Source organism: Dreissena polymorpha, chromosome 1 (genome assembly GCF_020536995.1).
Source record: "Dreissena polymorpha isolate Duluth1 chromosome 1, UMN_Dpol_1.0, whole genome shotgun sequence".
Lineage (NCBI taxonomy): Eukaryota > Metazoa > Mollusca > Bivalvia > Myida > Dreissenidae > Dreissena > Dreissena polymorpha.
Window position 1 is genome coordinate 84,254,207 of NC_068355.1, and position 72,089 is coordinate 84,326,295.

The window sequence follows — 72,089 nt, forward strand, 5'->3', positions numbered from 1 at the left end:
CAAAACTGCACCGCAGCCTAGCTTGGCACCCATTATGTGGTGCTCTTGTTTATATATAATTTTAAAAATGTATTAATAACCAGAATAGTTGATGCATGTATAAATTAAAAGACACAGCCATGAACAGTGTGTTTTAATTTTTAATAAATATGCTTTGATTGCGTATTATGCAAAACAATAAAGTCCATAAATTGTTTACTGATTTTTAAAATGTTGAATGTCACACCTCATGTACCACTCCGTTTATGTACCAACACTTTATGTACCACTATCTGACACTTTATGTACCATATTTATAATATATAGAGATAACTCATTTAATATGAATGTGTGTTATTGATGAAATGTATTTTGTGTGATAGTATTTATGAATTTAGACTTATATATTGGCCATAGATTATATTTTTTGTCAGATTGTCTAAGTACATTGTATCACTGAGTGTCTTGTGTAATTTATTAGCCCAAGTACATGTAGTACTTAATAAATGATTTATTAGTCTTACCTGAAATTGAAGTAAAGTATAAAAATTCATTTGTCTCTTATCTTATCCTGACTAAGGATTAATTTATAAAGTCTAAAAAGTTTTTATTATATTGTAAAATTGAAATGTGATGCTTTGAAGAGAAGAGAGAATGACCTTATAATAAATGTTCACACTGTAAAAAATCAAATTATATCCATCTTTAGACTTTGATCATGTTTAGAGAATGACCTTGATTCATTAGGACTGCTATGAATGAATGAACAATAACACCTATATTTTATGTAGTAGTAGTAGTAGTAGTAGTTGTCGTAGTAGTAGTAGTAGTAGTAGTAGTAGTAGCAGTAGTAGTAGTAGTAGTAGTAGTAGTAGTAGTAGAAGTAGAAATAGTTGTAGTAGTAGTAGTAGTTGTAGACTAGTAGCAGTAGAAGTAATATCAGTAGTAGTAATAGTTGTAGTTGTTGTTCTTGTTGTAGTAGTAGATAATTATTTAATTAGTTGTAGAAGTAGTAAGAGTTGTAATGGTTGTGTTTGTATTTGTATTGAATTCTGATTATACAACACAATGATGCTGGTGCTAACGATGATGATGATGAATATGATAATGCTGCTGCTGATTGTGATGATGATTATATGATGGGACTTCGGTATTATAAAATTTGTGAGGTTCAAACACAAAACCTGTTGGATAATAAAACTTCTCATTTTATGACAAAAGATTTAGATTGTAGAGTAAAAAAAAGAGTATAAAAATATTAAAATTCCCTAATAGGAAAGCCACCATTAAAGGACCATGTGGGCTTCATCAAAAGCAATGCATGACACAGTTATATCTCTTTCAAATGCACTCAATATTGCTGTTCCAATTGATATGCTCAGAAATGCTTCTGGTTGGGCATACACCAAAAAGTACTTTCCTTCAATTATTTCTTCTAAAGACACAATAACAACAATGTCGCCCTTAGCAGGAATTCCGGACGCCCCCCCCCCCTAAGATTTTCCCTCCCCAGACATTTCCCCCCTATTTTAGTTTTAGTGCTTACATTCCCCCCCCACCCCACAATAAATTTATAATGGTTTGGTTGAATTATAATCTTGATTTATTATCAAAATGATTATTTTGCTTATGTAATCTTATGTAAATAACTTTTTATATGAAGCAGCTTGTTTGTTGTTTTCTTTGGATTAATCATTCATTATTTTTGTTAAACTGTTTAAGGAGTGCATGTAAATTATTAGTAAATGTATGTTGGTGTACTAGAGAAATACTAGAGGAATACATGGGAAATATTCTTAAAATCTTACACATGTTGTTTTTAATATAATTAAATAGGATCAATTGATGAATTAATTCAGTTTGAGTAAACTTGGGCTGGGTTGTGGAACTATAGTAATTTGTTGTTTTTAATCCAATTAAATAGGGCAATATGTAACTGTCAAAAAAAATATGCATTCATACGCATATAATCCAATTATTGGATGTCACTGATATTTTCAATTTTACTAGTAGCTTATTAAGACTAATTAAAATAGAAATGGACTTTCCTTGCAAAGTATTTCATTATTAATAATATAATTAGCTAATGTGATAAAAATATTGATATTTTAATAATTTAACTCAATGATATTAATAATATTTAAATTTGCCCAAAAAACAAGGGCAGGTAGATAGGAAGGATTTTTTTGTGGAAAATCAACAGTGTTGTCAGTGTTAAATATTTGTAAAGCTTCTTCAACTTCAGTTTTACATTTTATGACCTGCAACATATTCTATCCTAGTTTATTTTACTATGGTAAGTCATTAAAGTGTTATTCATTTTTGAACTATATAATGTGCTAATCTCATATAATGAATTACTACCCCATTTAAAGATGACAACTTATCTAAATTCATTAATACAATAGTAATAATTGTTTTATTGTAACATACTATTCCAATAAAAATGACCATCATAGAACATCAATGCTGTGCTTTTACTAAATTTTTCATTGATCTGAATTATTTAAAGAAAAAAATCAGTCACTTATAAAAAAAAATATAATTAGTGTGTCAAATTTAACAAACTGAACAAGTCAATTTAAACTTCTCTTGCAATGCAAATGGAGCCACTTGAAATTCAAATTGTTCCCATACTAGTCGGCAATATAGCTATGACATTGTGTCTATTCAAAACATGCATCAGTCACACCTTCTGAAACTTTTTAGGCGGATTTTTAAACCCTATTTCACTGCAAACTTTCGTCAATAAAAGATCCATGTTGTTATACAACCGAAAGTGAAAGTACAGTTTTAAAAAAATGAATAAAGAGCAAACTTGTTGAAAACTGACGAAAAATTTAGCTGATACTAACGTAAGACCATAAGACTGAACAAAATAACACTTAAATTTTAAATCATAACAATAATGTTTACTTCTAAAACAAATTCTTCATTCGTCCGCGGACTTCTTTGTGTCGTAGTCATAAATGCCTCCAAATGGAGGTGTGTGATGCGTCTAAGGATAGAGGTGACAATAACGTAGTGACGTCACCATCTATGTATAGAATGAGGAAACAGCCTATCCCAAAAAAGTGGAAAACAGTTTAATCTGCAAATTTCACGGAACACGACAAATACCACTCAAATGGCAGTCGCACGACCACCAGGTCTTGATTTAGATAAAAGCTGGCCTGAAAATTCGGAATGCCTCACCCTGGATTTCGGTCCAGCGGAAACTGTTCATTGTTGGAAGCAGATGCCAGAGTGCGCGGAATTTGTTGGAGCTAGGTTTGTATTAATCCAACTTGTTGACGCTCTCAAATATTAAGTTACTTTTTATATTGGTAATATTTGGAGCGTACAACCGGGGAGTGACTCAAACAATGGTGGAAAGTTTTCCTTCTTTGTCTATATTGTTGCGCAAGGATTTTGTGCGCAACATTCAAGCCCCGATCATAGGCGCTCGACCACTATTTAAATTTTCAATATCTCTCGATTCGCTCGCTGTGTAGATATAATTCAATAGCACAGCCTCGATGTTAAGCATGTGGAAGAATAAACAGCGTAAAATACAGTTTGCGTTTGTCTGTTGTGATGCAGAGCGTTATATAGCAGGGGTTTTTCAGCACTGTCTGCGTCTCCGGGAAACGGAGGCATTCCCAAAGCAAACGGACCCGTTCCCAATCAAATTTTGATTGCATTTTTCCCAATTCCAAAAAATAAAATCTTCCAAAATCGTAAAAAGTAAACATAATTTATATCGAAAGAGTGACTTCCCTTCATTCGCCAAGTAATAAAACCTTTAGTGACACAGATTTTTTGGTGTATTTGCCGGATGCATTTACTTTTAGTGATGACGTTCGAACTGTTCCGCATTTTACAAAAGAGTATATAGAGCCGCACAATACACATTCTATACCATATCTGTAGACGCTTATTTTCAATCATGGCTTCGCACAATAGTAAATATTACATTAAAAAAACAAGAAAAATAGACGCTAAAGGATGTGTAACAGTATCATCGGTGTTTTTGAAACGCTTATGATCTTCCGAAATTACTGCCGCGAGTAACCCTGAACAGACAAGCTCGGACTATACGCAGCAAAATGTAACAGCAACAGAAGTAATGCCAGGGCAGTCAATCACAAAATCGGCCACTGAATGCTCAGAGCCTTGTAAGAAAGTTGTAGTTCTATCGTCATTTAATACATTAAAGTATGAAATGAAATACCCATGGCTCTATTTTAGCTCAGCAAAAAATGTTGCTGTAACTTGTGTTTGGGCAGTGTTTGTTTTGCATGTGTTTATATAAAGAAAATTGTTAAACCATAGACTTATTTAAGCATGATTAATTCATTTTTTTTCCCAAAATGAGCCGTTTCACAAAACAAAAATTCTAAAAATGGGCAATTTCGTAGATAAGAAATTCCCAATATGGTCAGACTCCTTTTCCCAAAGTAAGCAGAAAAACCCCTGTATAGTAAACCGATGTTATTATACTTTTCTGGATTAATTATAAAGCATTGATTTTTTTTTCTTAAGTGACAATTAAAAAGTTCTGAAATAAATAACATATTTTATTTTTATACGGTACATAAATAATAGTGATACAGATCGTACAGTATACCGTCCTATGTAACGAAGAATGTAAGTACATAAAACAAAACAGACAGAGAAGTGCGGAAAGACATGCATAAACAGTTGCTGGACTTAGAAGAGTGAATAGAAACTGCACCATATCTGTTTTGAACATATGCTTATTAAATCGACAAAGATGAGCATACTACATCTACTAAGGTAAAAGTCGGTGTTAAAAGCTCATGTTAAATAAAATTACGCGTACATGTTACACCGTAATGCCTTCTTCTGATTGGTTCATATTTAAATCAGTTTCATGACATGGCGACAGGTCAGTGATTGTTTTGCGATTTAAGCGGAAGTTTAACAAAAGAATGTATGCCTTTCTAACTTCAATTCGAAGATATTTAAGATAATAATGGACTTCTGAACTTAAACATTATGAGTTGGTAATGTTATTTTGCAATTTTACGCAAATTGATGAAAATTAAAACTTTCTGGTGTCCACCACATAATTGACTTTTCCCCCGATAAGACGTTCCAAAGAATTCAGCCAATATAAAAAGTATCTCTAAATTCTTTGCGCGTCTTATAAATAAGACTAGGTTTGTATATTCTAGTGAATTTTAATGTCAAGACTTCTGATTAAATGTTGTGAACCATTTAAAATGTATTGTACATGGCACTGCGTATATTAGCATTTTATGTCAATTAGTCATTCAGTCTTGTCTTTTGAATAAATTAGGTCAAATAATTAATCAATTATCCCTTATTATCATAGTATCAGCCCCCCTCATAGAATCGTGACTTAAATGAAAAACCCTCCAGAAGTGCTGGAAAGTAAATGCTTTTCAATGGTTTTTGCACCTAGCTTGCATTTCAGTAGACTTTGGCCTGTTTGCTACATGCCCCTTTTTGGCAACAGCAGGCATCATTTGATAATTTGTATTGCAGACCACAACAAAATCTAGTTGTAAGTTTAAATATAAACATATGGTAAGTTGGGTAAAGCATTTAACAAAAATGTAATGAGCTAAAATTTTGAAGGTAGGACCTATTATATCATCATGGCTGATATGTTCAAGTGCTTACCATGAATAAGTTCATCATTCCAATCAAATATGTAGACTGCATGCAAATGAATTGTCACTCTGTTTTTGTTTCTGTAATTAGAATTTTTTTTTTTTTTTAAACTGAACCACATTTCAGATTGACACAGAATTTCATTTGTTGAAAAAGTTTGCAGTCTATCAATTTAGAAATCAATGTACATGAGTATGACATCTTATGTTTTCAGAAGGAGCAAGCACACAATGGTCTGTTACAAGGAAGCAGTCTATGTGTTTGGTGGGGACAACGGGTATGCTTATATACTAATGCTAAGTCTGTCTAGGTTGTTAAAAACACACAACAATATTGAAAAGCTTTCGAAATTTAATGGCATATTGCAAATGTTCAATGCCAAACAAAACAACAATGTTTAAAAATCTTTTCATGAGCATAAAATCTTTTAAAACCTTGGCTTAATGATAATTAAAAAAAACTTATGCAAACTGGTATGTCTTCATCTTAGCAGCATTATGAACAGTATACTTTATGATGCTGTGATTTGTTTGAAGTTCCAGCATTTGGTAAAACAGTTTATCTTTGCATAGCTTATACCGGTAGTTATGACAATGCCATCTTTTTGCATGGTAATGAAATGTCCTGCTTTAAATATTTCAAATTAGTAGAGACTAAGAGTGGATATTTTGTATAGCAATATTTGGGTTATTGTTACGTTAAACCCAAAAGCGTAGAATCTCAGTCAAAAAAACAACAACTGAAAATGCCAGTAAATGTTATCTTGTATGCAACTGTTAAATGTTTAATATGAAATAAAATATTTACCTGTACAGTTGTCTGTGTTTAGGAAGAATATGCTGAATGATCTACTGAGATTCGATGTAAAGGACAACTCATGGGGAAGGTATTTGTTGATACTGTTCAGGTTTTTTTTTTACTAAGAAAGTGACGCCGATATTCGGCGTCTTCCCCCACCAGAATTTTCCCCTAAAAATACTATTTCCCCTTCAAAATTATACTTTTTCACCAAAATATAATATTTTACCCTCAAAGAAATGTTTCTTTTCTTTTAGGAAGTCAACGATTATCCAATTTGTACCATGTACAACGATCTCGCTCTCTCTCTCTTTCTCTCCCGACGAACACTCAAATCTGGGAATCCCAGTGATTCTATATATAGCTCTTAAATTACGTCATGGAAACTGGGCAACTAATCGTATTAATCATGTGACTATTTTACTGGATTTCGGTCTTGCGCGAGAAGGGTGTTTCGTCAATTAATTACCGGAAACCAGTCGAATTTTCATCCTGGTTATGTGAAAGCAAAGATATAAACGTTTAAACAGAAAAAAGTCTCACAATTGGCGTTCATACACGAACAAAATAAAACGTTCGGACTCGGAAAATATTCATTGCGTTGATGCATTTTTTAAGAATGAATCATCAAAAACCGTTGAAACCCAGCAGGAATCGGAGGTACATGTAATTAACATCGATTAATACTGTCAGATTATTGTGAAAGTGAAAGTAGACAATCGGAAGCTTCCGCACCTCTCCCTTCCAATACTGTAGCAAATCTAAATCGTCAATTCATTCATCATGAAATTGAAATCATAATGTTGACATCGTTCCCCGGCCCCAGTTGAAAACATTTCCCATTATTAGATCTACACCTTCAACTTTATTTAGGACTTTGACTTTAATATCATACTTGTTCATGTGTTTAAGAACAAAAAGGTCAGACACATGCCTCTTTTTCTAAAAAAAACCCCTGAAGTCTGTAGGTGAGTTATAGACATTGAAATGAACAGTTTTTATTTTTTCCCCAAATATGTCTCTTTCGCGCTCCATTTTCCCCTTTTACCCAGCGTCCAGCGTCTTCCCCTTTTTCTAAAAAAAAACCCTGCTGTTTATAGCCAACAACTCATTTGTTTATCTTAATGATCAGCTACTTGATCAATAGATTTTAATAGACAGGAGGATTAGTACTTCTATCTTTCAAATGTATTTTTATATCAAGACCTCTGTGAATGCATACCTTTTCAGAAATTCTTTTTTGGCACATAGGCATGCCTTTTTGCAGAAAGCAATACAAATTATTGCACAGTATTTTACATTCAATTAAGACAGGTCTATGTTAAAGGTGTTATAAAGTATCATAATTGTATAGACTTTTAATAATGCCATTTTATATAATTGCTGTTGTTTTGTATATTTATAATATTTATAATGATAGGGACATGTATACTTATTATTTATGTGAATAACCTACCCTATTACTTTCAAATGAGCTGTGCTTTGTGAGAAAGGGAATTGATGTTTGTGCATCGGCCATCGAGTGTCATCCCAGATTAGCCTATGCAGATGGCACATGCTAATCATGGACGACACTTTTCACTTGAATTGTATTTATTGTTTAAGAGAAGACAAAAAACCAGTTCACACAGAAAGTATAGACCATGATTAGCCTGTGCGGACTGCACAGAGTGCTACTCCATTATGTTACTCAAAGTTCCTGCTACCATTTACAGAGCATTTACCACGGGTCTTCCCCCGGCACCTAGATACCACCACTCGGCAGTCGTTCACGAGGGGAGCATGTTTGTGTTTGGTAAGCCATGCAAGGCTCTTTTTCTTGTGTACATGAATTGTGACATTTGTGAGGTCCTTCCTCTCTGGATATATTATATAACTATATATTCAATGTAAACTTCACACATGTTTAGGGGTTATAGGTCACCCACCAAGGCCCATAAATCTGACATGAACTAATGCAGAATTAGGCCTCTTAAAGTTTTTAACCAGGTTTTACGAAGGAAAAAACTGGTTATTAGATTGGCGAATGTCGGCGGGCTGCTGGGCCGGCGGAACAAGCTTGTCTGGGCCATAACTTTGTCATTCATTGTTAGATTTTAAAATCATTTGGCACATTTGTTCACCATCATTAGACGGTGTGTCGCGCGAAAGAATTACGTCGATATAACCAAGGTCAAGGTCACACTTTGAGTTCAAAGGTCAAAAATGGCCATAAATGAGCTTGTCTGGAACATAACTTTGTCATTCATTGTCAGATTTTAAAATCATTTGGCACATTTGTTCACCATTATTGGACGGTGTGTCACACGAAAGAATTACGTCAATATCTCCAAGGTCAAGGTCGCCAAGACTAAAAATATATTTATTTTGAAACAAGTGTGGTAACTATGAACAATCAGTTCAGTTTGAGTTGTCTTCCTTTATCAGACTTTTTTTTTTCAAATTGGAAACCTGGTTTTGTGATAATTTTGTCCCTTGTTTAGTTCTTAGGAAATTCAGATAAACTTTTGGGTGCAACAACTCCTTTCTCTGGCTCACATGCTGACCTAGCATTCGTTTGCATTTGCGGCCAGTTAGGTCAAAGTCAAGCTCACTGTAGCTTAAAATAGATAAAACAATTCTGCTCTTAACACCATCCCAGGTCACATGGGCTGTTAGCAGAGCTTTAATCCAGGTTGCCTTGATGAGAAGCAGGTGTACAAACCTCTAGCAAATCAGACAGCCAGTGGCTGGTTTCTTTCTATAATCTTAATAAAGATTCATCCCATAACAAAAGATCTTTCAAGTCATTAGTTCCTGATAATCTTCTTTCACCATTTTTTATTCCAGAAAGTGATTTTTTTTTCATAAAAACAGTAAAGATATTTTCCCCTAAAGTAAGGGGTATGCGCATCTCCAAGCAATTTTGGAAGCCCTATGAGAATCATGGTCTAATACGTTAAAGTTTATATCATTTTGATCTTGACATAGACCTACGTATTGATTTATTCAGAAGGTCCAAAATAATTGGAATTATCCAACACGAGATGTTTTGTATAACATGAATACTGTTTGTAACAAAGCTTTGTTATCGCATGGATGTTACCTGAACATTATCAACACAAAAACGGCACTCTTTGATTATGACATTGATCTACTTTTTGATTTGAAATATTTATTTAGATTCTCCTGATTCTTTGTTAACCCAAAATGTTTAGTCTATCATCACTAATGCCTCTTACAGAGCTTTGGGGCATTAATGGATGATATCTTTGAACAATGGTAACACGTGCACATTACGAGACCTCAGTTTTACTGTGACATTCACCTACTGTTGGATTAATTCAAAAGATCCAATAAATTGCTTAATCTAATAAATTAATTGTTCTTTTAATATCAATCCTGCTTACTCAAAAGCTTTGAAACTACCATGAAACACTGAGCACACTCACATGACCTGATCTTGGTTTGAACTACCATGAAACACTGAGCACACTCACATGACCTGATCTTGGTTTGAACTACCATGAAACACTGAGCACACTCACATGACCTGATCTTGGTTTGAACTACCATGAAACACTGAGCACACTCACATGACCTGATCTTGGTTTGAACTACCATGAAACACTGAGCACACTCACATGACCTGATCTTGGTTTGAACTACCATGAAACACTGAGCACACTCACATGACCTGATCTTGGTTTGAACTACCATGAAACACTGAGCACACTCACATGACCTGATCTTGGTTTGAACTACCATGAAACACTGAGCACACTCACATGACCTGATCTTGGTTTGAACTACCATGAAACACTGAGCACACTCACATGACCTGATCTTGGTTTGAACTACCATGAAACACTGAGCACACTCACATGACCTGATCTTGGTTTGAACTACCATGAAACACTGAGCACACTCGCATGACCTGATCTTGGTTTGAACTACCATGAAACACTGAGCACACTCACATGACCTGTTCTTGGTTTGAACTACCATGAAACACTGAGCACACTCACATGACCTGTTCTTGGTTTGAACTACCATGAAACACTGAGCACACTCGCATGACCTGATCTTGGTTTGAACTACCATGAAACACTGAGCACACTCACATGACCTGTTCTTGGTTTGAACTACCATGAAACACTGAGCACACTCACATGACTTGTTCTTGGTTTGAACTTGAAATATGCCTTATTTTAACTAAAACTGTTTCAAATGCACGTTTGCCTGATACTGATAAGGGTTGCACTTGGCACATCAGCATTTACTCAAACAATTATTGCTTTGTGGAATATTTGGTACACAAACATTGAGTGGTTAAGGCCTAAATAATAATGATTTCAATTGTTAAAGTTGATAAAGGAATTCACATTGTACAAAATAAATTTTCATCAAATGTCTATATGCTCTTTTACAATCTTTTTTTTAACATGTGGATGTTGCACTATAAGGACTGTGATGTTTTACTGGTACCAGTATGGTCTCTCAATTGCAGGTGGCTACACTGGTGACATCCACTCCAACTCCAATCTTACCAACAAGAATGACCTGTATGAGTACAAGTTTGCCACTGGCCAGTGGGGGCAATGGCGCATAGAGGGCAGGTAGGCAATACAGCACTGTAAGCGGGGTTCAAATAGACCCTGGAAACAGGTTTTGTATCAAAAAATCTTTCACATTTTCTCGAAACAACGTAAAAAGGTCCATGAAAATAACAATAAATCCTTAAATTTACAGGAGTTAATTTCAAAAATGTATATTTCTGTTAAAATGGTTAAAAGGGTTTAGATAAAGTGATGCTCAGCTAAAAAATTGACAATGTAGTGTGGTATTTTTGTTGACACGATAACAAATCGTAGTGCTGCAACAATACGCCAAAAACCGTATTGCAATATATTGTCAGTTCAAAAACCCGTATTGCAATATATCGCAATATATTGCTAACTTGTACCAAAATTATAACTTGCCATTTACCCGATAATCCCGTATATTCCAGTTTTAAAGCAAATTATGGTATATATTTACTATAAATGTGCTCAAGAATAACAAGAAACACAAACATTGGCAAATTTTCTTAAGTATCAAATACATTTTGGCATTTCGTTACTATTTAAAGATGTGATGAAATAACGTCCAACCGGGGCGTTTTTTTCCACTGAACACTCGTAATTCACCTGATGTGATGTTCCCGTTTTTATACAACACAAAATACACCCATACTTTCTATGCCACGTTCTACATGTCTGTATAATTTTCGTACGCTTTTTATTGAGACAAAGGATAAAGCACTTTTTATTTGACGCTAGAATTTTTTATTGTCGCATTAGCATTAAAATTTGGAAGCGTAATTCAGAAATTCGGATACAAATTTAATAATGCTCAATTCAGAATCGAACAAAACATTTACAGCTGTGCGCAATTAATTCAACGATAATCTGTTCAAAAGCATCGAACGAATGCTCCGATGTAACAAGGCTACTCCGTATAATACACTATCAGAATGCTATTTTTATGGAATTTTTTTTTTACACTGCTTTGTTTTGTTTACCTTGTTATCATTATTTGCAAATGGCTTTTCTGGACGAAATGTGAATGAATTTTTGTAAAATGTTCGTACTGGTATGATGAAAATCGTATCGCAATACAATATGCGGATTGCGTATTGCGATATATACCGATAAACCGGTATATTGTTGCAGCACTAACAAATCGGTAGTTATTTATTTGGAGAACAAATACATATTTTTTATGACAAAATGGCTGTCCTGTAGATATGCAACAAAAGTCAAGTTTTTTAATTCACAAGCTAATTGGGGACAACACTACCTACCTGCCTCAAGCCCCATTAGCCCAGAGGGAGGTTCATGTGTCACATTGTTGTTGTGCCTTTGCAGAAAACCAGTGGCTAGGGCTGCCCACGGAGCAGCTGTCTACAACAACAAGCTGTCCATATTTGCGGGCTATGACGGCAATGCTCGACTCAATGACATGTGGACAATACCACTCACAGGCAGTGGTGACATCCGTACTTGGGAAGAGGTGGGAATATTATATTTTTGTCCCGTTTGTATATGTCATATATCCAATCATTTTTGCAAAGCCAGAAGAAAAGAGTCCTCAAAAGGTGTTTTTTTTTCTCCATATCCAATTAATTTTTTTAAGGTATTCATAACAAAAAGCTTAAATGTTTTGTTAATATGTCAACTCTTGATTTAAGTCCGGCTTAGTAGTTGAATATTTGAAACTGTATTTTCATGTCATTTCTAAATCCAGAAATATGTGTAGGATTTGAAAAGCTGTTTCCTGTGATGCATATTTGTTAAGACATCTGTATATATCTGTATTGGAACTAATTCCAATTTCTAAAGGCCTTATATGGTCTATAGGCAAGGTCTCTAGATAAAAGATGAATTAAGTCCTTGACTGAATGAAATCGTATTCACAGGTTAGACAGAAAGGTGACATTCCACCAACTTGCTGCAACTTTGCGTTGGCTGTGGCTCGAGACTCAATGTTTGTATTCTCTGGACAGAGTGGCGCCAAAATCACCAATAACCTGTACCAATTCTCTTTCAAAACTAATGTGTAAGTAATTGTTTTTTATGTTCATGATATTGTAAATTAGTTTTGAGTTGTGTGCTTAAGCATGCATCTTAATTTTTTTAGGCCGGTACCTCAGGTTTTAAAGGTCTCCTACTGCTGATAGTGGTATACTGGTACAGATGTGGAGGTGACCATGGGTTTACTCCATGTTTTTCTGTGTGTCAGTGTTCTTCTTACCTCTGCATCAGGATCAGGGATCATATTTTTTTCGGTTTTGTCGGTCCTAGACCGATTGGGTTCATGTAAGACCGATTGAAAATCCTAAACAGTCGGTCCGATTCTGTCCTGACATGCATAAAAAACTATTTAAAGTCTATAAGTTCCCAATAAAATTCGCTATTCAAGCTCTGTCTGGCTAAAACTTACCATCGCTAATCCCTTTAATCCCCCCAATTAACAACCCGCTTCTGCTACTCGAGTGCACCAGTGTTGTTTTTGACACCTTATCGGCGCTTTATCGGCAATAATTGATTTTATCAGGCATTCACACTACAGTGTTTTTATGATAGGGGTCTCTAATTGCTATCAAAAGATGTATCATACAGAAATAAACGCCAAATATCCTGTGTATTATTCCACCTAAGGTTATAAAACCTGTCAAGACACCGATTTTGTACATCAAACAAATTGGATGCATTGATGTTTCACATAAGTTAACTTTCGTTTTCGACTGATTGTCAGAAAATAATTTGTAACATATTGCATTAATCTAAATTTAGAGTTAATTGAAGATTGGTTGAATACGAAAAGTGCTCGATGCGCTCACATCGCGTCACACGATTTACATATGTTCAAGGGGATATCCCTGTACCGATAGGATGTCAAATCGAGGCATACGGGGAAACCCCACAATTCAGTTTATGGAGTGTGTTTACTTCCGGAGAATGTAGAACGCTTTGTTCACGAATTTCTGAAACACACGTATCGTCAAAATTGGGCAGAAAATTAGAGTTTTTGTAAGTAATATACTGACTAAAGTAAAGGTGGAATGATTGATTGTTTTAGGTGTCCTGCTTTTTGGTCAAATTTCCCGACAATTTTTTTATGAAATGTCCCGATTTGGACCTAAAAAATTCTGGCATGTATTGATTTCGGATGTAATTTTTCGAATACTTTTTCCCCCCATTTTAAATCCAGACCCATTGATGTTGTGGGAAAATATGATCCTTGCTCTGCATCCAGCGCCCTAGACACAAAGCAATTGCTGTAGACAGCACCCTAGACACAAAGCAATTGCTGTAGACGGCGCCCTAGACACAAAGCAATTGCTGTACACAGCGCCCTAGACACAAAGCAATTGCTGTAGACAGCGCCCTAGACACAAAGCAATTGTTGTAGACAGCGCCCTAGACGCAAAGCAATTGCTGTAGACAGCGCCCTAGACACAAAGCAATTGCTGTAGACAGCACCCTAGACACAAAGCAATTGCTGTAGACGGCGCCCTAGACACAAAGCAATTGCTGTACACAGCGCCCTAGACACAAAGCAATTGCTGTAGACAGCGCCCTAGACACAAAGCAATTGTTGTAGACAGCGCCCTAGACGCAAAGCAATTGCTGTAGACAGCGCCCTAGACACAAAGCAATTGCTGTAGACAGCGCCCTAGACACAAAGCAACTGCTGTAGACAGCGCCCTAGACACAAAGCAATTGCTGTAGACGCATTGTTTTAAAGAACTTGTATCCGCAGGCTTTTTTTTACCCCATGCATTTGTTATTTTTACACTTTCTATGTACAATTGTATGTAGGGGAATGTATCAATGTGTTGGGTCAAACATTTCTCTACATGTAATAATTTGATAATCAATTTTTGAAATGCATGTTAGTTTGAATACATGCTTGTATTTATAGTGAAAACATGAATCTAAGCAAAATTAAAAAACAAGTAATTATAATTATTTTAGCAAATACAATTCTAAGTAAATGCCTTTCAAACACATATTTCTTGACTGTATATTTGTTTTATTAATGTTTAAAAACAAAATTAATTTAAAAGATACAAAAAGAGCTTTTCTAAGTTAATGTTGATGTTTCTGGTAAACAGGTCAAGGTAAAAAAAATATTTTAATTCCTCCTGCCCTTCTTATTTTCTTTGAAATGTTTTCTTTTAAAATATGTTTATTTTCTCGCCAGTTGGTTGAAGATCTCGATGGAGCACATTTTACGGGGGTCCCCACCTCCCCCAGAGAAGCGGTACGGCCATACAATGGTTGCCTTTGACAGACACCTGTACGTGTTTGGGGGAGCCACAGGACAGACCCTCCCCAATGATCTGCACTGGTGAGCAGCTGGTTGCCATGACTTCTCATTATTATATGAGCCTCGTTCTGGGAAAACTGGGCTTAATGCATGTGCGCAAAGTGTCGTCCCAGATAAGCCTGTGCAGTCTGCAGACCACATTTTCCGCTTAATTGAATTTTGTTTAAAGGAACTCTCTTCTTAATGAAAATCCAGTTTTGCGTCATGTTTCAAAGTGTCATGTTTGTGGATCAAAACTTGAAGCACATGCATTAAGCTTAGTTTTTCCCAGAACGAGTCTCATTTTCTAAGATTCATCGTAACAATCGTGTTTAACCCAGCGCAAGTAAGGAGAAAGGTATTCTGGGGTATTCTGGAATCACTTTCTTTCTGTCTATAGACATAAACTTCAAATCTTACGCTTTTCAGTGTACAATATTCAATTTGAATGTGTTTAGCACACCTGGTCACAATGTGCTCAGTGTGCTTTTGTGATCGCCTGTTGTCCGGCTTGCGTCGTGCGTTGTGCAGTGCCAACAGAGGCCACATTTATTTCTGATCATCATGAAATTTGGTAAGAAGATTCGTTCCGATGATATCCTAGAAGAGTTGTAAAATGGTTCCGTTTGGTTAAAAAAACATGGCTGCCAGGGGACCGGCATTTTTCCTGTAATGGCTAATGTAAAACCTTGTTTACACTCTAGAGGCCACTTGTATTGTCTGATCTTGATACTTGATATCTTGGATGAGTTCAAAAATGGTTCCTGTCTGTTATAAAAAATTGCCACCACACAGGTGGAAGTAACGTACCCTGGATAGTATATGGGCCCAGGAGCCCAATATATTCAAATAAATATATATAATCGTGTTTTATGAGAGGAAAATTGACAAAGAGCAATGAAAAAAAATGCCCACCCTCTTCTATTGGAATCATAACAAGGTCATTAACTAGAATGTATCATAGACCTGTTTTGCGGGCCGCAAACATGTAAAAAATAGTTTTAATCCACAGCATCCCTTGGTCCTCTAATGGGCAATTTGACAACCTTTAAAAAAAAATTACTTCAAAGAAATCTGTCCAGGCATTTACTCACAGTCGGCTGATAAACAAGCAATATCTCGAGCCCGTTTGTCTACCCGAATAAATCTTCTACAGACTTTCAAGCAATTTTTTTGAGTTTTCTCCCCTTAATTGATAGCTCGCGTCCTATTCCTTTAAAACAATGAGGCATGTCACATAATGCATGCATATGCAACCACTTACCCCTAAAAACTAATTCCAATACAATCAGAATGAGTAAGTATTTGTCATTTATTTACATTTGTCAAAGCGTCGTGGTTGTTGTTGATTGGATTATTCTGTGCCCGGCTCTGTGTAATTCACTTCTAAACCGGGTTCAAGAGCAATGGTGACTTTCATTTTCAAGTAAATTAAATTTAGGGTTAAAACAGTTGTTGCCAAAATAAACAAAACTTTTGAAGTTAGTTTTTAGGGGTAAGTGGTTGCATATGCATGCATTATGTTACATGCCTCGTTGTTTTAAAGGAATAGGACGCGAGCTATCAATTAAGGGGAGAAAACTCAAAAATATTGTTATTGTTCACAAAAGATGACAAAATCTAGCTACAAATAAACACTCCGCATGTATTTTCTGTAAATTATTTGAACTTATTAAAATCATGCAAAAATTAGACTTCATGTAAAATATCACTTCATCCTTTCTCGTGGAAAGCATGGTCTTTAATATTTGAATTCTGAATAATTGCTTGTAATGTTAATCAAGTTGGTTTCTGTTTGTCGCTGTACACAAGCGTGAATGTGATGCTCCAAGAAGGCAAACAATCTGGACCAAACTGGATTTATGAATGTCAGAAAAAAACTGAAAATTAAAGTGGGGAAAAAAATTCGGTCCACTGCTGATTTGTGATATATTGGACATCGCGATTTATTGGTCTGCAAAATATTTGAGCTGCAGTGTATTTTTTTATATAAAAGAAATAAATACTTCAAGCTTTACCTTGTCATAAACAAAAAACTATAAATCAAAAAAGTTATCAAGAACAGATATATTGAAATGATGGCATATATGATGCAAGTTGTTGAGCTACGATAATTTAATCAAAATCTCATCACCATCCACGTTTTAAATGCACGCAGATTTTTACATTTTTGGTGAACTTTTGTGATCACTTTTTGTCTGTTGTCTGTCGTGCATTGTGATTTGCCTTGCTTACATTGTAGAGGCCACATTTATTATCAGATCGTCATGAAACTTGGTCAGAGGATTTGTCCCAATGATATCTTGGGCAAGGTCAAACATGGGTTTGGTTGAGTGAAAAACATGGCCAGCAGGGGGCTGGGCATTTTTCTGTAGCGTTGTAGTAAAACCTTTTTAACACTCTTAAAGTCACATTTATAGTTCAATCTTCATAAAACTTGCTGTGAACATTTGTTATTATGATATCTTGGGCTGCACAGAACAGGTCAGTTTCTTTGTATCTCAGGTGAGCGACTTTGGCCTTTCAGGCCCTCTTGTTTTGCATGTGCATGTGCCCATAATTGTGTTGAATATAATTTTCCTGTAAAAAAATTGCAAGGTCAAATTAAAGCAAAAACCTTTGAACTTTGTAAAGGCCCCATGGATTGCCATATGTTCACAAAACTTGATTTATACATTTGTCCAACTGTTTCTAAGTGGAATTAGGACTGGCTTATATTAGCTCAAGAACTAGATCACTAGGTCATATTTGAACATATGCTGGGGCACACTCAAGGCTACATGTAGAGCCTAATGTCATGAAAATTGATGAGAACATATCCACTATTAATATCACAGCTGTATGAAACATACTAACAAATTTCCATTATTATGCCCCCCTTCAAAGAAGAGGGGGTATATTGCTTTGCACATGTCGGTCGGTCGGTCTGTCGGTCGGTCCGTCCACCAGGTGGTTTCCGGATGATAACTCACGAACGCTTGGGGCTAGGATCATGAAACTTCATAGGTACATTGATCATGACTTGCAGATGACCCCTATCGATTTTGAGGTCACTAGGTCAAAGGTCAAGGTCACTGTGACCCGAAATAGTAAAATGGTTTCCGGATGATAACTCAAGAACGCATACGCCTAGGATCATGAAACTTCATGGGTAGATTGATCATGACTCGCAGATGACCCCTATTGATTTTGAGGTCACTAGGTCAAAGGTCATGGTCACGGTGACCTGAAATAGTAAAATGGTTTCCGGATGATAACTCAAGAACGCATACGCCTAGGATCATGAAACTTCATGGGTAGATTGATCATGACTCGCAGATGACCCCTATTGATTTTGAGGTCACTAGGTCAAAGGTCAAGGTCACGGTGACCCGAAATAGTAAAATGGTTTTCGGATGATAACTCAAGAACGCATACGCCTAGGATCATGAAACTTCATGGGTAGATTGATCATGACTCGCAGATGACCCCTATTGATTTTGAGGTCACTAGGTCAAAGGTCATGGTCATGGTGACCTGAAATAGTAAAATGGTTTCCGGATGATAACTCAAGAACGCATACGCCTAGGATCATGAAACTTCATGGGTAGATTGATCATGACTCGCAGATGACCCCTATTGATTTTGAGGTCACTAGGTCAAAGGTCAAGGTCACGGTGACCTGAAATAGTAAAATGATTTTCGGATGATAAATCAAGAACGCTTTTGCCTAGGATCATGACACTTCATAGGTAAATTGATCGTGACTCACAGATGACCCCTATTGATTTTCAGGTCACTAGGTCAAAGGTCAAGGTCGCAGTGATAAAAAACGTATTCACACAATGGCTGCCACTACAACGGACAGCCCATATGGGGGGCATGCATGTTTTACAAACAGCCCTTGTTACAACTAGTTCCAAGAAATCAAAGCAGCTTGATTCAGTAAAGACCAAAATCATTGTTTGTTTTAAAAATTTTAAATTTGTGCTGCAAATGTCTTCTTTGCCACTTTGTTTTCATCAGACTAAAAAGTGCTTCTGAAAATGCATTAAAAAAACAAGAATGTGGGAAAAGTGCAGGAACCATAGCAAGGGGCCATAGCCCATATTCAGCTATTGCTTATAAAAAACCCTGTTAAGTGATCTCATTTTGGCAAAGGTTTGTCAGCCTTCTTAATATATAATAATAATATAAGACCCTTGGGCTTTAATGTGACACGTTTACTGATTATATGTATTTTCATTGTTCAGTAAAATGATGTTCTACAAGAAATGGCTGAGCTATCCTGTTGAAAACAATAACAGTCAGTAGATATATTTACAAGTACTCGTGTCAGTGGAAGTAAAAAGTAAAGAAATCTGCAATTTATTATTAGTATTATTTTGTTATGTTTTTAACAGAGTCGACAACAAATTGCTGTAAGGTTTGTGTTGTTGCAGTTTTGATCTGGATTCCCAGACCTGGTCTATAACAGAGCCTTCTGCAGACAGCAATGTGAGTACATTTTCTGACATATCCAAATATTTTTATGCTCCCCGAAAATGTTCAGGGAATTACCAGTTTGTTCTTCCTTTCATCACACTTTTGTTACAGTTTCTCATAGCGCCTTCAATATTTAACCAATCTCTTACATATTTGGCATGTAGGTACCTTGCATGGACCTCTACCTTTTGATGAGGTTTGAGGTCACTGGGTTCAAGGTCAAGGTCACCAAGGCTAATAATAGATTTTTTTGGTCACAGTTTTGTTACAGTTTCTCATAGCGCCTTCAATATTTAACCGATCTCGTACATATTTGGCATGTAGGTACCTTGCTTGGACCTCTACCTTTTGATGTGGTTTGAGGTAACTGGGGTCAAGGTCAAGGTCACCAAGGCTAATAATAGATTTTTTTGGTCACAGTTTTGTTACAGTTTCTCATAGCTCCTTCAATATTTAACCGATCTCGTACATATTTGGCATGTAGGTACCTTGCTTGGACCTCTACCTTTTGATGTGGTTTAAGGTAACTGGGGTCAAGGTCAAGGTCACCAAGGCTAATAATAGATTTTTTTGGTCACAGTTTTGTTACAGTTTCTCATAGCGCCTTCAATATTTAACCCATCTCTTACATATTTGGCATGTAGGTACCTTGCTTGGACCTCTACCTTTTGATGTGGTTTGAGGTAACTGGGGTCAAGGTCAAGGTCACCAAGGCTAATAATAGATTTTTTTGTCACAGTTTTGTTACAGTTTCTCATAGCGCCTTCAATATTTAACCCATCTCTTACATATTTGGCATGTAGGTACCTTGCTTGGACCTTTTGATGTGGTTTGAGGTAACTGGGGTCAAGGTCACTGAGGCTAATAATAGATTTTTCTCAAGTTTACACTTTGGTCCTTTACCTTTTGATGTTATTCAGGCCTGGTTACATATTGACAAAGCACATCAATGGGGGGCATCCATCAGTTTCACTGATATTCTTGTTGTCCTTGTTTAACATGGTAATACCAGGGTTTACGTTGGCACGTTGTCCAATTAGATTGTGTAAAACATGACATGATAAGTTTAAACATTTGCTATTATTTTGGCACTTTAGAAAAACTTACCGAAGAATGCATAATATTAAGAATATGTTTTAAGGTAATATGTAGAATTTTATTTATATAGGTCTCTGAGAATATCAGGTCTTTAGTAAACCTTGTTAACACTCTAGAGCCCAAATTTGTTGTCCAATTTTCATGAATCTTGATTACCATAAAACATTTGCCAACATGATATTTTGGATGAGTTTGAAAATGGTTCCAGTTGGTTTAAAAACATGGCTGCCAGGGGGTGGGGCATTGTTCTTATATGGCTGTAGTAAAACCTTGTTAGCACTCTAGAGGCCACATAAATTGAGACTTTGTCAGAAGATTTGTCCCAATGATATCTTGGACGAACTTTCGAAAATGGTTCCAGTTGGTTGGTTGGAACTTTCGAAAATGGTTCCAATGGCTGCCAGGGGGCATGTTTAAAGTTCAATCATCATGAAACCTGGTCAGAATATTTGTCTAAATGATATCTTGGATGAGTTGTAAAATGGTAATGGTAGGTTGAAAATAATTGCCGCCAGGGGTTGAGGAAGTTTTCCTGATATGGCTATAATAAAACATTGTTAACACTCTAAAAATCACATTTATTGTCCACTTTTCATATAACTTTGTCAGAACATTAGTTCAAATGATATCTTGGATGAGCTCGATAATGGTTCTGGTTTGTTGAAAAGCATGCGCACTAGGGGGTGGGGCAATTTTCCTTATATGGCTTAAGTAAAATTATGTTAAACACTTTAAAAGTCACATTTATAGTACAGTCTGTATTGCACTTGGTCAGAACAATGACTATGTTTCTAATGATATCTTGGATTAGTTTGAAAATGGTTCCGGTCTGTTGAAAAACATGGCCACCAGGTTGCGAGGCATTTTCCCTAAATGGCTATGGTAAAACCTTGTTTACCCTCTACAAGTGACATTTATAGTTCAATTTCCAAGAATATTTGTCAGAACATTTGTTCTTATGATATGTATGGCTGCACAGAGAACAGGTCAGTTTCCTTGTATCTCAGGTGAGCAACTTTGGGCCTTTCATGCTCTCTTGTTTGCATTTTAGCATATGTATTTCTTGATAGCTCATGCATATTGTTAGTTCAATATCATGTTTTAACCTCTGGATACTCTTACATTGGTCTTGTAAAGAATTTGCATCAGTAAACATTAGTTTGGTCAATTGAGGCATAAATAAAAAGTAAGCATGGAAGTAAACTATATTGTCTACCAAATGAGTAAAGGGATCTTGTCACATATTGCAAAATGTTTAACCCTTTCCCACTCAGAAACAAAGTTAAAATGTACAAACAGCATAGAACCAGAACAGCCTGCGATTAGCTCGCTGTCTGTTCAGGTTTTATACTGTTTGCTGCTCATCAGTATCTAAGGGTTGGAAATGAAGCCAGTAAAACTTCAATATAGTAAGAAAGGTAATTAATTTAATTTAACTTTCTAAGGGACTACAGATGCGTCAAAATACGTATCTAAGTAGTAAAGGGTTAAATAAAACTTTAACCCCAAAAATGCTTAATGTAATCATACTAAATAAAATAACCTCTTAAAGCTAAGGCAAACAATGAATTATGTATTAACTCTTTCACTGCTGGAACCGAATTTTGAAGGCCTTTGCAAACAGTTTGGACCCAGATGAGACGCCACAGAACGTGGCGTCTCATCTGGATCCAAACTGTTTGCTATTCTGATAGTATTCTTTGAAAAAAATCAAAGAAAATGATGATTTTATAAATTCAGCAGACAACATTTTAGCAGACGACAAATTTCCCAGCATGCAAAGGGTTAAAATTGCATGGGAAATTCTAGCATAACTGCAACTGCTAGTATTGATTGCAAGCAAGTGACCTTGCAGTTATGGATCTGTTAACGTCATTGGTACATATTGAGAGCTGTGCTCTTGCAGCTATTTTAATGGAAGCTTTGTTATTGACACTAGACAATCCACTGGATAAACTTAATAAAGTGAGGCAGCAAAAAGCAATGGAATGAGGTCATTGTTATAGCTTAGTATCAATTGACTTGACTGTTAAAGATTTTTTTAACTTCTCCGTTTGGAATAAATATATAGATAGAAAAACTCCTGTTTAAAAAACAAACATTATCATGTTCAATGGTGGAAGATGCATACATCATACATCAGACATATTATGTTGTGGAAAATCTCCAAAGGTAACATAGGCTGAAGTCTGAGGATTGACAGAATCAGCAAAGCTGACATATGGACCTGATGGAAACCATGTTGTGGGGAAGAGGTTTTAAAGCTGGAAAGTAACATGCAATCTCCATGGCTGAATATTAAGCATGATGGTGAAGCATGCATCCTTTATTATTAACGGTTTTACTTGAGGGTACTTCGGTTATCTTTCAGTCTTTCAATTAATTTGGTCTGTCCGTATTTTTCAAATAAAATATTAAAGATACTTAAATGAAACATGGAAAGGGCGATGTAAGGAGTACATTTGACTCTATGCAGACTGCACAGGCTAAATGTCAATGACCTTTACACACATGCATTAACCCCGGAGTACCAAGAGTGTGGCCCCAGAGTGCGGCTCATGACCAGATTTTGCATAGGCGGGGCTTGAGCTAGGCTGAATAGGCGGGGCTTGAGCTAGGCTGAATAGGCGGGGCTTGAGCTAGGCTGAATAAGCGGGGCTTGAGCTAGGCTGAATAGGCGGGGCTTGAGCTAGGCTGAATGCGAACCTTTTTCCCATAAAAAGTATACTACAAAATATATGATAAAGGAATGTGTGTTTGTGTTAGGGTTTATAAAGAGAAATACTTTCTCAAGAAAAGGAGAACATGAACACATTTCAGGTCTGGCAAGGGTTAAGTGAAAAATAAATTCTCTTTACTAAAAAAAAAATATCTTTAAAAAAAAATAAAAGTTGATTGTGGTTGGTGTTGATGAAAGATGAAGAGATATATCAATTAGATCAAATATAGTGAATTTTTCCTGCGCAATTTTTAGCTGCATCAAACGCAATTCAATTACAGGGAGTTGTGCCAAATTTTGTGGCTTATTTAGCATTACTAGGTATTATTGATCATACATCTAAAGATACAGAACAGAAATACACAAGAAGAATGGAAATGAAATGTAAACATATTATTCAAATCATACTTTAACCCGCAGTATGAATGAGGCTTTTTATTTTTAAGTATTGATTTTTATGCCCCCTTTCGAAGAAAAGGGGTCATATAGTGATCGGACTGTCCGTCTGTCTGTCTGTCTGTCCATCTGTCCGTCTTTCCGTCACACTTTGCGTTTAGGTTTCGAAAAATGCTCATAACTTCTATGTCCCTTGAGATTTAACCTTCATATTTGGTATGCATGTGTAAATGGACATGGCCTTTCCATACGCACAAACATTTTTACCCCTGTGACCTTGACCTTGAACTTAAGGTCCGCATTTAGGTTTCGAAATCTGCGTTTAGGTTTCGAAAAATGCTCATAACTTCTATGTCCCTTAAGATATAACCTTCATATTTGGTGTGCATGTGTATATGGACAAGGTCTTTCCATACTCACAAATTTTTTTACCTTGTGACCTTGACTTTCAACATAGGGACCGCGTTAAGGTTTCAAATCTGCGTTTAGGTTTCGAAAAATGCACATTACTTCTATGTCCCTTTAGATATAACCTTCATATTTGGTATGCATGTGTATATGGATAAGGCCTTTCCATACGCACACACATTTTGACCCCTGTGACCTTGACCTTGAAGTTAGGGTCCGCGTTTAGGTTTCGAAATCTGTGTTTAGGTTTTGAAAAATGCTCATGACTTCTATGTCCCTTGAGATATAACCTTCATATTTGGTATGCATGTGTATACGGACAATGCCTTTCCATACGCACACAAATTTTGACCCCTGTGACCTTGACCTTGAACTTAGGGACCGCGTTTAGGTTTGGAAATCTGCGTTTAGGTTTCGAAAAAAGCTCATAACTTAATTCTATCAAGTGTTTATAGGGGGCATAAGTCATCCTATGGTGACAGCTCTTGTTTATTCCTTTAATATTTTATAGATGGACAGACTTAGACACAAATGAAAATGCAGATATTTTCCAATATGTGAGCATGGAATTTGAATGATTTGATTGCTTTCTGTTTTATTCCAACCATGAGAAAAGCAACACACATGCCAGGAATTCAAAGTTTGCTTTTCATTGACAGCTATTGATTCTGTAGACTTTCTGGAAAAATGTGAGAATTTATTGACAAATAAATATTCCCTCAATTGCTTGGAAGAGCTATTTTATTATTACAGTTTCCTTGAAGTTACCAGCGTTACTTTGAAGTGTTATAATAATAATTGGACAAGTTCTTATTCTTAAAACTGTGTTTTAAGATATTTGACTATTAAACATGTTGAATATGAGGTATTTTTTTGTTTTAAGAAATTGACAATGAATTAAAAGAATTTGCCTTTACTTAAAAATTTATTTTTTGGAAGTTACAATGTTATGTGCATTTTTGTTATCATTAACATTTGAAGAATTCTCCTTTAAAAAATCAAAAGAAAGAAGTGAAAATTAAATTAAAAAGTTATTTTATGGATTACAAAAAGAAGCACATAAGGAAATAATTTGAGTTAAAGGGAGAAAGTTAACTTCCGTTAAAGAAGCTAGAAGCAGGAGAATGGTGACATATATTTTGAAGCACTTGTTTTCTAATTGTAAAAAAATTGTAAGTTTTTCCTTACCTGTAAAAAAACAGGGTAGGTGGGTAGTGGAAAACCTTTTTTTAATAACATTTTAGCTCGCTTTGTTTAAAATGCTCATAGTAATATTGCTATATTGAAACCTTGGTAACAATCACGAAGTCACAAATTTAGTCAAACCTTCAGGAATATTCAAAACAAAAAGTGGTGTTGTTTATTACATCTGGACTGAGTTTAAAATGATGATTTTTATTGAAAAAAAAAAGAAATTGAAAATAGCAAAAATAATTAAAAAGCTCAAACTTAAATAACCAGGAAAGGATACACAAAATCAGGATCAGTTTGGTTAGTGGAAACAAACAACATTGTTGTCCTGTAGCCAATTGTATAAATCTGGATATCTCTTATCCAGCGGATAACTTTTGTTTATCTTCAATTTTATGATAGGATAACCAAAAGTTATCCGCTGGATAAGAGTTATCCAGATTTATACAATTGGCCGCAGAACTTAACTAAATTTATCAATCATATATTTTGTTCATTTAAGATCCCACTAGGTCGGCTCTTCCATGCGTCTGCTGTTGTTAACGATGCCATGTACGTGTTTGGAGGCACGGTAGACAACAACATCCGCAGCGGAGAGATGTACCGCTTCCAGTTCTCCAGCTACCCCAAGTGCACGCTGCATGACGACTATGGAAAACTGCTAGAAAACAAGCTGTTCTGTGATGTAGACTTCATTGTTGGAAAGGTGGGTTGTCAAGGGGTACACAAATCCACACACCTGTATATATAAAATGATTGAGGCCACTAGCCATAAGGTCTGACAATTTTTGCTGTTGTGCAGTTGAAGCAAAGTCTTTGTTTACACATACATGTTCCAGATGAGCAGAAGGTAGCCTTTAGATTAACCCTTTGCATGCTGGGAAATTTGTTGTCTGCTAAAATGTCCTCTGCTGAATTTCTAAAATTAGCATTTTCTTCAATTTTTTTCAAAGAATACTATCAGACAAGCAAACAGTTTGGATCCTGATGAGACGCCGCGTTCTGTGGCGTCTCATCTGGATCCAAACTGTTTGCAAACGCCTTCAAAATTCGGTTCCAGCACTGGAAGAGTTAAGACATTCAGTGTTGAAATCTTGGTGTACATTAAAAAAACTAGTAAAGTTTAAAATTATTTTTTTTTGCTATACTTTAGCCTTCATTTTGTTTAATCAATGAAGTCAATGCACTAGTTTAAAATTATTTAATTGATTTTAGCTTACCTGAGCACAGTGAGCTTTTGTGATGGCCTTTTGTCTGGTGTCAGTCGTGCGGCGTCAACATTTGCCTTGTTATCCCATGATATCTTGGAAGAGTTCTAGTCCAAATAATTAATAGTAATCTACTGATTAGTTTCAATGGTCAACATTGTTTTCTTAGAGCATATTGATTTCTACTTATGTTTCAGTTTTTCTTGTTAAATCTTTGCTTCTACATAAAATTATAAATAGTAAGACATGAATGAGAACGATTTCCTCTTCAATTTGTGAGAATTGTGGAAGAGCGATTTTATAGATTTTGAAAATAAACATAAACATCTCATGAAGTGTATTTATGGTTACTCTTTGAACTTAATTAATTGTTCTTAGGTTACACCTAACCAATTGTTGTTGTACAACAAACCACAGCATATTTAAAGGGGCCATTTCACGATTTAGTGAATTGACAAAATTAAAAAAAGTTGTTTCATATTCCCAAATTTTCGTTTTAGTTATGATATTTGTGTGAAAAAAGTAATACTGAACATTTACCATGCTCTAAAATATCCATTTTATGCATCTTTTGACAATTTGAAAACCTGAAAATTATAAAGCGTTGCAAAGCGAAACAATTGAATAATTTGGAGATTTCTGTTGTTGTCGTTATATTTTTGGGAAACTACAAAGATTGCTCATATCATTAAAAAATACGTCCGCTCATAGCAAGAGCACGGATGGTCGAGTGGTCTTAGCGGGAGACTTTTTACTCCAGGACTCCAGGGATCAGTGGTTCGAGCCCAGTTGAGGGTTACTTTTTTTCCTTTTTTTAATTGTATTCATGTGTTTTTTTACTGGAGATTTTTAGGTCCAATTTTTAAATTTATCAATATAAAGGAATTAACGACAAGCTTTAATACATGCCAAAATCTGTGAAAAGGCCCCTTTAAGCTTTGTGTACTCTTTAAATAAATGAAACCTATTTATGTTTGTAAAATTCTTAATGAAATAAGCATAACAAAATTACTGATGTAAATAAACACACATGGAAAGATCAAAGTTTTAATGATAAATTAATAGGACATTTCACATAACGTATGGCATCAAATGATTAAGCTTGTCTTAATAAATTCCTATGTGTAGAGAAACTTTCAATTGACACAGTGCTATATGGCAACTAATGGAATTTGAACAGTGGTAGTGTTTTCAGACCTTGAATAGAATTACTTGTAAGTTTTAATGTACATTTTTTCTAATGTTATTAGTAAAAGTAATGTTTATATTTTATGTTCAATAATTCTTGCATGATTATTCTGGGCATTTATATGAATTTGCAGCTGTTAACACTTCCGACATGACTTCCTGTTGGAACGATGCTATTGTAAAATGGTGTTAAACAATATGAGGACCTGGTGGGGCATGTTTTTTTTTTTTTTTTTTTTTTAAACCTATTTATTTAAGCTCAATTGCATCACATGCCTAAGCCTGTATGAAACGCTCTCGAGTCCGTTTTACTTGGTGTCTATGGGGGAGATCTAAAGAACGCTCCCACAGTGGGGATCGAACCCATGACCTCCTGATCGCCAGGCGGACACCATATCCAATACACCACGGCGATCTCACTCGGCATGTTTTCTTATATGGCTGTAGTAAAATCTTGTTAAAAGCCTTAAAGTCACATAACTAGTTCAAACTTCATCAAACTTGGTCAGAACATTTGTTGTAAAGATATCTTTGGCTGCACAGAGCAGGTCAGTTCCATAGTATCTCATGCAAAACTCTTTGGGCCTTTCAGGCCCTCTTGTTTATTGTCAAAACTCTGTTAACATGTCCTTGTTATACTCTTGTCCCCATTTCAGGATAAAGTTAAGATCCCTGCACACATTGCCCTGGTTGCTGCCAGATCACCCTGGTTACAGGAGAAGATTCTTCAGGCAATGACTCTGGTAAATGTATATTTCTTATTTATGACCCCGATCACAGGTGATGGGCTATATTGGTTTGCTTACATCAGTTGGTCTGTGTGCAAATCAATATACAGATTTTACTCATACTTGATGAAATATTGGTTGACATAGCACAGGAGTTGGCATAGCACAGAGGCCAAGTTTTATAAAAGGCCATTTATCCTCTGAAAGTTTGAGTTATTGATCTTTTAATATCAAATTATTCTTTTTATGGAAATGGTATTCACTTTTCTTCACATACTTACCATACTTAAAAAATAATGTTTGATTTATAATAAATCCTTTATATTACATATTTCCCCTGCAGATGTCTGTTCCTCTCCGTGTGGAGATTGAAGACACAAACCCACAGGCGTTTCAGCTGGTGCTGGCGTACATCTACACGGACCGTATCCACCCGTGCCGCCTCCACACCCAGCAAGAGCTCTCCTGCATCGAGGTCACATCTCTCATGATGGATGTATATAGGCTCGCACAGAAGGTAGAAATTGGAAACCAGAAACTTTAATGCTGTCTGTCAAAATCAACAGGGTACTATTAAACAGCATCTTACTGAAGTGGTAATGTGTGTGATATTATCTCCGTAAATTCATATCGACAGCATCATGCAAAAATGGCTCTTATTGCATATGTGGCCTGTGTAGCTCCAGCAATGCTTGTGCAACTGCACAGTCTGGACAGTAGCTACTTTGTTTGCTAATGAGAATACCAAACCTTGCGTGACTATAGTGGACCATGTAGATCCGGACCTGACTGCACCATTGAGCTGCCTGGTCTGGACCTGGGCTAGGTATATCATCAGACCCATTTCCACATTAACAGCTCATAGAAGGCAGGTTTTAGCTCTGGTACAATTTTTATTCCCCCCTTCGAAGAAGAGGGGGTATATTATTTTGCACATGTCGGTCGGTCGGTTGGTTTCCGGATGATAACTCAAGAATGCTTAGTCCTAGGATCATGAAACTTCATAGGTACATTGATCATGACTGGCAGATGACCCCTAATGATTTTCAGGTCACTAGGTCAAAGGTCAAGGTCACTGTGACTCGAAATAGTAAAATGGTTGCCGGATGATAACTCAAGAATGCTTACGCCTAGGATCATGAAACTTCATAGGTACATTGATCATGACTGGCAAATGACCCCTATTGATTTTCAGGTCACTAGATCAAAGGTCAAGGTCACAGTGACTCGAAACAGTTAAATGGTTTCTGGATGATAACTCAAGAATGCTTACGCCTAGGATCATGAAACTTTATAGGTACATTGATCATGACTGGAAGATGACCCCTATTAATTTTTCAGGTCACTAGGTCAAAGGTCAAGGTCACAGTGACTCAAAACAGTAAATGGTTTCCGGATGATAACTCGAGAATGCTTATGCCTAGGATGATGAAACTTCATGGGAACATTGATCATGACTGGCAGATGACCCCTATTGATTTTCAAGTCACTAGGTCAAAGGTCAAGGTCACAGTGACTTGAAACAGTAAAATGGTTTCAGGATGATAACTCAAAAATGCCTATGCCTAGGATGATGAAACTTCATGGGAACATTGATCATGACTGGCAGATGACCCCTATTGATTTTCAAGTCACTAGGTCAAAGGTCAAGGTCACAGTGACTTGAAACAGTAAAATGGTTTCAGGATGATAACTCAAAAATGCTTACGCCTAGGATCATGAAACTTCAAAGGTACATTGATAATGACTGGCAGATGACCCCTATTGATTTTCAGGTCACTAGGTCATAGTGCTGCAACAATACGCCAAAAACCGTATTGCAATATATTGTCAGTTCAAAAACCCGTATTGCAATATATCTCAATATATTGCTAACTTGTACCAAAATTATTACTTGCCAATTACCCGATAATCCCGTATATTCCAGTTTTAAAGCAAATTCTGGCATATATTTACTATAAATGTGCTCAAGAAGAACAAGAAACACAAACATTCGCAAATTTTCTTAAGTATCAAATACATTTTGGCATTTGTTACTATTTAAAGATGTGATGAAATAACGTCCAACCGGGGCGTTTTTTTCCACTGAACACGCGTAATTCCCCTGACGTGATGTTCCCGTTTTTATACAACAAAAAATACACCCATACTTTTCATGCGATGTTCTACTCACATGGACGGATTTTATGGAATCGACACGGCCTGCCCCACCGACTACGAATAGAGATGGATCGGTCACTTGTAATTGCGGAAAGGTGTGCAAGAACCAACGCGGTCTACGCATTCACCAAGGGAAGTCTGATTGTCAACGTGTGAGATCACAAGGACAGCGCATAGCCAGTTTGGCTAGTGAGACGCAGGAGTACTCCAGTCTGGATTCAACCCACAGTACTGAAGAACTCTATGTTCAGGAGACCTCACAGGATGTCTTTCGAAATCCTGAGGAGGATGATGACCCCCTTTTAGAGCTCTTACAGACTCAAAGCAGCCCGGAAGCAAGCAAGGCGACTGATCCGGATAGACCACAGCAAGACACTGCCACTAGAACCAGGAAACCAAGGATTAAGTGGCCCAAGTCTTCAGACAAGACATCATGGATCCAACTGGACGAGGACCTAGAGAACATCCTCGAAGCATCCATGCCAGGACCAGTAGACCGGAAGCTGACCACCCTCACAACCTTGATATATTCTGTAGGAAAGGAGAGGTTTGGACTAGAAGAGGAGAGAGTTCGAAAGGAACCTCCAAGACCAAACAGGCGGCAAGTCTGCATCCAGAACTTGAGACGTGAACTCAAGCAGCTGAGACGAAGGTACTGTGCTAGTTCACCCACAGAGAGGATTGGACTTGCACAGCTTAGAGATACAGTTCGGACACAGCTGACATCATTACGGAAAGCCGAAAACAGCAGAAGAAAGACACGGGAACGGGCAAAGAAGAGGACAGCTTTCACAGCCAACCCATACAAGTTCGCAAGATCCCTCCTCGACAAAGAAAGGTCAGGAAAGTTGGAAACTCCACTAGAGGAAATAGAGAACTTCCTTCATGTTACCCATTCTGACCCCAATCGAGAGGACGTGCTAGGGACTGTGACAGAATAGATCCAGCGGAGGAACCCGAAAAACAGCTGAATGCGACGGAACCTACGCTTGGCGAGGTGAAAGAAGCTGTAAAAAAGGCCAGAGCTGCTTCGGCGCCAGGACCCAATGCCATCCCGTACAAAGTGTACAAGATGTGCCCACTACTTCTCATGCGTTTATGGAGGCTCCTCAAAGTAGTCAGGAGGAAGGGGGACGTACCAGAGGCTTGGAAGGAGACCGAGGGGATATTCACACCGAAGGAACGCAATTCCAAGACGGTCAACCAGTTCCGAACGATCTCGTTGCTCAACGTCGAGGGAAAAATATTCTTTGCCATCCTTGCAAGAAGACTCACATCTTTCCTGAGAGGGACAACGCATACATCAACACCTCGGTCCAGAAGGGAGGAGTTCCCGGTTTCTCCGGCTGCATAGAGCACACCAGTGCTATCACACAGCTAATAAGTGAGGGGAAGAAAGGGAGGAAGGATCTCACTGTAGTTTGGCTCGACTTGGCCAACGCATACGGGTCCATTCCACACCAGCTCATCTATACAGCCCTCCGACACTACCATGTGGACGGCCACATTCAGAAAATCATCACCAGTTACCTGGATGGAATCAAGCTCCAGTTTACTGTTGGTGACCAGCTAACCAGATGGCAGAAGTTGGAGAAGGGAATCGTTACCGGCTGCACAGTTTCCGTGGTGCTCTTCATCATGGGGATGAACCTGCTGATAAATGCTGCCCAACGTGAGACACGTGGACCAAAGACAGAGTCAGGAATCTATCTCCCATCTAGCAGAGGCTTCATGGATGACCTCACATTGACGACAACAACACACGTCCAAGCTAGATGGATGTTGACAGCCCTGACGGATGTCGCTTCATGGGGAAGAATGAAGTTCAAAGCAGCAAAATCCAGATCTCTTGTCATAAAGAATGGACAGACAACAGAGAGGTTCAAACTCTACGTACAGAACGAAGAGATTCCTTCCATAGTGACGAGTCCAATAAAATGCCTGGGCAAGTGGTTTGATGCAAGCCTACAAGATCGCGACAATGTCAAGAACTTAAAGCAACAGGTAGAGGAGGGCCTCAAGAAGATAGACCGCTGCGGACTACCCGGCAAGTTCAAAGCCTGGCTTTACCAGCATGCACTGCTCCCAAGACTAATCTGGCCGTTGATGCTTTACGAGGTACCCAGCACAACAGTGGAAGCCCTGGAGAGAATCACTAGTCGACACCTCAGGAAGTGGCTAGAAGTTCCACCCAGCTTTACCAGTATTGGACTCTATGGGAAGAGCAACAAGTTACAGCTCCCGCTATCTTCTAATAGCATTAAAATTTGGAAGCGTATTTCCGAAATTCGGATTACAACTTTAATAATGCTCAATTCAGAATCGAACGTAACATTTACAGATGTGCGCAATTAATTTAACGATAATCTGTTCAAAAGCATCGAGCGAATGCTCCGATGTAACAACGCTACTCCGTATAATACACTTTCAGAATGCTATTTTTACGGAAAAAAAATATTAACACTGCTTTGTTTTGTTTATCTTGTTATCATTATTTCGAAGGCTTTTCTGGACGAAATGTGAATGAATTTTTGTAAAATTTTCGTATCGGTATGATGAAAATCGTATCGCAATACAATATGCGGATTGCCTATTGCGATATATACCGATATACCTGTATATTGTTGCAGACTACTAGGTCAAAGGTCAAGTTCACAGTGACTCAAAATAGTAAAATGGTTTCCAAATGATAACTCAAGAATGCTTTTGCCTAGGATCATGAAACCTCATAGGTACATTGATCATGACTGGAAGATGACCCCTATTGATTTTCAGGTCACTAGGTCAAAGGTCAAAGTAAAAGTGACTTGAAACAGTAAAATGGTTTCCTGATGATAACTCAAGAATAATTAGGCCTAGGCTCATGAAACTTCATAGGTACATTGATCATGACTGGCAGATGACCCCTTTCGATTTTCAGGTCACTAGGTCAAAGGTCAAGGTCATCGTGAAAAAACAAAAACGTATTCACACAGTGGCTGCCTGCATGCACTACAACCGACAGCCCATATGGGGGGCATGCATGTTTTACAAACAGCCCTTGTTTTTTATGCCCCCTTTCGAAGAAAAGGGGGTATATAGCTTTGGCACTGTCAGTCTGTCTGTCAGTCTGTCTGTCAGTCTGTCAGTCTGTCACACTTTTCGTGTCCGCTCTTTAATTCAAATAGTTTTCATCAGATCTTTACCAAACTTGGTCAGAAGTTGTATTTAGACAATATATAGGTCATGTTCAAATATGGGTCATTCTGGGTCAAAAACTTGGTCACGGGGTCACTTAGTGCATTTCAAGGATTTAGCATGGTGTCCGCTCTCTAATTGAAGTAGTTTTCATCTGATCTTTACCAAACTTGGTGAAAAGTTGCATCAAGACAATATCTAGGTCAAGTTCGAATATGGGTCATGCTGGGTCAAAAACTAGGTCACAGGGTCACTTAGTGCATTTCAAGGATTTAGCATGGTGTCCGCTCTCAGTTTATGTAGCTTTCTGATTAATTTTGATATTCTAAGACATTTTTATGCCCCTGAAGGAGGGCATATAGTGATTGGACTGTCCGTCCGTCTGTCCTTTACACTTTGCGTTTAGATTTGGAAAAATGCTTATAACTTCTATGTCGCTTCAGATAGCATTTTCATATTTGGCATGCATGTGTATATGGACAAGGCCTTTCCATACGCACACAAATTTTGACCCCTGTGACCTTGACCTTGAACTTAGGGTCCGCATTTAGGTTTCAAAATCTGGGTTTAGGTTTTGAAAAAAGGTCATAACTTCTACCAAGGGTTTATAGGGGCATAAGCCATCCTATGGTGACAGCTCTTGTTTTCTCTTATTCAAATTGTGCAAGGTCAGTAAAAACAATGTAGGAATTTATCTTACTGAGTTTATTCATTCCCCCCAATTCACATAGTAACAGCTATACAAATATTGTTTTAATGGATGTCACCTTGTTAACTTTTGTGGAAACATGTAACATTTACTTCTAAATAATGAATTAACTAACATTGTTATCACCAGTACTGACCTAATATTGAAAAACTGATTCCACTTAATGATGCTTATCTAAATGAAAACAGACATCTGTAAAAGATATTAGAAAAATAAGTTTTCTAATTCCTGTTTGTGTTTTGGTGGCCATTACTATTGCCACTTTCTTATTCTAACAGTTCTAATCTGATCTTCACCGTACTTTATGAGACTGTTTTTATCTTATGATGCTAAGATCAAATTTGATAACAAGACAAATCTCTCCATTCTGAAGATATCATTTTAATTAAATATAATTCGCCTTTCAAGAGTTTTAAATCTAACATTTTAACAGCTCTCATCGAATCTTCACCAACAAAGATTACTTTAATAGCAAAATGAGTGTAATTGTTTCACAAACAGCTCTTGCTTTAATGTTACATTTTTAGCTCGGCGTTTTTGGAGAAAACCCAAGGTATTGTCATAGCCAGATCGCTGTCCGAGTCGTGCTAAAACCTTAACATTTTTTTAAGGTTTTAAACATTGGCTCTAAAATCAAATTGCTTCAACCTACAACTTTGAAACTTCATTTGTAGATGCACCTTGATGAGTTCTACACACCACACCCATTTTTTGGTCACTTGGTCAAAGGTCAAGGTCACTGTGACCTTTAAAAAATAAATAAATTCTGACAAGCTTTCATTTATTCAAAACTGCACCTTTAGCGGTGCTCTTGTTTACCTAATGTCATCATTCTAGAGTTACAATGATTTTTTAATGAATTGAAATTCCTTTGTACTTTGCATGCTACATGTATATTCTTCTATTGTATGTTCTGAAGTCAAAGAATATTGTGTCTAGATGTGTCCCAGTTTGCACATGTTCTAGCCTGTGATGTATTTTACCTCAGTTTAACACGGAAAATACCCGCCTAAGTCACCACATGTTCTATTCTTCAATGTGTTTCAGTTCAACATGCTGCGCCTGGAGCAGTTGTGTGTTCAGTACTTGGAGGCCTTCATTGGCAACAACAATGTGCTGGTCGCCCTGCAGAATGCTGCACTGCTGCAACTGGACTTCCTAAAGGTAAGGTGTCGGGCATCACCTTGGCCTAGAGGTACCTGTTTAATTGATGTGCATTAAGTGTTTTCCCACATGAGCCTGTGCAGTTTCCACAGGCTTATCCAGGTTGACACTTAACGCACATGCAATAAGCCCAGTTTTTCAGAAAGATGCTCATCTACAAACAACAACACAATAAGAATTGCGTTCTGACAAAACTGGGCATAATGCATGTGCGTTAAGTGTCATCCCAGATTAGCCTGTGCAGTCCGCTTAGGCTAATCAGGGACAGCACTTTCGGCCTAAATTGGAATTTTGCTAAGAAGAGACTTTATTTAAACGAAAAATGTCATAAAAGTGGAAAGTGTCGTCCCTGATTAGCCTGTGCGGACTGCACAGGCTAATCTGGGACGATACTTTACGCACATGCATTAAGCCCAGTTTTCTCAGAACAACACATATATGTGTTACAGGAGTACTGTTTGAAGTACATAGTGAAGGAGTGCAACTACAACGAGATCATCATGAGCGAGGAGTTTGAGCGGCTGGAGCAGACCCTCATGGTGGAGGTCATCCGGCGCAAGGCCCAGCACCAGGGGAGTCGAGCCTGCGCCGAGCCACACTTCGACACCGTCTACAGTAAGTAGGCTTTTTATAAATTCAAATTGTATTTGAGACATTTCTTATTATATTTCAGTTTTAAAGGCTTCCTGTCCAACCCCTAAGATACTTATTAGCAGAAAACTGCATAAAACCTGAACAGCTTGCCAGTTAATGGCAGGCTGTTCTGGTTTTAAGCAAGTTGCTATTTTCACTTTGCTTCTGAGAGGGGGAATGGTTCAAGTTCAACATTTTACATCTTCATCACGCTTGCTGAATCTGTTTTATGTGTCCCAAATCAAAGATGGCATTTTTTTTTTATATCACCCAATGTCAATAAAAATGTTTTCATTCAATCTTGTTTGTCATTGGTCGAACAAATTCTTCATGATTTTTACTGTGTCTAATTTTTTCTTTTGATTTTCAGCAGACTTTGCTTGAATACTTTTTTTTGGCAAAATATTGTCAGTTTCTACTATCACCTTACCAGGAAATCATGAATTGCTTAAATAAGCATATAGATTAGATCTTCTTGTTATCGGAAATCTTTTTACCATAACTTCCTGTCTTGAAAATTAAATTCCAACTGATGTTCAGGAAATTTTTTCCAATCTTAATTTCTCAGCGAATTTAAGTAACCAATGAATTCAGATCTCTGATTTTTAGCTCGGCTGTTTTCGAAGAAAACCTGAGGTATTGTCATAGCCAGCTCGTCATCCGCCGTCCGCCGGCGTTGTGCTAAAACCTTTACATTGGCTCTAAAATCAAAGTACTTCCACCTACAACTTTGAAACTTCATATGTAGATGCACCTTGATGAGTTCTACACGCCACACTCATTTTGGGGTCACTAGGTCAAAGGTCAAGGTCACTGTGACCTCTAAAAATAATAATAAAAAAACTTCTGACAAGCTTTCATTTATTCAAAACTGCACCCGCAGATGAGCGTTGGCACCCGTTATGCGGTGCTTTTGTTCACTTATTTTTTTACCTACACCCCCTTTAAAACAACAAGGTGCTTGAATTTTCAGCCAACAGCCTACAGAAGGACATGGAAGATTTCCTGAAGTCAACGGGCCGAGAGTTCTGTGACATCACTCTCATGTTGGGCAATGAAGCGATACGAGCCCACAAAGCCGTGCTAGCTGCCAGGTGTACATACTTCGAGGCCATGTTCCGTTCATTCATGCCGGAGACCAACACAGTCACTGTAAGTTATTGTTGAACCCCGGCAAGGTGTTTATTGTAGTCACTCTGTCTGTGTTTTTGTTTGTGGGTTGGACTTTTTGGTTTTCCACATATGATGAGAGAACTTGGTAGATTTTTTAAACAATTGAATTGAACTTAAAAAATGTCATCCCAATGAATTGTTTGACAGTTTTTCATGAAGAGTGAACCTCACATTCCAGTTTTTTTTGCCCTTGAATGTAGTTGACAAAACTCTAGTTAGTCTTTGTAGTCCTCCACTAAAGGAAAAACGTGAAAGTAAAAAAATTGTTTTTAAAGTATTACACTTGCTTGATTTTTATTAAGCTAAAGCAGAATAATTTACTTTCAAATTTTACATAAAACTGAAAATTCACATACACAACTTTTTTATTTAAAATAATGTTAGTGTAGAAATTCAGTTTAGTCTATTTTATAAAGTGTCCCTGTTTTAAAGCCTGAAGTTATCCTGTTCTAATAAATTATTCATAGAAAGCTTACAGTGCTTTCATTATGGCTTTAAAATGACAAACTGAATTGCAATGTTCACATTTTGTCTGTCCATAGACACTTTTGCACTTCATTTCTGCTCAGAAACTGTACAAATAAGGCTTATTTGTAAGAAGTCGGTTTTGGAATTATGCAAATTTTCATAAGATTTACTCCATTCTTTGTTTGGTGGGGTAAAAACAAAGCTGAAGCTTACCAACAATAATCTAAATGAAAATTACATTAGCATAAGAAAGTGTCAACATGTTTATGTAGTTACTGGTTAAACGATGTCTGTTCTGTTACAAGCGCTGAAGTCACTCAAGATATCATGGTGTCATAAGCATACATTATGACTCCTCATCAAAGTATAGAGATTTAGTGTCATATATGCAGCTGCACTGTTCTGCTATGTCAAGAGGCTCATTAGCTCGGATGTTTTCAGAGAAAACCCGAGGTATTGTCATAGCCAGCTCGTCGTCCGCCGTCTGCCGGCGTCGTGCTAAAACCTTAATATTGGCTCTAAAATCAAAGTACTTTCACCTACAACTTTGAAACTTCATATGTAGATGCACCTTGATGAGTTCTACATGCCACACCCATTTTGGGGTCACTTAGTGAAAGGTCAAGGTCAATGTGACCTCTAAAAAAAGAAGAAAAAATTCTGACAAGCTATCATTTATTCAAAACTGCACCTGTAGCCGAGCATGGCACCCGTTATGCGGTGCTCTTGTTTTGCACAACGCAATGCTATTGTACTCTGTGTATCCCAGATAGCCATAGGGGAGATGGTCCCGTCAAGACAGGCGTTCGACAGTCTGCTACGCTACATCTACTATGGAGATGTGACCATGCCCCCCGAGGATTCCTTATATCTCTTCCCAGCCCCTTATTTTTATGGCTTTACAAACAACAGACTGCAGGTAACTACTTGGTTACTTAGGAGAAAATTTCAAGGCATGGAAGTAGTGAAATCAATAAATTTTAATACACATTCAATTAAGGCAATATTCAGGAGTCATGAGATTTAAATACTGTTACATGAATATTGCTACACTGTAACTCCAATATAAAGCGCTCCGTTATAACGCTGAATCCAATATAACGCGGAGGGTGCTTGGATCCCATTTTTTCTCCAACCTTCCATTTTATTTCTGATTCAAATCCGTATAATGCAACTTCATGTATTTTCAGACAATTCAAAGATGGCGGCAATCACAGTTATGTTGATTGCTTTATTCAACCGTCCGTTGAACCGATTATAATCGCCTCGAGGTTAAACAACACCGACAGCTAATTGGTGTTAATCTGTTGTGTAATGTCAATAAAGGTGTGAAAAACTCGCGTGTCAGTGTTTATTACATGTTTTCCTCATCAGAGCGGTTCAGTGCGATAACTTCCATAAGTTAAGTGCAAGCGGGATAGTTATACAATTCAAGTAATTCAAAACGATTGAAACATTCTTTCTTTGATATGGTTGCAGTTTGACTATATTAAATGAGCGGCTGTGAAATATACTGCCTACTGTATAAAACAACTTTTTCTGTCATTTTATTATCGTTCTAGTATTATGTCATTTAATCTTTCAGTTCGTGTATAAGAAATTAAATAATGCAGACGATTTATTAACATGCGAACGCAGTGTACCGGCAATTGTTAACAGAGCTTCACTTTCATTTTCGCGCGGTATCAGAAAGTCCCCGAGAAACACGTTTTTTGCATGCGTATGACGCAATAAAACAATTTTTGTACATGAGTCGTATTGCATTCAATCTAAATTTAAAGTTGCTCGTCCAATGAAAGCTCTTCCCCATAATGCACTGTACTCTTAACACTTCTGAAAATGGCATATATGCGTACGGTTGTGTTTACGAATTTCTTAAACATATATCGTCATTAATGTTCAAGATTATTATTTTTTAAGTGATGTTGCAATTTTATTGGATTATCGGATAAATGTGCACATAAGAAAAGCGGTATGTATACTGTTATCGATACGATTCGGTTTATATGCATGTATTTGCGTCAACACAGCATGGCAATATATATATACATGACCTATATTATAGGCTATTCTATACCTGTTTTGTTTATAGCGCCCTGCAGTAAATGAGCTCAAAACCTATAACGCGGATCCGTTATAACGCTGTTTCGCGGCTTGGACCCCATTGACCGCGCTATATTGGAGTTACAGTGTATTGTTTTACCCATTGTACTTCGGTGATTATAAGAATGGACAATTTACCGGGGTACCTAAATAGTCGTTTAAACAAAAGTTGGGAACTTGTCTCATATGAGAGCCCTAATAATTGTTAATTTTTATAATATCCCCCAGTCTATACTGGTGTACATATTGTTTTTGCCCTTTCTGTTGGTTTGTTTATTTGCGTCAAACTTTAACATTTGCCATAATTTTTGCAATATTTAAGATAGCAATTTCATATTTAGTATGCATGTGTATCTCATGGAGCTGCACATTTTGAGTGGTGAAAGGTCAAGGTCATCCTTAAAGGTCAAATGTCGAATATATGGGTAAAAATTGCTCATTTAATATACTGGCCATAACTTTTGCAATATTGAAGATAGCAACTTGATATTTGGCATGCATGTGTATCTCATGGAGCTGCGATTTTTGAGTGGTGAAAGATCAAGGTCAACGTCATCCTTAAAGGTCAATGGTCAAATATATCGTTGGACATAGTGTTTCACAAACACATCTTGTTTTATATAGATTTCTGAATGTAAATATTGATTAATACAGTCATGTGATTGCTGAAACTAACAAAATACATATTTTTGTACAAATTGTTCATTAAATGTGTATGTTAAGCTTAACTCAATATAAACATTGTTAACTTTGTCATCTTGTGAATTTTGTATTAAGATCATGAGGTATTGTTGTGTTAAATTATTTTTAGGAGAAAACTTCTTCATTTGAAAGTTATTTTTCAGTGGAATAAAGTCTTTGAGTTTAACATACAGCTGTTTGACATTTTGATTATTTAAAAGTACCCGGTAACTAATTACCATAATTACAAATTAATCAACCTAGAGCGAGGTCAATGTGAAAATGAACAGTGCAACAGGCTACCCGGTACCTGGTTTGCACAATTTTTTGTTCTCATAAAATTGAACAAGACTTCGGCAAGCAGTCAACCAATTGAGAAAATTCCTATTACACAAATTATCATGTGTTTGCAGGCCTACTGCAAGCACAATCTGGAGATGAATGTCACATGTCAGAATGTGGTCCAGATCCTTGAGGCAGCAGACCGTATCCAAGCAACAGACATGAAGAAGCATGCACTGAGGATCATAGTGCACCACTTTCCCAAGGTGACGTCTTTTGGTCATCAATTTGATCTTGTAACTTAAAGATTTCAGTCATCAATATTTGATTTGTTTTATTTGCTAATCTGGGCCCATTATTTTGCTATTGTTATCTCCACATCTCTTTGGTGACTACATGTAGTTATACTTGTCTAATTCGGTATTATATTTTACATTTTCAGTCATCAAAATATATTATGTCATTCTTAGCTCGGCTGTTTTTGGAGAAAACCCGAGGTATTGTCATAGCCAGCTCGTCGTCCGCCGTCCGCGTCGTGCTAAAACCTTAACATTTTTTAAAGGTTTTCAACATTGGCTCTAAAATCAAAGTGCTTCAACCTAAACCTTTGAAACTTAATATGTAGTTGCACCTTGATGAGTTCTACAAGCAACACCCATTTTTGGGTCACTAGGTCAAAGGTCAAGGTAACTGTGACCTCTAAAAAAAAAAAAGCCGAGCGTGGCACCCATTATGCAGTGCTCTTGTTATGTCTTGGAGAACTGAATAACCTTGGCTCAGTTAATACAATAAAGGGTAATCAAGGACAACATTGTTTTGCTCTTATGGTATTTTTCATTCAGTAGGAGTCTTTTCTAATTGAAAAAACAGATTACAGGGAAAGTGTTGTCCCTGATTTGCCTATGCAAATTGCCAGGCTTATCTGTGACATTCATCTTACGCACATTCATTAAGCCTTGTTTACTGTGATACAGGTTGCCAAGCTGCCCCAGATATCTAGGCTGAGTCGTGAGCTTTTGTTGGACATCTTGCAAGCCATTGCAGAGGACATGTCAGAGACACGCTTCACACACGATACTGCACTGTGCAGTCTCACTGACTCGTTTTACAGCTGACAGGTCTGTCACAGACTGACTGACTCGTTTTGCAGCTTGCAAATCTGTCAGTCTCACTGACTCGTTTTACAGCTGACAGGTCTGTCACAGGCAGATGGATTCTTTGAAGTTTTACAGATTCCTAGCTGTCTAATGGATGCCGGACAGTCTGACTGATTCCTGGTAGTCCAATTCAAAAGGCCAAAATCTTTTGTGTTTCTGGCAGATTTTTCTGACAGCTGATTGGTTCATATTTAATGTTGGTCTTTTCCATTTCTGTCACATAAGTTGGGTGGGAATTAGTAAGGAAATAATTTCAAAAGTCATTCTTCCCTGAACACTGATTTAAATGCGGCAGGTTTTAGTTATGAGCACAAGTATGCACCTGCAACCTCTAAAATAAGAATAGCTCGCTTAGGAAACTGAAAGTAGTAGAAACTGACGGAAAGAAGGTTACCAAACAGCTGTGATATGATTGAAATGGTGGTGCAAATGTGAACAAAGCCCCAAAACAGATTATTTTCAGCAACTTTATCAGGGGAGTAATAGTTGCAAAAGTAAGGATATGGATTAATTGCCTCATTCAATTGCTGTAGTCTGTGATTTACAGAGGTTACAGCCATTGTGAAGCATTCAGGATTAATATCAGTTAGTTATTGTATGAATGCTGTTTTATCATTTATCCTTTCTCTGCAAATTAAAGTACGGTTAATATGTATATATATATATATATATATATATATATATATATATATATACATATATATATATATATATATATATATATATATATATATATATATATATATATATATATACATATATATATATATATATATATATATATATATATATATATATATATATATATACATTGTATATTACAGCAACAAAGTTGCTTAGTGTATACTGGATTCACCATGGAGATCTGTCGGTCAATTTATCTGACCTTTCCTATGGTGTCCTCTTACACTTTTCAATTTTAAACACCCAAACTAGCATGCATGTATGGTTTGTTATGATATGAATTTGTACATGTTAAGTTTGTATTATCCTATGTTCAAAACTACTGAAGTAATTTTCCTCTTTTTCAACAATGACAAGCTGTTGATATTACTGAAAATATGCTTGTGCTATTTAACCATACAGTGCATTGATAATGGAGTTAATAGATATGGTCTAGGGGTACCTTTCAGTTTGTCATAACCTACCACATAAGGTTGGTGTATAACAAAGTTGTTACATATTATAACTGTTGCAAATATAGGTATTTACAAAGGTAAATTGCCATGCATAAACTTTGCATTCCTGAATCCCCTTCACCATGTGTGTGCTCATAAGTCTCAGAGGTTTTAACTTCAATCAATATTTTATTGCTGACTATCATGCCAAAACAAAAAGCCTTCGATTTGGAATTGTATAGTTTCTGACATATAGCCCTGAAAAGTAATGGTATACAACAACATTTAAGGCTTTTAACTCTCATTTTATAAAAAGTAGGGTTATGTTTCTTGTGCATGACACATTTCCTCATTTATATCTAAACACGCGTGAAGTTGCATTTTTAGCTCACCTGAGCCCAACGGGCTCGTGGTGAGCTTTTTTGATCGCCTTTTGTCCGTCCTGCGTTATGCGCCGTCAACAATTGCCTTGTTAACTCTCTAGAGGCCACATTTATTGTCCAATCTTCATGAAATTTGGTCAGAAGATTGGTCTCAATGATATCTTGGATGAGTTCGAAAATGGTTATGTTTGCTTGAAAAACATGGTTGCAAAGGGGCGAGGCATTTTTCCTTATATGGCTATATATGGCTATAGTAAAATCTTGTACACTCTAGAGGCCACGTTTATTGTCCAATCTTCATGAAACGTGGTCAGAAGATTCATCCCAATAATATCTTGGACGAGTTCGAAAATGATGCCGGTTGGTTGAAAAACATGGCCGCCAGGGGGCGGGGCATTTTTCCTTATATGGCTATAGTGAAACCTTGTTAACACTCTAGAGGCCACATTTACTTTCCGATCTTCATGAAACTTGCTCAGAAGATTTGTCCCAATGATATCTTGGATGAGTTTAAAAATGGTAACCTTTGCTTGAAAAACATGGCTGCCAAGGGGCGGGGCATTTTTCCTTATATGGCTATAGTAAAATCGTGTTAACACTCTAGAGGCCACATTTATTGTCCAATCTTCATGAAACTTGGTCAGAAGATTCATCCCAATAATATCTTGGAAGAGTTTGAAAATGATGCTGGTTGGTTGCCGAAAATGATGCTGGTTGGTTGAAAAACATGGCTGCCAGGGGGCGGGGCATTTTTCCTTATATGGCTATAGTAAAACCTTGTAAACACTATAGAGGCCACATTTATTTTCCGATCTTAATGAAACTTGGTCAGAAGATTTGTCCCAATGATATCTTGGATGTGTTCGAAAATGGTAACCTTTGCTCGAAAAACATGGCTGCCAAGGGGCGGGGCATTTTTCCTTATATGGCTATAGTAAACTCTTGTGAACACTCTAGAGGCCACATTTATTGTCCAATCTTCATGAAACTTGGTCAGAAGATTCTTTCCAATAATATCTTGGAAGAGTTAAAAAATGATTCCCTTTGGTTGAAAAACATGGCCGCCAGGGGGGCGGGGCATCTTTCCTTATATGGCTATAGTAAAACCTTGTTAACAGATCTAGAGGCCACATTTATTTTTCGATCTTCATGAAGCTTGGTCAGAAGTTTTGTCCCAATGATATCTTGGATGAGTTCGAAAATGGTTTTGGTTTCTTTAAAAACATGGCCACCAGGGGGCGGGGCATTTTTCTGTATAAGGCTATATATGGCTTTTGTAAAACCTTGTTAACACTCTAGAGGCCACATTTATTGTCCAATCTTCATGAAATATGGTCAGAAGATTTGTCTTATTGATATCTTGGATTAGTTTTAAAATGGTTAAGTTTGCTTGAAAAACATGGCTGCCAAGGGGCAGTGCATTTTTCCTTATATTGCTATATATGCCTTTAGTAAAATCTTGTTAACACTCTAGAGTCCACATTTATAGTCGGATCTTCATGAAACTCTGTCAGAAGATTGATCAGTTATATCTTGGAAGAGTAAAAAATGCCGGTTGGTTGAAAAACTTGGCCACCACGGGGGCGTTTTTTTTCCTTATATGGCTATAGTAAAACCTTGTTAACATTGAGAGGTAACATTTATTTTCCAATCATCATGAATTTTGGTCAGAAGATTTGTCCCAATGATATCTTGGATGAGTTCGAAAATGGTTTTGGTTGCTTTAAAATCATGGCCACCAGGGGCGGGGCATTTTTCCTTGGTCAGAAGATTTGTCCCAATATCTTGTTATCTCAGGTAAGCGACTTTAGGCCTTTCAGGCCCTCTTGTTAAATATTGTATGGTGTCTATTGAGGTATATTGTTGAAGTTATATCTTATAAAAACAACAGAATTTGTAGTTAATTCAGCTGTCGTACTTATACAGTTTTCACCAAATCTTCACCAAACTTTCCACGTATGTGGTCAATTTTTTTAGGAGGAGCGTATATTTTTGGCAATTACCTGGTTTACGTCTTCATGGTGAGCTTTTGTGAATTGATGAACTATCTGATCCTGACAAATCTATTCACTTTGTTGCTTTTATTGCAACCCTATTGTTAAATGACTCATTATCCTTTGTTGATCCTCATGGCACTCATAGCAGCAATTGTAATGAAGACACCACAAATAGCGGCCATATCTGTTTGCAAACTATCACCAGTGAGGGGCCTTCCATAAGCAATTCTTTGGGTTTATAGTTCTGTTGGTCCTTGTGATAACCACACCACTGGCCACATGATTGGTGCTCTCCGAACAAATGAAGAACCGTTTGTCTAAATGCTGCATTAAAATCCTTTTAATTACCTTTATATTGTTCAAGTGCACGCGTTAAGCATTTCTGCACATTTGTGATCACTTTGGTAGACAGAACTTAATGTTTTTTTGTAGACTGTGGAGACTATTTCTGAAGTGTTTACAGTGTGCTTCTGATCCCTCCACTTGTAGACACTCTGGGATATAGTTCCTGTCTCATTATACCTCCACAAACGAAGTTTAGGGGGGTATATAGGAGAGAGCTCGTCTGTCTGTCGGTCGGTCTGTCGGTCGGTCCGTATTAAGTGTCTGCTCTTTAATTCAAGTTGTTTTCTTCCGATCTTCACCAAACTTGGTCAGATGTTGTATCTAGATGATATCTAGGTAATGTTCGAATATGGGTCATGCCGGGTAAAAAACAAGGTCACAGGGGTCACTTTGTGTGTTTAAGCATGGTGCCGCTCTCTAATGCAAGTTGTTTTCATCCGATCTTCACCAAACTTGGTCAGAAGTTGTATCTAGATGATGTTTAGGCCAAGTTCGAATATGGGTCATGCTGGGTCAAAAACTAGGTCACGGGGTCACTTAGTACGTTATACACATTCAGCATGGTGTCCGCTCTCTATTTCAAGTAGTTTATATCCCATCTTCACAGCGCTTGGTCAAAAGTTGTATCTAGATGATGTGTAGGTCGAGTTCGAACATGGGCCATGCCGGGTCAAAAACTAGGTCACTGGGTCACTTAGTGCGTTTTAAACATTGAGCATGGTGTCTGCTGTTTTTTGTGAAGACAACATGCTAAATATTCTGTGTCAATGCGGTGTGTGGGGGTATTGGTCACGTCTGTGACAAAGCTCTAGTTCTAGCTTAAGTTGTGCTATCGGTGTCCATTATCATAAAACTAACCATTGTTAGCCAGTTCTCATGTAGGATTTACATTATGTCATTTCGAAATTCAAGTGATTCATGATTTAAATGAAATCCTGCACTGGTTTGGCTCCCCATAGTAATTTTGAAAAGAAAACATTAACATGTAAATATGTATAATGCTTTTGCTAAGTACATTTTAAATAACACATACATACACAAATTAAACAATACAAATAGAGCCTGAACATTTTATTTAAACCTAGAGTTGCAGATAATCCCTAATTTTCTATATTAGATGCAACGAAAATAAGCTATTTCCATACTTTGAAACTGTTTTGGACCCAAGAAATTCACAACAATACCTATAATTACGGGTAAGTCCAAGTGTGAAACTTCAGCCAGCCAGCATGTCTTATGATCAAACGGGAAGTTTGTATATCCATGGAACAAGTGGATTCAAATATCTTCAATTCTGAAAAAAAACTCAACACTGTTTCATTTCTTTGTAACCTCTGCCTGGTAAGGATATTTGTCACAGAAGTAAGATTTGGGGTTCTAAAAAATTGATGGAGTAGTATTATTCTTAAATTAGCACTTTTACATTTACATTTAATACAAATAGAGGTAATTATTATAGTCCAATTTAATGTTGACATTTTGTTCAATATGTATTTTTCTGTTAAGCAAATAATATAGTTGACAAAAGTAGATTAAGTTGACGAAATGCAATTAAAAAATATCTATACATATAACAATTACTAATATATTTAAAAAAAACAAAAAAACTTTTAGTTATCATAATCGAACACAATACATTATTCCTTTGTGTACAATTATAAAAACATATTAAACAAATATATATATAAGTATATTCTTGTGTTGTTGAGATCATCCACTAGGTAAACTTCGATAGAATATTGAAAACCTTCAGGAATGAAACACAAGCAAATGTGAAACGCACATGCTGTCCAATGATGGCTTACACGTGTGCCATTAGGCACGCCACAACTCATCAATAATTGGTAAAGATTATAGTAAAGACACTAAATAAATAATAAACTAAATAAATTATAGTAAAGTCCACTAAAATTCTACAATAGAGTACATATTGCCCTATAACATCCTGCACACAAATATATTTAAGTTCATATATAAATCAATTTCATAAAACTGTCAGTACAGAAAACGAATGTCATATTAAGAATGTACCTATTTTGACTTTTGTAATAAATTATTAATGATTGTCTTTGCCATTACACTATTAATACATTTATTACAAACAAGGAATGTGGAAATACACGGTAGATGGACAATTCAACATATACATTCGTTTGAAAATGTTTGTATTTAGGAGGTTGTATTTCCCTATCTGAACTTATTATTTCAGCATGCATGGTGTTGAAAAGCTCTTTAAGGGGAACCTTGGGTTGTTGTAACCCCCCAGATGGATAACAGCTACCTTAGTGGCGTTGTAAAATAAAACCGCAGTTTCAATATCCTTTCGCAAGTCCCCCTAGCCTGCTCCCCTGTGACAATGCCAAGAAACCTGGTTTTCAAAGCTTGGAACATTCTCAGTCATGCAGAGCTGTGATGCCCAGTATGGCATTGAGTCCCCTATGATCCACACATCTTTAAAGTAAACACTCCACAAGATGTGCTGTTTTGTATGCGGCTTGGTTGTTATACGCCAGGCTGAAGGTGGCTCAATGTCTATGCCAAGAGCATGACAGCTCACCAAATGAATTTATGTAAATAAGTTCCTTCTTTTTTGGCAAAATTATCAGCAAGACCAAGTGGTGACCTTCATTTATGGTTGCAAGGCAGCACTTGTAGCTGAAATTTTACACTCCAACACATTAAATACCTTTTCAGGTCTGCCTTCAAAAATTTCCCTACCATTGACAGAGTCAATGTATAGTACATCTTTACCTTTTAGCAACAATGCCATGTATGCATCAATCTCATCTGGAAAACATATTTTTCTGATGCACCACACTATTTTATAATTATTACTATTATTATATTATTGATAAATCATTGAATACAAATCATCTTTTTCAGCATCACAAGCCAGACACACACACATAATTAAATGTTAAAGACTTACACGCACTTTTCCTTTTCCAGCACAGAACGCGGAGTTTCTTCTACAAGTGTGGGAACATGCACTTTTCCTTTTCCAGCACAAAACTCGAAGTTTCTTCTACAAGTGTGGGAACACGCACTCCCTTTTCCAGCACAGAACACAGAGTTTCTTCTACAAGTGTCGGAACATGCACTTCCTTTTCCAGCACAGAACACAGAGTTTCTTCTACAAGTGTTGGAACATGCACTTCCTTTTCCAGCACAGAACTCAGAGTTTCTTCTACAAGTGTCGGAACATGCACTTCCTTTTCCAGCACAGAACTCAGAGTTTCTTCTACAAGTGTCGGAACATGCACTTCCTTTTCCAGCACAGAACACAGAGTTTCTTCTACAAGTGTCAGAAGTTTTTGACGATTGTAACAAACACAACTCTTACTATTTTATAGCCAAATACTCCGCCTCTTGAATCTTTTACAGAGAACGAAGGTGGAGTTAACGGTTAATTGTTTTTAAGTCCTCTTTATAGCATTCTTAGCAAGCCATTTTTAAATTGCTGCTCATCAAAAGGTGCATCCATAACTGAGCTAAAGGCATTCTCATTGACACTATCATCTATTACTATTGGGTCAGCGGCTGAATCATCAGATGAGGGACCATAAAATTGTATAGTGGAATCCAGCAGTGTCATGCTTGGATCAGCAGGAGAAATGTCTTTGCCTGGTGGGGCTGCTTATGGGCAATCAAGAATTGTGCTGCAAGTTAATTCCTTCACATTTTGAACGTTATCCAACATGAAAGCATCATTTAACTGCAAAGTTGATTCCAAAGGTACAATTCTTTGACCCAAAAATGTTGATTTCTCTGCGGTCTTTGTTGTTTTCACAGACTTGGGCTGCTTTTTTTATGCACCGCCTCCTTTGTCTCATAAGGCCATGCTTATACGGTTTTCTACCTGGTCTTAAAGGTCTTTGCAGCAAACCAGCTTCTTTTGTCACAAGACGCCGTATCCTACCATCGAGAGCCATCAGATCTCTGTATAAAGGCTTATAGTCTGATGCATTATGGATAAGGTGCAACATACTGTTTATGGAAGAAGCCAACATCTTGCACCTTGATCCTAATGCAACAGTTCCATGCTTGCGTACGCTCTGGTGGATGCTGGTTGAGGTGGAAGATCTGAGGATGAGTCCAGTGTGGTGCTGCTGAAAGAACCCTTTATACAATTGGGAACACTACCCCATATCTCTGCCTATTCACTTTCAAATGTGGAGAATCAGTGAACTCATTTCTCAGATTGTCCCAGCCATGACCTGGCACTTTCAACAAATCAGAAAGCATGTGTTTCCATGACAAATGAAAACGTTTCCAGTCTGGGCAAGAACAATTTGGCAGAGAACCACTGAAGTCCAAACTATATACTTTGTCGCGTAACGCCTTACTTAAGTATGTAATCGACTTTGCCATTTGTTAAATGGTAACACACACACACACACATATATATATATATATATATATATATATATATATATATATATATATATATATATATATATATATATATATATATATTTATTTATTGCAATGTTCTTAGGTTTAAAAAAAATCGCACAATTTTATTGTGACAGTTACTCCAAACGACAGGGTTGATGGTCTTGTTTCATCATTGCTTCACACACCCATCAGTCAGTGGTGCTAATGGGATTGTATACAGGCAATACGATGATATTTAATGTGGGTCTTTTTTGTCAATATGTTTAACCTGTCTGTGTTCTGAAAATCTAAAACATTGCTTCATGTTCTTATGTCAGGTCTTTACTAATGCATGCAATATATCATAAAACAAAACGTTCAGCACCATGTTTATTTGTTGTGCATACCACCATTAAATCACGCAAAATAATTTAACAATTTGAATATCTGTTTCGTGTAATTATCAATCAATCAAAAAAGTATCGTTGAAGAAAACCACAACACAAAAACATCAACATTTGAAATATTTTAACTTATTTTTAAATTAATAATCCTTAACTACAGAAAAGTAATAAAAAATAGAACAAAACACAAAACAGCATTCATTTCATGTGAATTTTCTATAAATTTCTAATTGATAAGCATTTAAGTGAAAGATGATATTCCTTACATAGGAAAAAAAAGTATTTGCAAAATAAAATAACATTTATGGTGAAATCTAACAAGCTTCAGTTTATCAGTTCTAAATGGTCATTTGGTTCACAAAATTGCCTGTGGCCTTCTCCGTGATTCGCCTTTTGTTCAGGTTTGGTACCTTTTATTTTAAGTATATACGGAAACTCCCCTTGATCCCCGGGTGTCCATGATTTCGTCCAAAGTCCAAACGATTTCCCTTTTTGCTGAAATGTATTCAAAATTAATTAATTTAAATATACATATTCTTCAGAGTATACGTATGATTTCTTATGCAAACAAACATGTTCTCTACTTTGCTCGGGGATTAAGTTTTCTTTTTAAGTCTTCTTATTATAGAACATCTGTGCGAGTAAACATATAATAATCTAAATGTACTCAACTTGAAACTTTAGATAATAATACATTTTCGTAAAGATATACATTTCAAAAGTTTATTAAATTGTATTGCTCACCAGGATACTCTCCTTTCATCAGATCTTCAAAAAAGTAAGTTATATGTATACGCCAGTTGCACTGACGTGAGTTTTTCATTAGCAGACATGGAGGAACTTTCCGTTACAAATTGTCTTAAGTTAAGGCAAAGTATCGGGAGGGCAGAACGGCAATTCAGGGCTTTTCGATGAGCTTGCCGGCTGGTTTGAAGACATCATTCCGAACAAGGAAGTTGTTGGTTTTTTTCAGGTGTGGATAATGCTTGAGGCTCACTGATCAAACAAAACCCCTCTACGTCTTGAGTTGGGATTCACGGGTCCGTTCCATTCCAGTCCTGATCTTAGTTAAACTTTCGTTCAAGGAGTCATGACACCTTTCGGAATCATGAACACACCTTTCCAAATCTTCCAATCTCCAACGGCAGAATCTCAACATATTAATTGTAAAATCTTGCAATGCCGTAAATTTAGCATCAATTTTGTCCTGGATTTCTTCAAGTAAATCTTCTGTGGTATCAGTTCCCTGAAATAAATCAACATAAAGTAACACATGTTTAAATTATTTTCGATTTTTGTCAAACCCCTTAACACGTTACTTAACCGAACAAATATAAGAATAAAATGATGCGCAAGAAAGTCAATAACATTTTTAACTGAACGTGTCAAACTGAAATTGATCCTAATTATATTTCAAACGGACGGACAAAACAGAGACTTTAAAAAAAATGACAGAATGGGGGGGGGGGAGGGGCAACACGTATATGAAAATACGATAAAACACTCAAAACAATATTCAATACTATTTGCGAAATATAACTCACCCACTCATCATTATGTCCCTCGGCCATAGTTAACTTCTGGAGTTCCTGCCAACAGTGTAGACTTGGTTGTGGGTGACCTATACATATATCTCTATACCATTTCTAAAAGGGTCAGATTTTGACTGGTTTAGACGTAAAACAATACAATCTTTGTTTACCTTATTATCTTCTAATCTGAGTGTGCTATAATTTATTGGCGCTTTCTCATTCACGGTAAATTCTCCACATCTTAGAAAGGCAAAAAATGCAACAATACAACAACATGACATTAATAAGTCTTCATATAATCCAAAACAACCGTCTTTCAATTTTTTAACTATCTTTTGTAATAAAACAATATCTATCGGGAGTCTTTCCCGTTTCTCCTTATTCTGCATTCTTTTGACTGAATTAAGGAATGTGTATACCTTAGTGCTTGTTAATTTTGATTTTAAAGGTGAATCTTTTCCATTTCTGATAAAAGAAACAAATGCCACATAGATATAACTTGATAGTTCGATACTTTAGTTAAAAAAAATGATGACAGTAAGCAATAAAATGGTGGACTGCCATCAGCATACATAACTGCTTGTCTACGTAAAAATTGTATGTGGCAGTCCATTCCTGTGTTTTACTCTTTCAGGGTGTTTCCACTCAAGAAGATTCCCACATGTTTTTCACCAATAGCTTCAACTGCACATCACCTGCGACATTCCCAGGCATTCCTCTGGATTCTGTTTGGCTTGTGGCGCTGCGGCTCGAAAGCGGCCCATCTCGGTAAATGTCTTCTAAGGTAGGGCTGTCAGTCAAAGTTGTGGACGTGCACGTGTCTGTTGAGCCTGAACTGTTTCCTTTTTCGTTAATCTGTTTCATTCGGTAAATGCCAACATTGTGTGACTTAGTGTTGACATTGTTGTACTCACCGATGTACAAGAATAGTCAGGCAAGAATCTTCTGCCAGCGGGACCGAGTGTTGCCCAGGAATAGTCAGGAATTTACAATGATAACGGTCTTGACAATCACGTTTGCTTTATTCTTCAAAATGGCGCACAGAAAAACTCAACTACTGGGGTCCTCACTTCTGGAATCAAGGATTCGCATTCGTCCCGAACCGCTTCGTACCACACTACCCCCTGTTCTATTAAAATGGAGCTGGTTAAACCTTCATCAACTTGTTGTCAGCGCAGGGGCAGAATCTTGATCCATCAGAAGGCAGTTTCCATTTCGTATTGATGTAGGGACCCCAATCTGGCCATGCCGACCAAGAAATACGAATTGATATTCGTTAGTACAAACAAAGTTTCATCAGGGTCTAGCTCCCTCCACCAAGGAATTCAAGTAGATAACATGAACAAAAAAGTGCATTTTCGAGTTAGGAAGTTTAACTCCCAAGTCTGGCTTCGCTGACCTGGGATTACATCTGGTAGAGGATACATGCATTGGCTGAGGTGAATTCCAGAACTTCTTCCACCGTTTCCCCTCTAACTCGACTGACCTCCAGTGCCACCTCTCCAATAAATGCTGGGGTGTTCGCACTTGCCTGCAAAGGTCTGAAATAGGGAGCATTTTTATCAAGGAGCAAACGGCCCTTTGGAATCCTCCTAAGTGCCGCTTTCTGGAAGCTATCGAACTCCCTAACCAGCTCAGTTACTCCGAAATAGCACATAGGAAATGCCTCCTGAGCCAGCTCACAACTTGCTGAGGCCTGGTAAAACAGTGGAGATGAATATGTTGGGTCGGGGCAACATTAGCTCTCATTATTTGTAAACATCTCGCCCCAATTTCTCCGCAGTGCTGATCCGCTGCGTCTGGCATGTGCAAAATCACTGGGCGGATGGGCATACTCAGTTGTAGAACCTTCACCAGTATCTCCTCTTGTAACTTCCACGTGGATGTGGGTGAACATCTGTCTAAACCGATCTCTCCTAGAGCCACGACTGTTTTAAACCTAAGAAGGCTCCTGAGCTCCTCTAACTTGGAATGAGGGAAAAACTTGGTAAACTCCTCAAGCAGCTCCTCGTACTTTTTGACAAGTTTGATCCAGATAAAAATGACTATCCCAGGCTTTCAAAATAGCTCCTCCGGAGCTTGTTTCCTGGCTTCCATCAACCACTCGGCCTTGACCATAGTAGTTGGGTTGTCTTTCTTGGTCCTTTTCCAATACCCGGCCATGACCAGGGAAGCTCGATAATCCTTGGGTCGCAGGGCTGGACTGCTCATCCTCGGATATTGGATCATTAGCAATGAATCGGCTTGGACCAGAGTGTTTGAATGTCCTTGTCATTTCAAAATGGAATCCCACGCTATCCACTTCCACCAGTTCCTCTTGCTCTAATTCAAATAGGGCATCTGATTCTACACCTCCTCTCTCTTCCCTTCCTTGTTGAAAGTGTTTACGTTCACTTTCAGACAAATTAGAAAGAAAAACCGTTAGAACTCTCCAATGGAATAACAGGGATCTTTTGTTCACCGGCTGCAGACTATATTCCCTTGGGACCGCCCATCCATTCTTCTTACACACCATAGACAACCATCCAGCATTCTCACTGGACACATATGGGTCAACTGGAATGTACGCTGGTCATTTACCAATCTGAGCAGCTCATCAGGAGAAACTTCTTGTCCAAAAATGTTGGTCCCGATCAGATCGGCTAGCTTACGCTCATTCAGGTCTGACTTGTTTAGTTCATCATCCCTAAAATATGCCAGAAGGTGCCCCTCTCCAACATGTCTATGTGTGTTGCGGAAAGGGGCATCCGGGCATTCCGCAAATGGGCATTTCTTCAGTCTTTGCCTATGGCTTTTTGAATTTCTGTGTACAGGAAACTCAGTATTGGGGTTTTGGTCATCTATTGTTGTCTGGTAAAAATGTATGTTCTTGAAGAAGATGTGATAACACGAGAATTAGTGAAAATTCGAGTAGGTCTCAAGTCAAAATCCTCCTCATCCTCTGAGAGTACTCATTTATTGTCACGACGGTTAGAGCGACTGCGGTCCCTCCGAACGGCTCCCTCTTCTCTCTCACGGAGATGCCTTTCCAGTTGAATCTCTCCCTAATGGCACCGTAGTCGTTATTAAAACGCCAGAGGGCGTTCCAATATAAGTCGTGACCGCTACCGGTCGGATTCAAGTAGGCCTTTTGAATCTCGTCCGTGTTCAATGTGGTATCTAATGACACCAGCAAACAGTCGTCCGCCTTTAAATCCAATGTCATTGTCCATAAGTTTATGTTTGCAAACATGTGTTCCACCATTTTGTCTTGAATGCTGGGACGTAGGTTAAATTCTACCTTATTTGCATCGTCTGGTCTATTGTAACTTGCGGAGAAAACATGAAAAGATCGTTCTCTTTTATGAATTCGGTAGGTTTTACTGTCAAATATTGATTGTTTAAGTAATTTTGATAGATTGTTATCAATTTCCAATATGGCGACTGTTCCTTTCCCGTTTCCTTCTCCTACGTCCCAGCATTTAAGACAAAATGGTGGAACACATGTTTGCAAACATAAACTTATGGACAATGACATTGGACTTAAGTTTCTTAGAGGTTGCTTTCTTACGTTTGCAAGAAGTCACCTTTTTCAGCATGAAGTGACGAATGTGGGAATAACAAATCCACGGGCATGGTCAATTCTCTGCCTAACATCAGTTTATTTGGTGCATCTGCCAGTATGCTGAATTAGCATCCAGCTTTGAAAACCATACATTGCCAGCAAGCATGTCCATGCAGTCTTCAAGAGGGAGGGGGTAAATATCTTTCACTGTCAACGCATTTAGAGCTCTATAATCTATGCACCACAGAACACTCCCATCTCTCTTCCAAACAAGGACCGGTGCAGATGGTTTCGATAATCTATGGTACATCCTGTCTGAGATAATGCCTCTGCGAAGTGTTGTTCTGCAGTTCATGAATAATTTGTGAAATATTCATGAATCATACATGAACCAAGGTCATGAATAGTTCACAAATAGTCAGTGAACAGAAAATTGGCCACGTCTGTGAAATGTTCTTGAAATTTAAGTTCACAAACTGTTCATGAACACTAATGACATGAAGTGTTCATTAAATATTCTTGAAACCTAATGACATTAAGTGTTCATGCACTATTCTAGAACCCTTATGACATGAAGTGTTTATGAACCCTAATGACATGAGGCGTTATTGAACTATTCATGAACATCAATAATATGGAGTATTCATGAACAGTTCATGAACAACAAACTTCTAATCACTTTCTTCAGTGTTTTGCTGTTCATGAACAGTTCATGAACATGTTTCTTCTATGTGTCAATGGTCCATTTTCTGTTCACCGACTGTCAGTGAATAGCTCATGAACAATAATTCTTCAAGAGTTCATGAACTGAGGTTTTACAAAGGTTATCATAAGTGATAGCAAACATGAGAGACTACAAACAAGAGACATTAATTGAACACCAAAGCTCAACAGACAGGTCAGGAGGGTAAAAGAAAAAAAATAACAGTATTTTAAAATGTAGTATTGAAGAACAGTTTTTAATTTTATAATTCTTATTCTAGTTTTGTCCAATATCATAACATATATAACAAGAGCTGACGGAGGACAACCAAGTTCATCTATTCTAAGGTTTGTCACAAATAAGTAATTTAAGACAAAAGAGGGACAAAACTTCACATAGTCAAAAAACATGTAATAAACACACTAAGGTTATGTATGAATATTAGAATGGAAAATGAAATTTAAAAAACTGCCATACGTTTAAGATCACAGGTCAAAGCAAAACCTTTAAAATGGGGCACAATTCTGCAAAAAAAAATATTCAGAGTTGTTGTAACTGTTCCCATGAGCTTCAATGATCACAGGGAATAAGTGTGTGAAGCTTCAATCCATTCCCTTTACTAGTTACAGATATACCAGCTTACATGCACAAACTTTACACAGGGAACCGACGCCGACAAATAGGTGAGTACATAAGCTCAATATTCTTTGAATAAAAAACAGTTTGAAACAAGAAGTCAATGATGGCCTTAGCTCGCACACCTGAGTACCTGAATGAACCTCAAATTTAAAACAGGAAATCTAAAACTTTTCTAAAACTAAAATAGCATAATCAAAAACAGTTTGAAGCATGTTTCATTCCAGTTTTGTCCTAAACTAATTTGACTCTGCTCGCCTCTGCAAGACTTTCTGAATGTTCTCTAACTTGTTCACAAAAATTTCTTTTGAAATCTGTGTCTTCTTCCGAAGGCCGTGGATTTCCGACACATTTTGTTGTCTTCTTGCCCGTTCTGGAGCAAGATATCAATTTTTCCACGTTTAAGACAGATTTGGAAAGTGAAAGCATCACAAAACAAACTACAACAACAAACAAACAAACAAAACAATTTGATCTGCTAATTAATAGCAGTACTCATAACTTGTAAAAACTTACCCCTTTAACGTTTGTTGACAATTTTGGTGACCTGCCAAAAGAAACAAATTAGGAACTTTTCAAGAACCATTCATGAAAAGTTCCTGATTTGCTTGAAGTGTTCATGAAATCATGAACAATATTTCCCTTGGGTAGTTATTTAAGAACTGGTACGTTTTGTATCGTGTTTGTTGATTAATTAAACTAGATAATCAAGTATTTTAAGTCAAATAATATTAATAATCTTAAATGTTACTAACATTAATCAGTATGAAAATAATTTATATACATATGCAAAGAATATATTTGGACTTAAAATTTACCCTCAAAATATCAAAATGTGTAAAAAAAATTAAATTGAATAGATTGCTTCAACTTCTAATAACAAACAAAATTAAAAACAACATAATCAATTAACAGAACACTATTAACAGAAAAAACTGAACAAATACTTACCAGTACCACACATTCTTCTAAAACAGATTAAAGTGGATTGAAAATGTTAAAAACCAGCCGCTGCAGATGGTTACCAAATTACCTTTATATCAAACAATATTAAAGAGAACTTACAGTGGTGAAAATACTATGCATATTCATACTAACTTCACAGGTTTCACAAATCTACAAGATTAGTATGCTAGACATTTCAATATTACTTTCAAAAATATGTATGAAACATCTAGCACAAAGGAATTCATGAATTATTCATGATGGATCCTCAAAGTCTGTCTCAGAAAAGTCATTAGAAATAATTGTTCATGAAAAGTTCATCACAAAGTATTTATGGTTAGATGAAGAACTGTTCATGAACTTTGAAGTGTTCAACAATAATTCATAAACTGTTCATGAATGTGTTCCTAAGAACAGTTCATGTCCAAAAGTTAATGAACCAAACTAAGGAACTTTTTGAGAACCATTCATGAACAGTTCCTGATTTGCTTTAAGTGTTCATGAAATCATGAACAACGTTTTGCAGAGGTAGTCACCTCTGCTGCAGTATCAATGACTGCGTTTGTCTCAATATTTTGCAACTTGAGCGGGATCCTAAACATTGAATTTAGTGACAATTGTAGAACCACAACTTGATCATTGTCTTCTTCAGGCCTTTCTCCTGACCTTGGTCATAATAGGCCGGATGACATGCAGGTGTTAGGTCCCAATATCCGAACCTTCTCGCAGGACCCTCGTTCAAAATCTGTGGTGAATATCCCGCAAAAGGATGCTTGATTTCTGGTGGGTACGTCGATTGCATGTCATTGACAGGATAGTCCACATCAGGGCCCGCTGATGTATACTCTTGGTTAAAGTATGGCTTGTCATGGCTTAAGAACCGATTATTCATGTTGACATTATCAAAGTCAGTGTATGCCATTTGAGGTCTTGCAGCAGTATGGTAATAAGCATCTTGTAAATTTGGACCTTGTGAACTTGATCGACGGAAAGCGTCTGATTATTTATCGATTTCTTCATGTTGTGCAGTCGGGAATTTACCATGATACGGAGTGAAATTGATCAGATCTAACAAATTCTTTGACATCCTAATATATGGAATCGTCCACAATTTTTCTTCATCAATTGGTCCCACTCTTTCCCGGTAATCAATAATTGCTTTGGCTGTACGGAACCCAATACCAGGCAGTGACCGTAGTTGTGTTTCAGATGCTGTATTAACTGAGACACATGTCGATGGTCAATGGAACATGATTGTAATGGTGGGACGGGGGCAGGCGAAGAAAAAATTATATATATTTAATTAATTTGAAATGAAGGAAAATAGAATAATGCCAAAGTTGAGATCACAATGATAACACCAGCCCTGAAAAATGAAGTATTTAATTAATTTCTAAAAATGTAATGCCCCTTTGAACCACTAATTTCTAGAAATGTAATAATTTGTAAGCAATTGTCTGTGATAGCGGAAGACACCTGTGCAGAAAATATCCTGGAGTTGTTTCAATCATGTGATTTCCCAGGATTGTCTTACCAATGCAAAAAATTCCAGGACACCTTTGAATTCACTATCCTGAGATACCAGGACTTTGATTTAAAATTATAAAACTACACATGGACAAAACATATGTGAAATGAAATATTTCAAGAAATTGCGAAGAAATCCCATTTCCCTTTTAATGTAGTATACCATTCCTGCTAGTCAGTTTTCAAAATTTTAGACAATATCTAGACTTTATACTCATGCGGACCGTACAACTTACTAATCTTAAGAGTCCCGATGTAGTGAGCTCTTTGGCCTCATACTTATCCCAGGCATCAAAAATCTTTCGGTCACATTCCCTTTACTCGATTCTTTGCTGTCTACCAAAACCATTATCAACCAGCTGGTCAATGTCCAACTCAGCCTCCAGTGCTTGTTTCCTGAGTGCAGGAACAAGTTTATAGCATGTCAGCCACCTACCACCACAAGAGCCATTCAAACGTGTGTGAAATCCTTCCACATCGTTGTTTGTTCTGACGTGTAAACCGTAAATACAGCAACCGTGTATTGGGAAGGTTGTAGCCTTAATCCAGGTTGAGTCAATGTAACTGATCAGTTTTCTCAGAGGTTGTGTGTTGGCACCTTGCGCGAGGTTCCTGAACAGAGGTTTGATCTGAGTATCAAATGGTAGCTGGACCAAGCCCCACTGCCTGTACAGGGCGCCACACTGACTGTGCCCAGTGAAACACGCACCCCTTAATTTCTACGCCTGGAAAGATCTGTCTAATTGCTCCCCAGGATCCTGCAAAATGAAACTGGATTTTAGTTGAAGAAATTTTAATCTACATTACAATTTTTAAAAAGTCACAGCACAGCACTTTCTGAATCCCCCCAAACGACTCTTCCTCATTCTTAAGCCGACACACTCTTTCAATAAAGCAGTTAGTTTGCTTACTTATCATGCTTATTTCACAAATTATGAGACAGTCTGTGTTGTTGACCTTTTCCAACAAAACTATAGCAATTTAAGAGCAATTCACAAATCCCTTAGGCACCATATCTGCAATCCATCAGGCCTAGAAATGTATGAATAGTACTTGCCTTCACATCTTGGCCTTACACAGAACAGGCTATTCCAGTTGAACAGGTAGCTTGCGTTATTTTTCTCGTCTTGACAGTTCTTTACCCACTTCATGGACGACATAACTTTTCCCCGTGCCTGGGAATTATTCAGATCACCTTTCAGATTGTCTGCAAACACATCCCCATCTGCAGTCATGCCCTCAATTGACACTTTAGGGATGATGGTCAGCACACGTGTGGTGTGTAACCTTGATAAGATGGCTGCGTGTTTCTATGCTCGTCAAAAATTGGACAATTTATATTAATTTAAGTGCGAAAATAACAATGGGGATTAGCATTGACCAGTGGAGGGTCAAAATAGGATGTTTTTCACAAACGAAGAAGTCTGTTTTTAAGCATGACGTGTTGTGTGTGCATGTTGGGAGTAATTTTAAACTCGCCTTTCGGTTAACCACGTGCTTTTTGTCGTTGCTGCTTATTTGCGGAGATGTTGAGAGCAACCCGGGACCTCCAAAATCTGACAGTTCACGTAAAACAACATCATCGCAAAACAGGGTTTTCGATCGCGGAGGCCAACATGAGAATCCAACAACGACCCCTCAGCCCACCAGACCGGGGACGGGCGCCGCTCAATGGAACCAGGGTGTCGTGACACGCCAGATGTCGATATCTACATATACCACGCCGCAAAACCAACATAGACAGCCAAACCAGCCTGCCTCTCCTGTCCATGGTCATCATCAGACCCAGAATTTGGACCCCCAGGGTCAACGTGACCTTCCAGCTCGAGTGGCATGGGCACATGATCATGTTACATCTAATGCAGCTACTACCACATTTGATCACAATCAGAGTACGGAAGGTATGTTTGACTTTTTAAGAATTATGAAGCAAGACTTGACTCAACAAAATATTACAGTCTCGACGGAAATCGGCAATATTAACTCAAAACTAGACTCAGTTTTATCAACTGTGAATGAGTTGAAGTCTGACAATGAAAAACTAAAACAAGACAATATCTCTCTTCATCATGAAATATCTCAAATGAAAAGCAAACTAGACCAGTATGAAAGTCAGTCGCGTAGAAACAATTTGAGATTTAATGGTATCAGTGGCAATATTAACGAGCAATGGAGTGTAACTGAAGAAAAACTTCGAAATTTTTTAAAAACAACCTTGAACTTTGGAGACGAAGCGGACCAAATTGATATTGACCGTGCTCACCGGATTAAATCGAATGACGGCAATACGTGTACAATTATAGCCCGTTTTGTGCGCTTCAAAGACTGTCAATCAATTATGACTAAAGCCTCGAGTGTACTAAAATCGTTCACAAACCCTAAGTACTCTGTACAACAAGACTACACAGACCGTGTAAAACGACACAGAAGAATACTCGGGGAACGCATGGTACGTGAACGCAACAATGGGCATTACGCATCAATTCGATACGACAAGTTGTTTGTAAATGACACTATCTATAGATACGATGATAACACAGACCAAATTGTTTACGTTGGGAAACGCTCTAATCCACGTGCATTCCAGCATCAAGGGGGTGAGAAAAACCGCACCGATGATGAGCAGCGATTGGTCGGATCTCAACATGTGAACAGTGAACACGATGACGACCGGTCACATGGTAACGCTCAGTCAATCAATGGAGCTACGCCAAATCACGAAGCGAACAGGCATTCCGATGACTCTCTCTCCGAATAGGGACTAGGTCAAGGTCCTAATACGAACATTGTTTATAAACATGCTAGCGTTAAGGTTATTTCATGGAACATATGTGGATTAAACAAATATTTTGAAAATGCCGAGGTCACTAAGTTTTTAAGTTCATTTGACATAATACATATTTGTGAAACTTGGGCTAAATATGTTGGGGATTTTAATGACTTTATAAAATCGTATGTTCATTACGACTCTGTGAGAAAGATGAAAAATAATGCTATTAGAAATAGTGGGGGAATTAGTGTCTATATACGTAGTAAATTACATAAGCAAGTACCTATTCGACGAATTTATGAACAATTTGAAAACTGTGTTATTTTGTACTGTGAATACTCTACCTTGTATGATTGTGAGGATATTATAATGTACTTTACGTATGTATCTCCTGAAGGATCATGCTACTATAATGATCAAGATGAGAAGAATGGCATATCTCAAATGTATGATAATTTAGAAACTATAACTTATGATTATCCACAAGCATTGTTGTACATTGCAGGTGATTTGAATTCCAGATGTAAAGATTTTTTGGATTATATTCCGTTTGACGATCTCTTTTACATTTTTGGTAATATAGACTATGATGGAAGCACATTTGATATCCCACGCAATAATAAGGATAATATACGTGGTAATAATTATGGTAAATCCCTGGTAAATCTATGTTACATATTTGACATACACATTCTCAATGGCCGCTTCCCTGGTGATAGATGTGGTGAATTTACATGTTTTTCAAATGATGGCGCAAGTGTCATTGACTATATGATTGCTTCATCGTTACTTTTTCAATACATTAAAGACTTCAAAGTTATAGACAGGGACGATTCAGATCATTTTCCGGTTTCTTGTGTATTTGAGCTTCCATACAGGTCAAATACTATTGTAAATAATATTAATGATTATCCACTTAACACATGGAAGAAATTTCGATGGCGTAATTCGTTATGTGACGAGTTTGTACTAACGTTAAGGGACTTATTACAGAATCGGTATAACACTTTGCTTGATACCATAGATTCTAATGTTAATTCTGCGGTAGATCTGATTACAGCTATATATCAGGATGCCGGTAAATGTATGCTGGTTAATTTTCGGTATTTTTCATCACAACCACCTTGGTGGGATGACGAGTGCGACTATTTAAAGTCGGTTAAATATATCGCCCTTCGTAAATTTCGTAGCTCCAATTTAGAGTCAGATCTCAGATTGTTTAAAGATAAACGAAATAATTTTAAGAATCACTGTAGGTCAAAAGTATACGAATATCAAAGGTTAAACCGCCAAAAACTAGTTAATTGTAGTAATAATCATACAATGTTTTGGAAACTTAAAGAAAAGTAAACCAGCCAAACCAATTGATTCTAGTATCTCAAAAATAGAATGGTTACAATATTTCAGTGGCCTTTTATTCGATGAAAACTCTATTGTTATTGATTCCACTGTTGGAAATGACCATGCTTATTCTGATGATACGGCGAATTCACTTAATGATCCTTTCACTCTGCAAGAAATTGAATGGTCAATATCCAAATTAATAAATGGAAAAAGTTGTGGTCTGGACGGAATTCCATCTGAATTTTACAAGTGTTCAAAAACGGATATTTCTCCAATAATGTTGTTGTTGTTTAATAAAATATTAGACACTGGTAACTTTCCCGAGTCGTGGGGTCAAAGTATCATTACACCGATTCATAAGTCAGGTCCAAGTAATAACCCTGGTAACTATCGTGGTATATCTATTACGAATATTCTATATAAAATATTCTCTGGAATAATTAATAAGAGATTGTATGACTGGGCAGAAGAAAATAATAAGATTGATGAATCTCAAGCAGGTTTCCGTTTAGGATATTCGGCAGTTGATAATGTCTTTTGTTTACAGGCTATGATCCAAAAATATCTTTCAAAACGGGGTGGTCGATTCTATTGTTTGTACGTTGACTTCCGTAAAGCCTTTGATAAAGTTAACCATGTCAAACTATTTTCATCGTTAGAGAAAAAAGGAGTTTTTGGAAAGTTCCTCAGAGTTCTTAAATCTATGTATTCATGCTTGACTTCTTGTGTAAAAGTCTCAAAAGATGTTACAGATGCGTTTCCCTGTAATATTGGAACCAGGCAGGGAGACAAATCGAGTTCGACTATTTTTGCGCTATTTATAGATGAGTTATCGTCACTTTTAAGGATTAAATGTGAAACTGGTATTTTCATAACTAATGATATCCCAGATATTTTATGTCTAATGTTTGCAGACGATGTCGCCAACTGTGCCGAGACCGCCATTAAGTTACAACAACAAATTAACATTGTTGATCAGTTTTGTACTGATACTGGTATGGAAATTAATCTGGATAAGACCGAAATTACTGTATTTCGCAATGGTGGTCCCCTCCGGAGATATGAATCTTGGTTCTTCCGCGGACAACAACTTAACGTTACTCCTGTATACAAGTACATGGGGTTATTGTTGACTCCAAAGTTAAGCTGGAGCTCAGCCCATGATAAACTAGCTTCCCAAGCGCAAAAGGCAATATTTGCTATACGAAATTATCAGAAACCATTTGGGTTTTTTCCTGCAAAGGATTTATTTAAAATATTTGACACTATGGTAAAGCCAATATTATGTTACGGTTCCCAGATATGGGGTAACGAGTACAGCCCAGCTATTGAATTTGTCCATAATATGTTTTGTAAAAAATTATTACATGTTCGTAAAACTACCAATACTTGCATGGTTTTGGGGGAATGTGGAAGACTCCCATTATGTATTACTTATTTTACCAATTGTATCAGGTACTGGTGTAAACTATTGACTATGACATCTGATAGATACCCTAGGCAATGTTATATTATGCTTAAATCAATAGATGATGCTGGAAGAATTTGTTGGGCGACCAAAGTAAAATCTATACTTTTCACATACGGTTTTGGATATGTGTGGATATCACAAGAAATTGGTGATTGTGATATGTTTATCAATGTTTTTAGAAATAGATTGATTGACTGTTTTACTCAAAACTGGCATGACACCGTGAGTAACTCAAGTCGTTGTCACCATTATAGTCATTTTAAAACCCTACTTAATATTGAGCGATATTTGATAATAGAAATGCCAGCCAAACACAAAATACCCTATGCTAAATTTAGATGTTCAAACCATAAACTACAAGTTGAAACTGGCAGACATCTGAATATTACTTTCCAGAATCGCGTGTGTAATGTTTGTTCACAAATTAATATTAATATGACATTTGTGGATTGTGAATATCATGCATTTTTCCATTGTACTAAATATACAAGTATTAGAAATCAGTTTCTGTTCAACTGGTATAACTCTGGTACTGACCTGAATAACTTCTATGACTTATTGTCAACGAATGATTTTGAAACTATTAGAAAATTAGCAGTGTATATTTTCTATCTTATGAATTCTATAAAAGACTAGATACATGTATCAACATTTACTTCAATACAATAATAGTGTGACACAATTCTGCAGTCTCTGTATATTACATGATATGTATGTAAAAAAGACGCAGTGTATGTTTTCTATCTTATGAATTCTAGAAAAGACTAGATACATGTATTAACATGTACATCTGTACAATATTGCAATGACACAACGTGATAATTTCTGTATATTACATGGTATGTTTGTGGAAAATTTGCAATGAATATTCTCTATCTTGTAAATTCTAGAAAAGACTAGATACATGTATTAACATGTACATCTGTACAATATTGCAATGACACAACGTGATAATTTCTGTATATTACATGGTATGTTTGTGGAAAATTTGCAATGTATGTTCTCTATCTTGTAATTTCTAGAAAATACTAGATATACATACATGTATTAACTTTTGCATCTGAACAATATTGCTGTGGCATAGCTTTGCAATTTCTTTATGTTACATGGTGTGTATGTAGAAAATCTGTGGTGTATTTTTTCTGTCTTACGAGTTCTGTAAAAGATTAGAGACTTATTGTCTGTATACTATCACTATGACGTAACTTTGTAATTTCTATATATTACATGATATGTATGTAGAAAATCTGCAGTGTATGTTTTGGTTCCTATGAATTCTAGAAAAAGACTAGATACAATGTGCTAACATTTACATCTGAATAATACCACTAACACACAACTAACTGTACATTGCATGATATGTATTTTGGGCCGGAGGCCTCTGTTTCTTTAATAAAATGTTGACTTGACTTGACCTGAAATTGTCATTAATCCATTTCAAAAGTTCCCTTCACCAAAGATGTAAAGTTCAAATAAAAATTGATATGGGATCTAGTTAGAGTCAAAAAGAAAACAAGAGGGCCAAGATGGCCCTGAATCGCTCACCTAACAATCCTTGCTTCATAAACTTAAATTTTATTAGACCCATATACAATCCCAAGCCAAATTTCATTAATTAATACATTCTGACAAAATTTCATTAAGACGTGATGAAAACTGTGACCTCTTCCATCTACACAAGGTTTTACTAGAATTGGCCCGGTGACTTAATTTTTGACCCCAGATGACCCATATACGATCCAAAATCAGATATTATCAAGATAAACATTCTGACCATATTTCATTAAGATCATATGAAAACTATGACCTCTATTGTCTTCACAAAGTTTTTCTATGATTTGTCCTGGTGACCTAGTTTTTGACCCCAGATGACCCTAATACAATCCCAACCCAGATTTCATCAAGATTAATATTCTGGTCAAATTTCATAAAGATTTAATGACTGTGACCTCTATTGTCTACAAAAGTTTTTTTTAAATCTGACCTAGTTTTTGACCCTAGATGACCCAAATTCAATCCCAACCCAGATTTTAACAAGACAAACATTCTGACTCTATTTCATTAAGGTCTGATGAAAACTGTGACCTCTATAGTCTACACAAGGTTTTTCTATTATTTGACCTAGTGCCTAGTTGCTGACCCCAGATGACCCAAATACAATCCAAACAGGGCTCCCCTGGCCCAAAAATTTCTGTAGCCAACTTTTTAGCCAAATGGAATTTTGTGTAGCCAAATTTTAGAAACTGTAGCCAAAGTTTTAGCAAAGCATTTGCAGGGGTCAAAGTTGGATATTTTGAAAATCCTGAACTTAAAGCTGCGGGCCAGGGGGCCGCAGGGCCCTCAGTGGGTCCAGGGGACAAGGGGGCCGGAGGCCCCCGGAAACTCCTGGATTCAACGCATTAAAAGGGTGCCTGTACCTGTTCTGGCGATTCTATTTTCTTAAAAAAAACAACATACACATATATTTGAAAATCGTCATGTATTTGATAAGGAACACACAAAAGTTAGTCAAAAGGCAATTCATTCACATGCACCCACTGTCTGGCATGGACTCGACTGCAGGTGTTGCTTTTGAAGAACCCGGTCAAACCTGTAACAGTCCTCACAAATTATTATATTTTTCACACATACTTTAAAAAGTCAATAAAACATGTTTAATAAATGCAGAATCAAATGTTTGTCACCATTTATATTCACAGAATCATGCTTCCAGAAGCCTCCACATTCACCTCAGAAAATTGGGTATGGTGGCTTCTGCTCAACAGTTAAAATTGAAAATTTCAGCATGGGTTCCCCTAGTTTTTATCCCAATCGTTTTGTTTGAATGCTAAATAATTGTGTCCCGGTGTGACCCAAATTCGACGATGTAATGGTTACATGAAGCAATATTTAGCAAATAATTAAAGAAATAATGAAATGTTAAATAGCACAAAATAATAATTTTAAACTCGGCTGTATTACTTTGAAATGATTCCAAGACAATAATCATCCATTTAATCGATAAAAATAGAACATCGTCGAATTTGGGTTACGGTAGGTTGCCCATATTTGTTTTACAAAAAGTAAAAAAACAACATTTCTTGCTGCTGGGCTCATATGTTGGGGACAATAAAACATTTTATTTAACTAAAAAAGACCTGTCCCAGTCAGCAAAAATGGCGTATTTGATCGTATTTTCAATTACTGTTAAAATTCTTTTCCTGTTTTATGCTTTATTCAAAGGTCAAAATATTTTAAAAGCTCACAATCAATGAATCAAACGTTATTAATAAAAAAATTGGCAACTTTGCTAGATATATCTTGCTGATTTTTGATGCAAAAAAAACTAAACAATAAACTTTAGCAACAGAAAATACGACCAAATTCGGGGTGTTAGTTTAAAAAAAATAAAACCCCTACCTGGTTGGTCTTGAGGGTTTTTATATTCTTTATGTGATTAGGGTCCTCTGCGTGGAAACGAAATGCCTTCTTCCCACAAGACTGATAATTTAGGGTTTTCTTACAAACTTCTCAAATCGCTTTTCCACAAGCTTCCACTTTTATCAACCATTTCCCTCACGCCCGTAGACTACAGCGTAGTCTTTCTTGTGTAACCATTCCCAGCGCCACTTATTTTATGCACCTTCAAGATCTTTCACCTTATATCCAACAGGCAAGTATCTCGTTGCCATTTTTGTCAACTTGAGTCTAAACACAGCTTCCCATTCGGCATTAAATATATGCAAAAAGTACTCAAATTGATTTAAATCGGCAGCAATCTTTAATCTTTAATCAGATGTAATTGTTTATTTAAGCCGCTACGATGAACAATTTGTTTTCACATCAGTAATTTGTCTCGATGACCGGTGTGTATGCCGACTGCGTATCAATTTTTCAGCTCAATAACACGGTGATGTATTGAAGCACAGTCTACAGCTTAAAGCAGTTAATATCTGGGACTGCATGTCAGGAAAAAAATCAATACCGATATTTCGCATTGTTCAATAATTAAGCAACTATTAATAACACTTATCCTTTATGGATTTTCATGAAATAAAAACCATAAAGACAATTTTATTCTCTTTAATCTGATTTTTAAATTATTATAATACACTTAGTGAAAAACAATTAATTATGCTGTTAAAGGTTTTTCTATTATTTGACCTTGTGACCTAGTTTTTGACCCCAGATAACCCATATACAATTCCAACCCAGATTTTATCAAGACAAACATTCTGACCAAATTTCATAAAGATTGGATGTAAAATGTAACCTCTATTGTCTACACAAGGTTTTTCTATTATTTGACCTAGTGATCTAGTTTTTGACCCCAGATGACCCAAATACAATCCCAACCCAGATTTCTTCAAGATAAACATTCTGACCAAATTTCATACAGATTGCATGAAAAATGTGAAAGATTTTTGAAAGTTTTCACAAAATAGGCAAAAACGAATAAACATGCAAAGTTCAACGAGCTCCTGCGGCCATGTTTTTTGACGAATCAAATTTCTTTGAACAACTTTTTCAGGGGAGCCTTCAAAGGTCATCCCTGTGAAATTTTTTGAAAATCTGATGAGCGGTTTCTGACAAGAAGATTTTTTAAGGTTTTTACCATATATGGTCATGGCGGCCATCTTGGTTATGTGATCAATTTTTTTTTAACAATTCTTTTGTCCCATGACCTAGGGATGCTCCACATGAAATTTAGTTGAAATTGGCTCAATGGTTTAGTAGAAGATGTTTACAAATTGTTTACAGACAGACAGACAGACGGACGGACGGACGCCGGACGCTAAGTGATCACAATAGCTCACCCCGAGCTTTCGCTCAGGTGAGCTGAAAACAACAGACCTACATATTTACCCCATTGCCGTAACAAGGCTGATAGTCTGTTGGCAGTTAAATGTTCAAGAACTTAATCCATAATAATATTAGATCTAATATAACTATAAAAATTTCATAGTTGCTTTTTAAAATACAATTCAATATGTTTAACTTTACTGTCAATGCAGATTTATAGCAATTTGCTATACAGTATGTAATCAACATCAATGAATAGGAATGATTGTCTAGAGTGAAATTCATCGTTTAATGTTCACAAATTAAATTTATAACTACCTTTCCTTCAAGTGGTGTCAATTTATCTGGCGCAGGTCCACCGCCAGTTTGTCCCACTTTCTTCTTCAATTTTCTTTCTTTTGCCTTTGTGGCACTCTAATAAATATGACATTTATTTTCAATGACACATACATGTATTTGTATCAATAATTAACAGAAAAGTTTACATCAGAGAAGCAATTAAAAATTATTAAGACAAATAAATTTACACTGAGTCTGACATTTTTTTTAAATTCACATGAATATGGCACATGGTAAATATAACTTTTATTATATGTGTAACTCCAATGAATGAAACACGATACCCACACAAACAACTTACTTTCAGGTCTACCCATTTCCTCTTGACCTCGTGCAACGTCCGTCCTGGTCCTACTGCTTTATCCTAAATTGAATTAAATAACATTAAAAACTTTATCTTTTATATTTGAGAAATAAATTATTTATATCACAATACAGTAGGCAGGCACACCCATTTACCTTTTACAACAGGTTGCCTACACGGGAAAAGATCTTATACTGTACAAGATGTGTCATGTGAATATAATACGTTCTTGAAATCAAATATTACATAATTTAACACCAACATAGCTAACATGACAGGCTTTCAATGCATTATATCTCTTATATGTCTTATTCAAGTTAATGTGATTCTGGATGTAATCATTTTCTAGGTTAATGAATATTATTAAACTGCTTATGGTCTATACCAAAGTCGCCTTTCTGCATAGAAAAAACAACACTTAACGCAATTTTTGCTCATGATTATGAAAATATGGGACACATAATTATATTCAATCATCAATGATTCATAACCAACAAGTTGTAAACTCACATTTCAACTGTCCCCGTCCAAAATACATCCTTTTTGGCTTCCGTGACGGAAGGAGATTGGCTGGCAAACAGAAGACGTATCCTTTCATGCACCGGTCAACAAGAATGGTCGTTTCAGACACATTCCAATTTTTGTTTTTGTTTCTCTTAACATTAACAATTGCAGCTGCCATTCTTGTTGTGCGTTGTTTTCATCTGCTGACAGACCGCGCGAAAATTACGTCATGCATATTTTTCAGACTGCGTCACTATGTTTATCGGTTACAAAATACGTTTATTTATGTAGTCGTATTTTATGTATGGTGCCTTTACGGTTTCGTTGATGAAACGGAATTTATGTAATATCGTAAACGACTACATAAATCTCGATACGTAATTTACGATTGTATACAAATCGTAAATATTGATGAAACGGCCCCCAGCTGAGCCCAAATAAAAAAGTTATGACCTTCAGTGGCTAGCTTAATAGCTTGATTTTGCAATTCATTCAACTTCACTAAATATGGCAATCACAATAGAAAATAGTAGTGTAGTCTAATGAAAATGCTTGCTTGACAATCAATTTTTTTGGTGGTTTGGATGAAATGCCGTTTTTCGTTCTGAATGTATTCATGGTCTGCCTTTTTGCAGTCATTTGCTACAGCTGCCTTTTTTTTCTGACCTATGTCGGTCAGGGCCATGACAACACTCGTGTTTC

The 72,089-nt window shown here is 36.8% G+C and overlaps 1 protein-coding gene across 1 annotated transcript; it reads left to right on the forward strand.

Annotated features, from left to right (window-relative positions):
* The first annotated feature begins 3,036 nt into the window (after positions 1 to 3,036).
* On the forward strand, positions 3,037 to 42,960 carry LOC127838547 (leucine-zipper-like transcriptional regulator 1). Its single transcript, XM_052366367.1, has 18 exons — positions 3,037 to 3,249; positions 5,837 to 5,899; positions 6,452 to 6,508; positions 8,136 to 8,215; positions 10,910 to 11,018; positions 12,309 to 12,453; positions 12,860 to 12,999; positions 15,151 to 15,297; positions 19,677 to 19,731; positions 26,034 to 26,237; positions 28,584 to 28,670; positions 28,999 to 29,172; positions 35,749 to 35,865; positions 36,315 to 36,480; positions 37,472 to 37,650; positions 38,909 to 39,058; positions 41,337 to 41,471; positions 42,180 to 42,960. The coding sequence occupies exons 1-18, from the start codon at positions 3,107 to 3,109 to the stop codon at positions 42,318 to 42,320; spliced, it is 2,292 nt and encodes a 763-aa protein (XP_052222327.1). The 5' UTR covers positions 3,037 to 3,106; the 3' UTR covers positions 42,321 to 42,960.
* Positions 42,961 to 72,089: the final 29,129 nt, after the last annotated feature.

What these genes read in the sequence shown, in the direction of transcription:
- LOC127838547 (XM_052366367.1), top strand. Translation starts at nt 3,107, where the DNA reads ATGGCAGTCGCACGACCACCAGGTCTTGATTTAGATAAAAGCTGGCCT. An exon ending in GTGTTTGGTGGGGACAACGG is followed by an intron (nt 5,900 to 6,451) that starts GTATGCTTATAT and finishes GTCTGTGTTTAG; the next exon opens with GAAGAATATGCTGAATGATC. An exon ending in TAGACTTCATTGTTGGAAAG is followed by an intron (nt 26,238 to 28,583) that starts GTGGGTTGTCAA and finishes TCCCCATTTCAG; the next exon opens with GATAAAGTTAAGATCCCTGC.